The sequence below is a fragment of the Durio zibethinus genome, chromosome 5 (genome assembly GCF_047325235.1).
Source record: "Durio zibethinus cultivar Kanyao isolate XHJ-2024 chromosome 5, ASM4732523v1, whole genome shotgun sequence".
NCBI lineage: Eukaryota > Viridiplantae > Streptophyta > Magnoliopsida > Malvales > Malvaceae > Durio > Durio zibethinus.
In genome coordinates, this window is record NC_143166.1 from 3,525,681 (window position 1) to 3,586,628 (window position 60,948).

At 29.9% G+C, this 60,948-nt stretch overlaps 4 protein-coding genes across 6 annotated transcripts; 2 read left to right on the forward strand and 2 right to left on the reverse strand.

Annotated features, from left to right (window-relative positions):
- The first annotated feature begins 19,344 nt into the window (after window positions 1-19,344).
- LOC111282851 (DELLA protein GAIP-like) lies at window positions 19,345-21,852 on the forward strand. Its single transcript, XM_022871113.2, has one exon. It carries the CDS (start codon window positions 19,683-19,685, stop codon window positions 21,531-21,533), a length of 1,851 nt encoding a protein of 616 aa, XP_022726848.2. The 5' UTR covers window positions 19,345-19,682; the 3' UTR covers window positions 21,534-21,852.
- A 6,096-nt stretch (window positions 21,853-27,948) lies between these two features.
- On the reverse strand, window positions 27,949-29,598 carry LOC111282547 (uncharacterized protein At4g22758-like). The gene is made up of 2 exons (XM_022870663.2): window positions 28,563-29,598; window positions 27,949-28,357 (listed from the first exon to the last, which is right to left on the reverse strand). The coding sequence occupies exons 1-2, from the start codon at window positions 28,792-28,794 to the stop codon at window positions 28,176-28,178; spliced, it is 414 nt and encodes a 137-aa protein (XP_022726398.2). The 5' UTR covers window positions 28,795-29,598; the 3' UTR covers window positions 27,949-28,175.
- A 5,579-nt stretch (window positions 29,599-35,177) lies between these two features.
- On the forward strand, window positions 35,178-37,979 carry LOC111281499 (protein C2-DOMAIN ABA-RELATED 7-like). 3 transcript variants are annotated; one of them, XM_089760626.1, is made up of 5 exons: window positions 35,178-35,430; window positions 35,692-35,817; window positions 36,699-36,794; window positions 37,041-37,344; window positions 37,599-37,979. In XM_089760626.1, exons 1-5 carry the CDS (start codon window positions 35,428-35,430, stop codon window positions 37,652-37,654), a joined length of 585 nt encoding a protein of 194 aa, XP_089616752.1. In that variant the 5' UTR covers window positions 35,178-35,427; the 3' UTR covers window positions 37,655-37,979. The 3 variants fall into 3 exon arrangements, with proteins under 3 accessions (XP_089616752.1, XP_089616754.1, XP_089616753.1); XM_089760628.1 differs by having other exon boundaries at window positions 35,713-35,817; XM_089760627.1 differs by lacking the exon at window positions 35,178-35,430 and having other exon boundaries at window positions 35,453-35,817.
- An 8,074-nt stretch (window positions 37,980-46,053) lies between these two features.
- Window positions 46,054-47,155, reverse strand: LOC111282670 (MLP-like protein 31). Its single transcript, XM_022870866.2, has 2 exons — window positions 46,885-47,155; window positions 46,054-46,575 (listed from the first exon to the last, which is right to left on the reverse strand). Exons 1-2 carry the CDS (start codon window positions 47,069-47,071, stop codon window positions 46,298-46,300), a joined length of 465 nt encoding a protein of 154 aa, XP_022726601.2. The 5' UTR covers window positions 47,072-47,155; the 3' UTR covers window positions 46,054-46,297.
- Between the last annotated feature and the right edge of the window lie 13,793 nt (window positions 47,156-60,948).

The following is a 60,948-nucleotide window of genomic DNA, read 5'->3' on the forward strand; positions in this document are numbered from 1 at the left end:
CCATCTTGATAACCATGTCACCATAATTGAAATTTCATGAACATTACATACATTACATTCGCATCCTGGATAGGACATGCATTTGCATCGTTGCAATATCGTCATCACTTATTCTTAATTTTGGCACAGTCTATATCATTTTTTTTTACTTACAGCATCATTATGGTCATTCATTTCTGACATCGACTTAGTCCTGGTCACTTCAATTTTTGATCGTGATTTAATCCCAATTACTCATTTCAATCTTAGCCTGATTTAGATCATTTTTTGACATTTGTGAAACTTGAAATTTTGTGAATCTTTCTTTCTTGTGAATTTGAAAGTTCTTGCATCTTTGCAAATCTAGAATCTTCGTTAAATTTGGAATCTTACGAAATATTTTTTTCTTGTAAATTTGAAAATTCTTACGAGCCTAAAACTTTATGAATCTAGAATCTTTGCAAAACTTGAAATCTTGTGAATCTTTCTTTCTTGCGAATCTGAAAATCCTTATGAACCTGAAATCTTTACGAATCTAAAACTTTTACGAAACTTGAAATCCTGCGAATCTTTTATTCTTGCGAATTTAAAAACCTTTGCAAATCTTGAATCTTTGTGATTTTATTAAACTTGAAATATTGAGATCTTTCAACTTCTGTTATAGAATCTCATAAAATTTTGAATGTCCAAATTGTGAATCTTTGGATTTAGAGTGAAATTTTAAGCTTTATTTTTCCTGATTCATGGCATTATCTCGATCATTCATCTACAATCTTGACTTGATTTTGATCACTTTCAAACTCTCAGTATCGTCTCAGTCATTCATCTTTGACCTCGACTCAATCTTGGTTACTTTCAGACTTGTGGCATTATCCCAGTTATTTGATATCAGCCTGATCCAGATCATTTTTCTGACTCCTGACATCGTCTCGATTATTTATCTATGATCTCGATTCGATTTTGGTCATTTTTAGACTCATGGTATTGTTCTAGTCATTTGATCTTGGTTCAACCCAAATCATTTTTTCGACTCGCAGCATCGTCTCGGTCATTCATCTATGACCTCAACTCGATCTTGGTCATTTTCAGACTTGCGACATCATTCAAGTCATTCGATCTCAGCTTCATCTAGATCATTTTTTTTTACTTTTCGATCTTTGGTCAATCCAAATCATTTTCTTAACTTTTTTATTTTGATTATTTTTTTGACTTATGGTTTAGTTCTGATCATTTCAACTTACTGATTGGTTTTTTGGGTTGAAACAGAGTGGTATCTAGGTCTTTGCACCATCGCTATCTAATAGGAACATGCAAAGAGAAGTAGCTGTAGACACTCATTTGTATTCGAGGTCAATTGTAGATTTTTAGCATACTATATTATTATAGTTTATAGTATAATAATATATTATATTACACCACATTACATTATATTATATTATTGTCATTGTACTATTGTTATTATTATTATTATTATTATTTTATATTTTTTATTTTCTTTCTTTTTTTTCTTTTAATCTGCAATTGAACATGGGAACTAAAATCTGGATCAGAAGGAACTTAATCCGCATGGTCAAAGGCTTTAAATCAAGGAATTTTTTATTTTAAATCAAATAAATTGCTGAAACCTAGCCTAAGGGTTTCAAGCAGAATTCAATCATAGGATTCAAGCCTAGATTAGTTTTGTTCATTTCCTAGAATCTGTCTTAAAGTAACTTATAAATCAAACTAAAGGAATAGAGATGGTAGATTTTGATTACATGGTGAAAGTTGAGAAAATCTTGGTTGTTGTAACTCTGAAAATAGACATCTGGGCAATAAGGTTCTAGATTTTGATATGGGAAATTTTTAGGAATATTGGAGATTCTAGATTTAGATTTGGGTTTCTGGGGTTTAGTTTTAGGTTTATGGAGTTGGGATTAAAGTTTTGGAAAGGTTTGAAGGAAATATGAAAAATTTGGAAGTTTTTGGGATTTTCTAAAAAAAATTGGATTTTGGGAAAGAACACTTGAATTTGTCGATAAATTTTTTGGCTAAAGTTTGAATTTTTCGACTAGATTCTGGCCAATTTTTTAGAAATCGATGACAAACCTAATTTTCGATTGAATTTTTGAAGAATTTTTAGAGAGAGGAGAGAGAGTTTTTGGCTTAGAGAGAGAAGAGATGGAGAGCGCCTAAGGCTAAAACGAAGGGTATATCTTTTATACTGACCCAATACGACTTTGTTTTGATAGCTCAAGATCCACGCGTTGACCCATGTGCCGACCCGCGCTCTGACTCGACCCGATCGTAGATTTTTTTTTCTATTTCTATTTTTTAAGCTTATTTTATTTTATTTTTATATTTTTTATTTTACTAATTTTATTTTTATATGATAAATTTTATTATTTTGTAAAAATTCTTTCTATTGTTTTATTGCTAAAAATAAATAAGTTTCTAAAAAAAATAAAAAAATCTTTTCAAATAAGTTTGAAAAACAAAGAAATAAAAAGTAATAAATTTGTTTTTCAAATAAAAATCTTTACAAAATAAATTAATGAATTATACCAAACTATTGAGAAATTTTTATAGATTTATTTTTTAAAATAAAATTCACTGAACTATTGAAAAATTTCATGAATCATTTAAAAAAAAGAATTTATCCTCCAAACGATTGGATGATTGATTCCTAAATTAAGTTTTACCAAATTATTGGAAGACTTAATGAATTTTTTAAAATAAATTTTTATAAAATTTTACAATAAAATCTCACCCAAATATTGGATGATCTGCTTCAAAGTAATCTTATCAAACTATTGAGAGACTTTACTAATTTTTTAGAATAAAATACTTTAATAAATCCAACGACGAAGCTTCTTCAGAGTATGACACTAATCTTCGTGAATATTCCTGAGGTGAAAAAATTATCTTAAATTACTACTAAACTATTAGGATAATTTTAAGATTAATTTTTAATATTAAATAATTTGGTAAATTACAAATATATTCAAGACTTGGATAATTTGAGATCAAATTGGTACCATCTTTTGATGAGCGTTGTGAAAGTGATAATTTTTTTTATACATAATTATACTTATGAATCTAAATTCTGATTTTGTAAATCAAAATCTATTATTTAAAGGTTCTTAAGTCAATTTTGAGATTCATTTTTAAATACGATGGATTTAATTTATCAATTACACTTAAATAAAAAAAGATTAACGATGATTTTTTTAATTCATATTTAACAGTAGGATCAATACTTCATGACAGCAACAGTGAAAATTCTTTGGAATTTAACTAAGAGACACAAGATTTTAAATTTTTTTTTTCCAATGAGGGCTTAAGCTGACCGCACCTGTTCAAACGGGTCCATAACTTTTCTGTCCTTCTGTCCAGCATTATTCTCACCCGAAAATGTTTCATGTACATGTATCGCGCTTTTGAAATTGTAAAATTTTAATTAAGCTCTGTATGTTTTGCAAAAATTAATTTTTTATAAAATAATTTTTGTATTTTTATGTTTATTTGATAGAAAACTATTTGATCAGCAAAAAAATTTTGTTGATTAACTAAAAATGAGGTAAAATTTTGAAGGTTGTCTTTCAGTTTTCAAAATGAAAAAAATTTAGAAAAAAAAAATTGTTCCAAAATTTGTTTATGAATGAATAGGATTACTTTACAATACGCGCAAGCTTAGTTCAACTTGAAACACTTAAAAAGTTCCAACTAGCTGCATGAAAGAAATTTCAGTTAGCTTTTACAATTGGAATGTATTATTATCATGTTTATATATTATAATATTGGACATCTATCAAATATTTTAGGATAGGGCACGTAATGTGGTTAATATTCTTCTTTAGGAATTAGGGTAGGGAAAGTGATATAGATATTTATGGTGTTTCTTTTATTACTTTGAAGATTATAGAATTCTAGGAATGATGTTGAATTTGAATTTTCAGTCTCAAATTTCTTCTCCAAACTTGAAATATAATGACCCACCAACTTTGGGTGGCCTGATAGCAACCACACTGATCTCTTTGCTAAAACTTCTAGATATGTGGAAGCAACGGTGAACTCAGAACTAGGTTTTCCTTTTTCCTTTTTTTTTTGGCTTTTTTTAGGACATTTGATTTGACACCATTTTCATTTTCCAGTCACCCACCACGATAAACTTCAGCAGACCCTGATCAGTACTCAATTGGCGGAAGAGAAAGATCGCATGCACTCAAACGCGTGTGTTTCATTGCCACCGTGGCTTAATTTTGTTGTAGTTATTGTGGGGCTGATGCTGATGACTTATCGACAGCTTTTGGAGAAGCAGCTAGTAATTATCTCATTGACCTAGCTACCATGAGATCATGATGTCCTGTCCTTGATCGACCATCTTGGTTTGGTCTACCTCAAAACCAATATATATTTTTTTATTTTATGTATCCCTATACCATCATACAAATCTTGATTGTAGCTTAGATTTGCTTGAATCAACGATCATATGTACTCAATTACTCATCTTATTTTCAATTATTATTATATATATATTTATTTTAATCCTTTGTCAGTATGTATTTGTTCGTATCATGATAACTTGCTGGCGCAAGTCATTATAAAGTAAATAGCTTTAATTAAGATCAATTATACTATTAAATTGTAATACAATCATGTTCTAATAATTTATGACATTGACAACTGATTATTTAAGAATTAGTTGACCTGGTTACAGTGAAATACATATTATTGATGTTAACTTAGCTTTAAACAATAAGAGTTGAGAGATTAATTTATCTTAACTAAGCTTAATTAAGAAAATTTGACAAGATCGTGGATAGCCTACACCAAATTAAGTTAGCTGAGAAAACCCAGATTCATACATTTATTAATTCTGAATTATTGTTCAGGAGTTTGATTATGTATGCAGGTTTTGGCTTAGGGTTATTTGCAAGCAGCTTTAACCTGGTGCATGCCGGTACAAAATTTTAACCGTTTTCGTATGTTTGATTTGTACTTAAAATTAAAGAGAAGTACAAGCTAGTAGGCTGAGTTGGTGCATGATCATTCTAATTCTCTCTTTCTCAAATAATAAAATAAAATAAAATAAATCACTACCGGTAAAATTTAATTTAAAACAAAAGTTTTTTTAATTTAATAATTTAATAATTTATATTATAAAAATTATTAAAAATTTATATATTTATATTATATTTTATATAAAAATTATATATTATAATTTATATTGATATAAAAATATAAAATTTTTTATTTTATTAAATTTATCAATACATTTCACCAAAATTTTAAATTATATTATTTTATATATTTTATTTATATTATTTTTATATTATATTATCATTTAAAATTATCTTATTTATCTTTTTGTTTCTAGGCTAAAAATCGACCTTCCAGGCAAAGGAGTGAACAGTGTCCTTGGTTGGCATGGGCCCCACTCCAGGCTGGAATCTTAACACGTGTCAGGATCCCATGGTTGGTGGGTCCACCAAACAGGAATTGTACCAAGTAATAATTCTCCATCAAGATGTGGGTCCCATGCTACTGTCAGTTCAGTTTTCTCCGAGGCCCTTTTAGTTTTTTGCCTTTGAAAACAATTGCATGAAAAAACAACAGTATTCACTTTTCAGAACGGGACGGCAAAAAAGTAGGGATCCCAAATTTTTTTATATCTAAGGAAAAAATTTCTATATTTTTTTTATATGAGATTTTTCTGATAATTATTTAAAATTTAATTAATTTAAAATTAAATCGAGTTAAATTTTATAAAAAAATAAATTTTTTAAATTTATTTTTTTAGTTATAAAATTTAAAATCAAAATTTTATTTAAAAAATTAATATTTTATCAATTGAACCAACAGCATAGTAAAAGTTTTATATTTTGACTTTATATCAAAATTAAGTGAAATTTTTAAATTTCATGATCAGAATTTAAATATTGATATATTTTAATTATTTTTATTTTTAATATATATTTTAAAATATATGTGTAATTTTATTAATAAAATTTTAAAAAATTACCGATAATAAATGATATAATTTTTTATTTATTAACATTTTTTATTTTTTTAAAAAAATCAAATATATTAATAATAAATTTTTTTAATTTCAGAAACAGAATTAATATAATAACATATGTCCCTTATATATTTAAAGAAATTAATTAAAAAAATGAGATATATACCATTAACTTAATTTCACTTATAAAATTAAATATCAATATATCAAATAATTTTTCTTATTTTCATATTGAAAAAGTTAAGATATTCTGAATAAGGTTACCACCATAAAGAGATCCAAAGAATTGTCAGCGGCCAGGAAGTAACCGATTTTTCATATGAGTGTAGCACTTCTAAGGAAAATGCTCTTGTCAAAAATTGCCAAATGCAGCAAAAAAAAAAAAGAGTAAAAGAGGGAAAGGAAGAGTAACATGCGTTTGCACCAAAATAGAAAGAACTGAAGATATGCAGATTGTAAGAACGTTAAAGATAAAGCCAAGCTTTTGGGCAAACAATAAATTTAAGCAAGGATATGGAAAATCTTGGAAGATGGAACTTGTGGTGAAAGGGGAGGAAAATGACAAAGTGTTGCCAGGTTAACGTAAGAAAATTTAAAGGCAATAGGTAATAGATTAGGTCAAGTATTTTGTTGGGGGGGGGGGGGGGGGTTGAAATAGGATATAAAGAAAATTTTCGATAAATTCGATTAATTTGTTCATGAAATTATTTTTTAAAAAATAATATTTAATAAAATTATACTCTAAATTTTAGTGTTTATAATTTTTTTATTTTTAAGTTATGATTTATTTTATATATTTAAAAAGAAAATTAATATGTTATTTTTTTTTTGTTATTTAATCAACGTGATTATTATTATAAGTGGTAAGAGGTTCGATAATTACAATTATTGGATATAACGTAACGTTTGAATTATTCAAAAATCTTCATTTGTCGTATAATTCCTTTGATTTGAATTATTATCTTCTTATTTTTGTTTAGAAAAATTAAAGTGCTTATGTTTCACTATTTAATTATTTTAATAGTAGGTTTGAATTTGGTAAAAACTAATTTAACTGCAAATATCTTATTTCAATCATTATAATATACTTATTAATTTTAATGGCTTTTTACGTGTAAGGAAGAATATCTATGGTAGACAAGCCTTTTGTTTCTTGACATCAAAGCTTCTAATATAAACCAATTGTCATTTAAATTATTTATTCTATTGTCTTATTTTAAACATGTTCGACAATGAATATAGGATTAATTGATTATAACTTCTAAATTAATTTAGTCAACCATTCATATTCAAAATTTACATTTTACCTTATGTATTTATCCAACCTCACTCTTATAAACATGTCTTGATCCCCAAATTGTAAATTTTTTTCCCCGTTGTCAAAAAGGGTTGGTATAAGTGATAAAAATTTAGGGTTCAGATGCAAAATATCTAAGTTTGAATTCTCACAATCTCCTGTTGGTAGGTGATTTTTAAATTGGAAAAATCTCAAAAAATATCTGTAAATCTTTTTATAAGTTTACGGCTTATTCTAATTTTAAAGATGAAATAATCTCTCATGCTTTTAAACTTATTCTTATAATTTTTTTTTACTGATTTATATGCCATTGTAAAAACTACATGTGCTTGCCTCTTTTTTTTTTTTTTTTTATGTTAATCACAATCAGGGATCGATCGAATTTATTTAATTATATGTGTAAAAGTAAATGTAAAAATAAAAGTAATTATTGTTAGCATTTAATCAAAGTAAATAGTCTATCATATTAACATTAAGTTCGATAAAAAGGAAAAAAATTAATATAATGATTGAACTATATGAAAATAAATTTCAATTATTAGATTAAATAATTTTTTTTTCTTTTCCGTCCACTCTATTAAACATAATAAGCTCATAAAAAATTTTGACTACGGTCAAGAAACGGAACTTAATTGTGGGGAATTAGTGTTTAAACCAAGCTAAGGTACATACGCATTTCTCCAATGACGAATTGCAATCTTGAAAAAATTGTAGTCAATCGTCAATACTAGTAGTAGAAGTAATTGAAAAGATTGGCTATTTTGAGCTAAACAGCGGCCATATCTTGTTAAAAAGCTTGAGATACAAGCTTAAATTTGCCTGAGTTCAAGGTGGGGTGGCAGCCTAGAAATTTCTTGATTTGGTTTGTTTTCTCAATCATTTGAAACATGAATTCTTCGTGGAAATTGAGGTCTAGAGAAGCTATGCTTATTAGATTATTTGACTTCTGCCCTCTTCGATGAAGTAACACCTACTTAATTTTCTTTAGTTCACTATTTTTTTAAAGAAACGTCGCCAAAGGTAAGAAAAAATATTAAAAGTATTAAATTTTAAATTCGTTAAATTTTACCTATATTTGCATGAATTATATAATATAAACTCTGTATTTTTATTTTTTATGCCATGGATCTGTTGGTGCTGTTAAAACTTAAATACAATAATTATTGGATTTTTTTATTAATTTAAAAATAATTAATCACACAATTTAACATGATAAAAAAAGTTTCGAATTTGAATTTTTTAAAAAAAAGTTTCTCATCCAGCTTCCACTTTCTTTTCATACTCAGATTCACTTGAAAGTTTATTAATTATTCATTTAATTTATGACTGAAGAAGACTAGAAGGGTGTTAAAACTTAAATATGATAATAAACGAATTTTTATTAACTTATTATTTAAAATTATAAAGTAACGGTTCACTCAACTTAATATGAGCAAAGAAAGTTAGAGTTCTATTAACTCGTTACTTTAACTCATTTCAAGTTGGAATTTTGGGGGATAATTTATCTATTTATTCAACACAATTAAATTTTTTTAAAATATAGTATTATTATTTTTGGTTGAGCAAGTTGGCATCCCCACGTTGCCGCCATCACTGCATGGACGAAACGTTTTTTTTTAGTGTTTCTAATCTATGGAAGCCAATGATTAGGCACCAAATTTTACTCCATTGATCTGCTTGAAACTTGATTTTAGATAAACAAAAGCCGGTCGCAAAAACCAACCCTTACACCGCAAAATTTGGTTGACTTAGACTCTAGATTTGATAATTTTAAATATAATATAATAATATAATATAAAATATAAAATGTAAAATAAAATAATTTAAAATTTTAATAAAAATTATAAATAATTTAATAAATTTTTAAAAAATATATTTTATATTTTTATGTCAATCCTTATTGTAGCACATAATTTTTGTACAAATATATAAATTTTTAATATTTTTTATGATATAAATACATAAATTATTAAATAATTCTAACTCGTGAGCTTTGAGCTATCCAAAATTTGTTGACCTTCCATGAGTTACTTTGCTGCAATGTACCATAACACACACGAACAAAACATGTTCCTTGTGGTTAGTAATTTGTGCCTTAAATTGCAAGCTCAATGTCAACCCAAAATTGATGGAGAGATTGATAAATTTTACTAAAAACATGGCATTTTATTTAATATTAAAAACATGTATTTTTCAAATATTTTCTTCACCCAATTAAAAAAATAAATTCTTCTAATAATTTAATATATTGTATAGGTTTCAAACTATGGACTTACCCAGCTTTTTGTAGGGTTACTTTAAATTTAATTACAATTAGTATATGAGCTTATGCTACTAAATTAGTCCAAAGTTGCATGTTGTTATTATCTTTTATGATCAACATGAGCTACTATTGGTATTGAGCTCGACTTGAAAGTGTTTTTGTGAATGCAAAAGAGAAAGACGGTTAGAGAGAAAGGCATAAGGTGTTCTTGTATTTGCACTCCGACGCGTAAATCAGTAAAGATCAAGTCAGAAAAAAAATAAGAAGAAAAGAGAGAAGTGAATGGGATAAACTTGCCTTCATAGTACATGAGTCTTCATATTTATCGGTAAGTTGACGGGGACCATAAGGGGACAATTATGATAGGATCGAGCTGAGGTGGCACTGACTATGTTAGGCTGACTTGACATGTCTGATTGATACAAATGACAAAGATACCCTTGGTTATTTGCTGAAGGCTTTGAGAGAGAAAAAAATCACTATACTCTTTTGACCATCAAATACCCCTAATATTTTTTCCCACCATCAAGTGTTTTGAGTACCAGATCATCAAATTTATTACTGACATCCCCGATGTGGGATGCTTGGCTGTATGATTCATCAAAGTTTAATGTTGTAGGGGAGGTCAATTTTGGATGATGACTAACTTTAAGCCATAGTTCGACTTGATGGTTATCCAATCCACGCGTGTATTCTAGATTGAGTGCATAATCAGTTTAAAAGTTACTGAGATGATAATTGTCTGGAGTGATTCAAGATTAGTGCTGAAGTTCATCTGGTCACGGTGAAACTTGTATTTTTTTTTTTTTGAAAATTTGAATTTAAGCTTTTATTTTAGACTTTAGAGGTGAATTGGGCTCTCGGTTTACCCGTGACGATTGTTTGGTTTAGATGGTCTAATCTGTGGTTCGTCCAATTAGGTCAATCTAATATTATTAAATGAAGAGAAAAATGGCTTAAGCAAGAAAATTTAAAGCAAAAAGACGAAAAAAAATATCTTTTTGCCCATTCTCTGACACATAGTATGGAACATATCGTCCATCTATTCTGTAATGCATCTATATAAAGGGCTGGTAGGGCTTTAATTTTTCACCTTTTACTTTCTTTGCTTTTCATCAAACTTAAAATTTTCAATCTCAACAGCTTTCTAGCCTTCAAAGTTTTTTTTACATCCATTTCAGTATGTATTTCTAACCATATCTTTTAGTATGAGTTTTGGAGAGGTTGAGAGTAGAGCTAAGGGGAGGTCAACAAGGGCAGTAGAATGACAACCTAATCCCCCTATTATTGAGGGCTACAACTATACAAAAAAAGCTTATTGGCTCAACATGATGTTCACGGAAGGGCAACGGTGCAATGAAAAGAATGATAGGATAAGAAACGAGTGAGTTTTGAGCACGAAAGAGTTGTGTGCTTAGATCAACTTTGAACTTCAACGTCCACCTACTTTTCATGTTTCTCAAGTCGGTTTATCTTTTATGGTGGACCTTTCTTCCTCTTCGGTGGCTCTCCCTTTTAGGGTTCGATCTCTTCCATCTCCTGTCACTTTATGTCCCACTTCAATCAATTTTTTTGGACATCTCATCCTCTCCTGAAAGGTTTCCACCTTGTTTTTTTTTTTTTTTTTGATTAAACTACCTTCACTACTACTCTTCTTTGGGATTCATTTCCTACCTAAAAATCAAATTCTTCTGACGATAGGGGTTTTAAGGAGGAACAAGAAGAAGGGAACACCTCGGATAGAGAAAGTGATAGTGAGAAAAAGAGTCCAGTGGTGCAAGATAAACTTGTCGAGGTCCTTGTATATACTCTGTGTGACCTTGACATGATCTCTAAAAATATGATGAATGAGCTAAAAGGTAGGACAAATCTAGAAGACAATTCTAACATATGTTAGGCATATCATATTTGTGACTTGGGTACCACTTTTTTTTTTTTTCAGATAGAGGTACAATATAATAATGCCAAACTCTTTAAATTGGGCCATTGATAGATTGGAACCATATCAGCTCTATGTATATTGGGATTCATTTGTGATCGATTTGAGGTTTCCATTTCATTTTTTATTCATTTCAATTTTTAATTCTTATAATTTGACAATCTCTCAATTTATTCCAAATTCTATTCGATACATAGTTGCTTTTATTATTCTTTCTTCTCTCTTAAGAAAATCCTAATGACAACATGTGGTTTTTATATAATAGTTCAACCAAATAAAAAACTTTTTGTAGATTGCTCGAGCTCAATAAAGAATTAAAAGCTATTCTTTCTATATTATAAAAAATAAAGGCAAATAAAGACGATAAGCCTAAAGATGAGGCCTAAGAAATGAAGAGTACACCCAGCTCTTTTGTGGACATACTGATTACCCTCTTTATTTTTTATCTATCAAATCAAGATAAGATTTTAGATTTTACACATATGAGATAGCTCATCATCGATGCTCACAGGCTGACTTTTTCGAAAGTAATAAATAGGATGAAGTATTGGGGTAATTCTGAAGTAACCTAGTAGGGTTTATTTTAAGTTAATTTTTATTTAACTGTTAACTTGATTTTGCAAAGATGACAGTAGCAATGAGTTCGATGTCTCATTGTACCAACATGGCCTAAGGCCCAAAAGAGGCTAAAAAAAGATCCAGCTCAAGGCCTTATATTGTGAAATAGACAAGGTGATTAGCACCTTTATGTCATGCTCTCTCTCATATCAAAAGTCAAAAATGAAGGTAGGTCAGGACCTATCCTCTACATCAACACTAACACTACCTCTTTCAACCAAAAGATCATTACTGAAGACCTCTTTCTTTACTCTCGAGAACCCCGAAGCTAAAGTGTTAAGGCTTAACTCAGAGAGAATATCCACGAGGTTGGAGTGTGCTCCAACAGATGACTCCATTTTTAACCTCGACGTAGTTAGAGAGTTCTGTAAGGTCACGATTCCTCTTCTTAGTAAGTATCTCCTAACCTCAGCTTGGTTTCTTATTATTGTTATTATTTTTTATTTTTTTATGTTTAAGGTCTTTTCGTGTAATCCAAAAGAAGTTTCTACCTCAGCTTGTGAAGAATGGTAATTAGGCCTTCTACCATACTTATCTTGTCATAAAGTATATACTGAAGGTTGAGATGAATATGGCTACCTTTACCAAAAAGCACAAGAAAAGCTCAAAGGCATTGGATAACTTTAAGTTAAGCCTCAATGTGTCCCATAAAAAGAAGGTTGAGCTGAAGAAAAAAGGTGAATAAGCTAACAGCGAAGCTGAAGACCTTTTCTATCGACAAGGCCTTAGCCTAATATATGAAGGAATAGGCCAAGCTAAAGCTTAATGATGCTCAAGTCAAAATTGCAAGGCTAAAGTATAAGCTAAAGGCTCAAGATAAAAGGGAAAATGAGTTAAAAGTGAAGGCCGTGAAGGAATATAAGGCTTTTGATGACTGTTTTAAGGTGAAGGTAGAGTTTTCAAAAAAGAACATACTTGGTGCCTTTCAGTTGGCCAATGATAAGGTACAATTTAAATTCTCTTCTCTCAACCTCAACCTTTTTGATATTGACATCAATAATATCAGATTAAAGGTTTATCCAAATCAACTCGAAAAGGATGAGAAAGAGGAAGAAGATGATGATGATAAGGCCTTGGAGGGTGAGTTGAAGGCTACCTTGAGGATCAAAGAGAAATTTATAGAGGTCATCAAATGTGAAGTCATTCCTATTGCTTTTGTTGATAAGAGTGCTCTTTTTCTATTACTGTTGCTGATGAATAAATTCTATAATTTTTTATTTTTGACTTTGTAAATTTTTTTATATGAGGTCAGTTTTTTGTAATGACTTCACATACTTTAACCGATGTATTTTGTTATGATGAAATAAATTTTTTTTTTCAAGTTTCAATTTTGATTTATCGTAATTTCTTTCTTATTTGTACAAGTTTTAAAATGGTTAACTGATCTAAAGGTCGATAATTGGACTGCAGACTTACATAATTGCTTATATTAGATGAACATAATTACAAGTTTTGGGTCAGATTTCTTCAAATCACTTAAATGCAAGCTTACCAAAGATAATTTAGTTCATGTGTTTGCTTACAAAATAATGCAAGTGTGAGCTCGATTTGAATCGATCTACTGGTAATAGACTTGATTTGTATTTCACATCTTTAAGATGGTAATGCCATTTGTAAAATAATACAAGTATGACCTCGGTTTATACCAAGCTACTGATAATAAATCTTTAAGTTGTTTGAGTTTCACATCTTTGGAAAGATATCGCCATTTAGATCTTGTAATTTATAAGTCATATTGTGAATGAGCTTTTTAACAATATATGGTCTTTTTCACATTAGGGTAAATTTGCTACCTCGATCATCTGCCCTTGAAACTTCAACTTTTCTAAATACCAAATCGCCATTCATAATGTGTTTACACCATACTCTTTTATTATAATAGTTGACTACCTTTTGCTGGTAGGCTGTAATCCATGTTAGGGCTATGTTTTTTTTATTATTCGACGAGGTTGAAGTTAGTCCTAAGCGTATTTTCATTTTTTTTCTTTCAACGTCAATTCAACTCTTAAACTTAACAGGTTCTCAGGGCCCATAAAACTCCTGGTAGCTTAGCGACCTACTTTTTTTTTATCGTGATAAGCCTTTTTAACAATGCTTCTAATATTATCTTATTTGCAAGTTTGACCTACCCGTTAGACTGAGAGTGGGCAACTGACATAAACTTGAGGTCGATGTAAAGATTTAAGTAACATTTCCTGAATTTTAAATTTTTGAATTGTTTATCATAGTTTGTTATTATAGACTGAGGTAATCTGAATTTACAAACTATGTTTTTTCACATGAATTTCTTAACTTGTGTTTCCATAGTGGTGGCTAAAGCTTTAGCTTTCAACCATTTTGTGAAGTAATCTACTACTACTAAAATGAATCTCTTCTAATCTATAGTCAGAGTGAATGGTTCGAGGACATCCATTTTTCATTATATGAATGATCACGGGCTGATGATAGTAGTGAGCTCGATTATTGGAGATATTGCACATGGGTAAATCTTAGACACTTGTCTCATTTCTTCACCAGTTCGATCATATCTCTCATGATGGGGGCTAATAATAGCCCTGTTTTAGCACTTTATAAGCCAAAAGCTGAGGTTTGAGGTGACTTTCATATATTTCTTCATGAATTTCTCACAAGATGTATTCTACCTCTTTTTCATCAACACATCTTAAGTAAAGTAGGTTGAAAAATTTTTTATATAATTTTTCTTCAATCATTGTGTACTAGGGGACCTTTCTCATTAATACCCTAGGCCAAACTCTTTCATTGGGTAACACTTCCGTGGTCAGATATGCTTTGGTGTCATCCAGATTTTTTTCTTTGTAACTTGTCCCATGAACCTATCATCGGTGCTTTTATATACTAGTTCTTCTACTAGAACTCGATCTAGACTTTTCATCGTTGCTACTGAAGCCAACTTAGACAGGAAGTCTACTATTAAATTTTTTGACATTGATATCTTTTTTACCTTAATTTTCTTGAAGCTAGCTACCAAGACTAGCGCTTTGTCAAGATATTTTTAAATTTCATCTCTTGAGCTCCAAACTCTCCATTTATTTGTCTAACTACTAGTTGAGAATCATTATAAGTGATTATGTGTTGAGCATTTAGCTTAGTTGTTAACTTTAGGCTTGCTATTAATGCCATATTTTACTTCATTATTAGATGTCCTGAACTTAAATCTCAAAGTGTATAGGTATTGTAGCCCTTCTAGGTTGATCAAAATGAGGTCGGTTCCTTTGTTCTAGCTCGTAACTGATCCATTGACATAAATCTTCTAATTATCCTTATCATAATTTTTTTTTAGACTATTTTTTTGGTTGTATCAAAGTGTACTTTATAATGAAGTCTACCAGCACTTGTGATTTTAATGTCGATCTAGGTGAAATGTATAGATCAAATTCATTGAGCTCTACTGCCTACTTGATTAGCCTTATCAACATTACAGGTTTTTATAAAACTTACCTTAGTGGTTGATCAGTTAGGACATGGATCGTGTAAACTTGAAAGTACGATCTAAGTTTTCTAGTTTAGGTGACAATAGTGTAACCTAATTTTCTGTCACTGTAGTTAACTTTAGGCCCTATCAATACTTTGCTTACAAAATAGATCAGTCATTATTTTTCTTTTTCTTTTCGAATTAGGACTAAGCTAACAGCTTGATTTATGTTGGCTAAGTATAAGTATAATGTTTCGACAATCTTCAGTTTAGACAAGATAGATAGAGAGGATAAGAACTCTTTGATTTCATTAAAAGCTGTTTGGCATTGAAAAGTCCACCTGAAGTCAAAGACATTTTTAAGAATTTTGAAGAACGATAGACATCGTTCTATTGATTTGGACATAAATCGACTGAACGCGACTATTCGTTAGTTAACCTCTATTTTTTTTTTCTAAGGTTGGCTCCTTCATTTCTAAGATCACCTGAACCTTTTCGGGGTTCACTTCTATTCTTTTTTGGTTAATCATATAATCGAAGAACTTGTCTGATGTAATACAAAAAGCTTATTTGCTTGGGTTAAGTCTCATATTATAGTTTTTCAAAATGTTGAAAGTTTTTTTGAGGTCCTCCAAATGCTCGATCAAACTCTTACTTTTGATTAGCATGTCATCTACATATACCTTCATATTGCGATTAATTTGGTCTTTTAAGATCTTGTTCACCAATCTTTGATAGGTTGCCCTTACATTCTTCAATCCATAGGGTATGACTTTATAACAGTAAAGGTTTTTCTAAGTAATAAAAGTCATTTTATCCTCATCCTCTTTTAATATTTTGATCTAATTATAATCAAAATAGGCATCTATGAAGCTAAGGAGACCATGCTTGGCATTATCATCTACTAGCTGATCTAACTAAGGAGAAATAAATTATCTTTTAGGTAAACTTTATTCAAGTCAGTAAAGTCCACATATATTTTTTATTTTTTATTGTGTTTTTTTATTATGACTATATTAGCTATCCACTCAGGGTAGTAGACCTCTCTGATAAAGTCAACTCGTAATAATTTATCAACTTTTTTCTCAATAGCATTTTATCTTTTTGGGGTTAATTTTTTTTTTATCAAACTGATTTTACCTCGAGATTAGTATATAGTTTGTGGACCATCACTTCAATATCAATTCTGTGCATGTCAGATAATGTCTAAGCAAATAGGTCGACGTTATCTTTTATGAGTTAAATCAGTTGGTCTTTATATTGAAGCTTGGCTTCGATTTGTATATATTTTTTAGGAATATTGTTCTAGAATGAGATTATCATGAGGTCTTGAGTCGGCTTGGGTTGGTTTACATTCGAGTCTAGTTTTTCATCAATTATCTCTTTTTGTTCAAATAAGTCAGGATCATTTCCTATGAAAATAGATCTTGACGTGATAATTAGTACATTGAAGAACTTATTGAACGTATTAGTAAAAGTGAAGTATATTCTTCATTTCATGTTGTGTTTTGGTCGGCGTATTAGTTAGATACAAGTAACATCAAATTGTTCGCACTGACTTAGGAGCTTGGTTGTTTCTAATATTGTTTTAAAAAATTTAAGAAATGAAACAAAATTAAAATTTTTTAAAGCTCAAGAACTCAGAGCAGCTTAAGAACGCATTTCTTACAGGTCAATCTTACGTTTGGTGCTTTTATTGGTGATTTTTTTTACTTTTTATTAGTTCTTTGCGTTAGTTTTTCTTTGTTTTTGACCTCGATATTGATCGAGTTACCTGTCTGCTTTTCATTCATACCTTTCATTGTTATGACAGAACATTATCGTGCTGTAGATTGGTCTCTCTGAACTTTTTCAATCTTTTCAGGTGTTAGAAATTTCACTTTAAATTGAGAGGCTAAACCTATAGGCCACATAACAAATTGGTTAGTCAGCCTAATATCATATTATAGGCAGATGAGACATCCACTATCATGAATTCTACGATCGAGGTAATTATCTTCGGTTCAGTCTTTAAGGAGATCAAAAGCTTTATAGTTTCTCTTACAGGCACATACTCATTCCCAAATCCTACTAATGTGGTAATGATCGACTTCAACTAATCTTCACCAATCCTTATTTTCTTCAAACAACCATAGTATACGACGTCGGTCGAACTCTTATTATCAAATAGGATTATTTTGACCATATAGTTATACACAAAGGTTGTGATCATTATGGCATCATCATGTGGGTATTAGATTTCTTTCAAATCTTTCAAGCTAAATGAGATCGACTTATTTTTTCAGTCTTTTTTTTTATTGAGGTGCCTACTACCATTACTATGCTCGAGTTAAACTTTTTTTTTGCCAAGGTGGAGCTAACTCCTGTGATGATGTTAATCACCCTAGCAATTGGCCTACTATTATCAGCTCAACCCTTTTTTTGATTCGGCTCTTTTTCTCAAGCAACTCTTTTTTTTTATTCTGCTCTTCCTTTTTTGCCTCAGATGGGCACTTTATGGTCTTGTTTGTAGTCAATTCTAAGTTGGTTTTGTCTTCTTTATCTAATAAATCTTTTCAACTTACCTCTTTTTATCATAGCTTTAATCTTATTTTTTAGGTCAACACTATTTTCGATATTATCTTCGATGTCCTCATGAAAGACATATTTTTTGTCGGATCCCTTTTTGTGTTCTATCTTAGTGGCTTAGGCCATCTGATGTCAGTATTTCTTTTAATTTTTATCATAATCATCTCACAAAAGGTATTCAGTGTAGTGTAGTTTCTTTCTCTGCTGGGACTTCTAGCTCTATATTGTTTCCCTTTTGAAGGAATGATGTATAAATCCTTATCTTTTTTATGATCGAGAAAGGGGAATGAGCCTCTCTCACTTCGACTGCTGAAGAAAAAGAATGATGAGTCTCTCTTACCTCAATTAGTTTTCATTATAGTTTCAATATTAATGTATTTTTCTACTGTTAGTAGGACGTCGACAAAAGTTTTGGGCAGTTCTAGCAACAATGTCAGCTTTAAATGATATTTTTTATTATTGAGTCCACTCGTTAGTGCGACAATAACAACCAACTATTCTAAGTTTTTAACCTGTAGAGCTTTCACGTTAAAACGTGTGACATAACTTTTCAAAGTTTCATTCCGCCTTTGGTGAATTGACATCAAGCCTAGGCTCATTTTCTTTGCTCTTCAGTTACTCACAAATCTGGACAAAAATGAGTGGCTGAGCTCATTGAATGTAGTGATTGACCTTGGTTATAGACTGTTGTACCAAGATTGGGTGGTGTCTTTTAACGTAATTCCTAGACCTTTACACATTAGAGTTTTGTCTGCCCCCTATACTAGCTAAGGTGAGTTTTTGTTCCAGCCAAGGCGGTTGTCTATCATTCCTCTTAAGTTCTTTTTCTTTTTTTGTGGCATTATTTTATGTTCGGTTAATATGAGATGACCCCCTATCTCACATGCCAAAATATTGTATCGAGTTTCAACTTGAAGGTATTTTTATAAATATAAAAAAATAATTAAAGATAAAAATAAAAAGTATTTTTTATATTTTTACTCTAATAAATAAGTCAATAAAAATCAGATTGGGACAAAAATAAGAAGAAATGAGAGAAGTTAATGAGATGAACTTAGTAGCCAAAAAGAAATTCGGCTGTTAAATAAATTAAACCCTGAAAAAGTTTAGCTATAAAAGGTAGTAAAAAATTAATTGGAGTGGAGATGACAATTTAATTTAACAGGCGAAGTTGTAAAAATCAAATTTATTTTTTAAAAATAATCTCATTATCAATATTACTTAAATAAGGGGTGAGAATGTATATTTTTATCCGTTTGGGCTGTGGTTGTTGTAGTTATCCCTCTGTGGGTCATTGGAGGTCGCGCCCATCACGAGCGTTATTTTCTCCCTTTGATTCCTTTAATTTTGATTTTGAGTTTGTTTTTATGTTTTTGGTCTGAACTCTGATGATGAAGTGGGAGTAGTAATGAAAAACCAAGCAAAACCCTCCACTATCCAATGCTCAGATTCGTCACCCATTCATCTCTTTTCTTTGGTTTTTGAGCATCTTCACACAAATCCATAATACCCACACCCAAAGGAAAGAAAAAATTATCCCAAAATTAGGAAACTAAGAAGAAGAAGATCAAGAAATTAACAATCATGAAAAGAGACCTTCATCATCTCCAATCCAACCCAGACCCACCGACTGTAGGTAGCTCTTCGGTTTGCGGTGGTTCTACAACCGGAAAGACCAAGATGTGGGAGGAAGAAGCCGCCCAACAAGACTGTGGAATGGATGAGCTTTTGGCGGTTCTTGGGTACAAGGTTAAAACTTCAGACATGGCAGAAGTGGCTCAAAAGCTTGAGCAGTTAGAGGAAGTTATGTGTAATGTTCAAGATGATGGGATTTCACATCTTGCTTCTGAAACCGTTCATTATAATCCTTCCGATCTATCCACTTGGCTTGAAAGCATGCTCTGCGAGCTTAACCCTCCCTCCACTCCTGTTGTAGCTGCTGGAACGGCGGCGGCGGCGGCGGCGGCTACGTTAGATGATTCATTTCTTGCCCCGGCTGAGTCGTCAACTTTAACGACGTTGGATTTCGGCAACAACAATAAAAAACATCAGAAAAGAGGGCAACAAATCTTGGAGGAAGCTTCGTGTTCGGACTATGATCTCAAAGCAATTCCGGGTAAGGCTATTTATTCTCAAAAAGCCCAAAGTCAAACCCACGATTCGTCGTCTCCTTCTACTCAAAACAACGTTAAATCTGAAAAACGCTTGAAATCCTCATCTGGGTCGCACTTGGATATCTTCCCTCCTGATGCTTCATATGGAATTTCGGCTGAGTCAACTCGTCCTGTAGTCCTGGTTGACTCACAAGAAAACGGAATCCGGCTCGTCCATACTTTGATGGCATGTGCAGAAGCTGTCCAGCAAAAGAATTTTAGTCTGGCCGAAGCGTTGGTGAAACAAATTGGGATTTTAGCGATTTCTCAAGCTGGGGCTATGCGAAAAGTTGCTACGTGTTTTGCTGAAGCATTAGCTCGAAGGATTTATAGATTATATCCTCAAAACCCACTCGACCATTCTTTATCAGATGTTCTTCACATGCACTTTTATGAGACTTGCCCTTATCTGAAGTTCGCTCATTTCACAGCTAACCAAGCTATTCTAGAAGCTTTTGAAGGCAAAAAAAGGGTTCATGTTATCGATTTTTCGATGAATCAGGGTATGCAATGGCCTGCTTTGATGCAAGCTTTAGCATTAAGAGTTGGTGGTCCACCGACTTTTAGATTAACTGGGATTGGACCTCCCAGCCATGATAACTCGGATCACTTGCAAGAAGTTGGTTGGAAGTTGGCTCAGTTAGCTGAAATGATTCACGTTAAGTTTGAATACCGTGGGTTCGTGGCTAATTCTTTGGCTGATTTGGAAGCTTCAATGCTTGATATTAGACCGACTGAAGTTGAAGTCGTGGCTGTTAACTCAGTTTTTGAGTTACACAAATTGTTGGCTCGGCCTGGTGCTATTGACAAAGTTTTATCTCTGGTGAAACGAATGAAGCCTGAGATTGTTACTATTGTTGAGCAAGAAGCGAACCATAACGGTCCGATCTTCTTAGACCGGTTCACTGAGTCTTTACATTATTATTCGACGCTATTTGACTCGTTGGAGGGGTCGGTTAGTAGTCAGGATAAGGTTATGTCGGAGGCGTATTTGGGAAAACAGATTTGTAATGTGGTGGCTTGTGAAGGGGTGGACCGAGTTGAGAGGCACGAGACGTTGACTCAGTGGAGAACTCGGTTGGTTTCGGCGGGGTTTGCACCAGTTCACTTGGGCTCTAATGCGTTCAAGCAAGCTAGCATGTTGTTGGCCTTGTTTGCCGGCGGAGATGGGCATGCAGTGGAGGAGAATAACGGGTGTTTGATGCTGGGATGGCATAACCGCCCACTAATTACGACTTCTGCGTGGAAACTCGCTAACAAAATAACAGCTTTTGCCCGCTGAGTTAGTTACTTGACTCAATGAGTTAAGAGTAAATTCAGTTTGGTACCTACCAAACCCTATCTCGGTTGTTCACAATGTTCTATTCTGAGCTGGTGCCGTCCTGCCGGATGAGACTGAGACCCTCCACTCCCAATCTTGTCGACCCCTTTTTTAATTTTTCTAATTATTCAGTCCATTTTTTTTTTTTTTTTAATTTTCAGGTTTTTTTTTGTTGGAAATCTTTCGTATTTTCAGGGTGAATAAAAAAAAGTGTCAATGTATTCATGTTTATATGTATAATAGCTTTGGTTTGAAAAAAAAATGAGAACCCTTTTTATTTTCTCTTTTTTGGAGAATTGATATTGACATGCTATGATTCTAGAGAAAAAAAAATCAGAGTGAAAAAAATGCAGAAGCCTGGTAGAAAACCCAACAGTTTCTTCACTAATCCAATATTTCACTGTCGACATCCCAGCTTGCTGGCTGCTGCGCAAACCCGAAAATTTACTAAGTCTGTGATACTGCTTTTGCACTTCGAATAAAAACATTGGCAACAACGATGAAAACATTAGCAGAGCTATTGAAGTCTGCGCTGTTATTATTATTACTGATTAATTAATAAATATTTTTCAATGTTGAAACTATTCACAGTACCAGATACACACTATTACAGAATCCCTTCCCCTTTGTGTCTAGAAAGCATAATCATAAGAAAGTTAAAAAAGGGCTCACTTATGTCTTGTTCTTAATTACAGGTGGTTTTTTTTTTATTTTAAATATTCGAGGTAGATAAATTTTTTAATTTTTTAAATTATGTCAAGATTTATCATATTTGATAATTTAAAATAAATAATTATAAATTATATATTTAAGATAATTTTAACAAATAATTATTGATAAAATTTAAATCTAAAATTTTTTTCGTTAAAAAAAATAATTTTAACTGATTAAATCAATCATTTGTTGATTAATTATGGATGTTAACTTTTTTGAAAAGGTTCTCACTTTCTCGTGTTCATCTCTTCACTGATTATCTCTTTATTTTACGTCTCTTTTTCCTTTCTCCATTGAAAAAAAAAAAACACCTGCATATGTTTTGTACTATTTTTTTCGTTCCTAACTACCTTGGCTTTTGAATGTGGTGTTTTTCATTCAAAAATACAATTTTATTATTGATTTCAATTTTAATATCATAATATTTAATTTTGCCGTTACAAATATTTTTAATCTCATTACCTATTTTAAATGGACACTTAATGTTTTCATGACCCATTGGAGGATGGCTAGCTAATGCATTCATATATTTAACAAACTCTACATAATAGTTTATCAACTTGTTAGTTACCATTATTCTGATTTTTTTTATTAATCTAATAATTGAATGATTGAGTTGCCAACATGAGAAGATTAGGGTTTTGTCTTGGACTCCAGATCTTATGGTTCAACTTATACAAGTTGCTTGTAAGAGAAGAGAAAATTTTGTTGTCTTGAACTTGAAACTCATGAAAATGGTAGAAAGAAAGAATTTGATGTGTTATATTTAAATTATATCTAGAAATCTTATTCCCTCCACCATGTAACGGTCAGGGATAATTGAACTAATATTAACCAAGCCTGATTCTCCATAATGGGAATGGCCAAGTAAATTCCAATGCTCCTTTGTTTTGCCAAGTCAATATGTAATTGTGTCAACATCTAAATGGGGGATCTGTTCCCACTACTTTGTTGGATCCTGAAAGAATAAGTCACCATCTTTCATGGGTTTTAGCCACTTGTTCTCAAGGAATTACTTTGGTGGATGCAAAGCAAGTTCATGACAATGAAATGGATTGAATTTATTCTCATAGTCCTCACTCTTGTGCAAGATTTTTAATATCACAGTTGTAAACAGATTGCCTTTTCCAAACCTGTAGAATACCAGTAATCTACTTTTTTCGGATAAAATCTTTGATATTTTTAATCAATTTCCATTCTTATTTAATATTTAAACAATAATATTAAATTCAAATACTTATGTGTGAGTGTTTGTCTGTCTCTGTTTCCTTTTCTTCCTCCACTTTATTTGGTGAATAAATGATTAGAAAAATGAATCTACCCTATTATTATATGTTTGACATTATGAAATATGGGCATATGGTGCTCCAAAACTTATTGAAGGCAAGGCAAAGAGATGCCATATCCTCCAAGGCCCATGCCCCATTTTATAGGGCAGATACATATATATCAAAATGTTTGCAAAAACTAACAAGAGAGCTTGATTGCTCAGGATTTGTTAACCCTAGACTTGGCATTAAATTAGTATTATGAAAAAAGAAAAGCCACCATCTCTTATGTCTTTAGGGAATTATGAGGAATAATAATAATATTTTGGTGTATTATTATAATATTAATGTACAGCAAAGGCATGAAATTCTTTATTTGATCCAAGCTGCCAACTTGCATGAGGAAATTGGGGTTTCTGAGCTGACCCCCACTTCTTCTTGACTCATGTTTTGGGGATCACATCATATCCCATTCCAACCCTTGCTTTACACTCACTTTTTTCCCTCTCTTCATGTCATCCATTAGAAGAAAATTCGAAAAGAAGAAAAGGGTGGGCATGCAACTTTCTTTTTCCTTTTGCTCCAAGACAGAAAATGGTTCATTGATATTATTCTATACAAAATTTTTTTTCTATGGAGTGATGTGGTCCAAGGTTCTTGTATGTTTACTAGAACATTACGAAAAGCCAAGTCAACTTACAATTCTTATGCAACTTGTATGTTTACTCGATTCAATAAAAGGATAATATTAATAGTTAAAAGTATAATTTTATTATTAATTTAATAAATAATATATATGATAAATAAATAATAAAATAATATGCATTTGATCAGATGTTTCATTTGGTCATTAGTTATTTAAGAGTTAGAAGAATAAAGGTTAAAATGTTATGTACCCATAGATTAAAATCTCTAGGAAACACCCAAAATAAAATAAAAATAAATTTATTCTATTCTTAATTAAAATTTCTTATTAAATTAATGATGCGAGTTAACCGAATACTAGTTCAATTTAAAAGTAACTTAAAACCCAAATTAAAGTTATAATAACAAATTAAAGTTCAAGGTATTAATTTGTGTCTTATTAATTCTAAAAAAATAAAATTTTTATTCAAAGCATTTAAAAAAATTACCCTAACTTGCTTCTCTTTTTCAAAGCACAAAATTTTTTTTGGATGTGCCAAAATTTAGTAAGAATTAAAATCCACAAAAAAAATTGTGATTTCGTGATGAGACACTTGTATCTTAACAAAATTTATGCAAGAGTATTCAAGATAAAAAGAAAATCTATTCTGTCCTCTGCATTAGAGTGGCCTGTGCATTGTACATATAATCTAAATCTGTGTTTGGTGGGCTTTAAGCCCAAGTAGTGGCCTAACTTTTTCAGGCTCGAGAGATTCTTTCACAAACAAAAGGGTGGCTTTTAGATATGTTATCGGTAAGCCTCTATCTATTTAGGTTTTCTGGGAGAGGGCTAAGTCAGATATTACCAAAAACAAAAAAAAACCTGCTTAGGATTAGTGATGGCAATGGATTGAGTGAGAGCAGATTTTTGTTTGGCTCAAATTGGACCCGATTCAAGGATTTTTTTTTTCACATGTCAATTCAATTTGATTCAATATTATATAAATTATATTTAATTTAAAATTAATAAAATATTATTTTTAATATAAATATAAAATTAAATAAATATATATAATTAAATAATTAATTAAAAAATAATTTTTTATATATATCAAATCAGATTTATCTAAGACTTGACCTTAATTTTTTTTACTATTATCCAATTTGATCCGATTTAAAATTTAATTTAAAAAAATGATATTAAAATGTTGGATCAAGTTGAAACTTATTGAAGGTAGGTTGAGCTGTCAACCCTACTTATAAATAAATATGTAAATGGAGTTTTTTAAATGAAATTTTATGAAGTTTTTTATTAAAAATATTTGTATAAAAATTAAAATTAAACTTAAAATTTTAAATTTATAGATTAAAAATTTTAGTTACTATAAAATTTTGAAAAATTTTAATAATTTTGAATACATATTTTATTAACAATTTTGACTAAAATTTCAAAATTAAATAAATTAAATAAGGACTAATCAGATTTTAATTATAAACTTTATTTTTAATAATTATTTTTATTTATTATTAATTTTTTCATTAAATTATATTAATTTATAAATTTTGATTTTTAAAATAAAATTTTATGTAATCGTTTTTAATGGCAAAGTTCGTAATTTCACCTCAAGAATTTAATAATTTAAGGTAAAAGGACTTTGAGGACAGGGACCAACTGCGGATTGCAGTCTGTCTCGATGATTTGGCCTCACATGGGAGCTCCCACACCTTAATTCGGTTCGTCAGCGACTAGTCTTAACAGACCTCATGGTCTGAACCTCAAAGCGCGATGCATTGTCATACTGGAATTGGATTAAATGGAATAATTTGATTTCATAGAAACGAATAATGGCTTTGGTCTAATTGTAAAATCAACATCCAATTTGTCATTGAAGTATGGAGGTGCAATGGAATCAAATTTTCATGAAGTTTTATAAGTGTAATTTATAAAATTTGTTATTAAAAATAAATAAATACAAATTTTAATAAAAAAATTTAAATCGATAAATTAATAAATTTTAATATAAAAAACAATGATATGTAAAAAAATTATTTATAATTTAAATTTGATTGATATTTATTTAATAGTAAAAATTATTAATATTTTTATTAAAAATATTTATTAAATAAATATATCAAAATTTTTAATTTTTTTAAAAAATTATATATATATTTGATTTATTAAAATTTTTATTTTTCTAAACAAAAAGTACAATGACTTTGCTTAACCAAAAGAAAAATGTTTTCAAAGAACTTAGATAAAATAAAGAAAATTCAATTTGAATACGGCATGCAGTTTTAGATGCGTCAGCATCATGCTGAAAATGGAAAAGCTCATTTTTTGCTTTTAAAAAATGCAAGAAAGACACCCCATATCTTCCACATTAACTAAGAAAATCTAGGACAAGATATTTTTGTATAGCACCTTCAAATCGCTCACCGCCCATGGTCCCTTCGCTGCTGCAAATTTTGCTGAAAACGACAAGAATGAAAAGGAAAGAATAGAGAAGAAAGGCCGTGCTAGCCGCACGTACTGTGTACCATGTGATAAAACCGTTAAAAGAGGGAAAAAGAGAAGAAAATTTGGAGCTGTAAAAAAACTTCAGCACAGAAGATATCGATCTCTAGTAAGGACCAGAAGATGGGAACAAAACAATTGCAGGCTGGGTCAAGCTTTCAAGCGGATATGCCAAAAATCAAAATCTCATCTAGGATCCATATAATAAGCAAGCTGGATATGCCAAAAATCAAAATCTCATCTAGGATCCATATAATAAGCAAGCTGTCTACTACCTTCCATTGAATAATCGTCTGTTGATAATGGAACGAGTTGTATATCACGATAAGTTAAGCAGCAAGTCGTCATCTGATTTAGAGCCATGCATTTTAGGCAGAAGCCGGCCCAAACTTTTCAAGCTGTATAATCAGGAAAGCAACATTGCATTCCCATTTCAATTATGAAAAATATGTTTACCTGTTGCAAGTATTTTCAATTAAAATGATGGGCAGCTTTCCACAATAACGTCAATATTGGTAAACTCATATATCAAATGTTGAACTGAAAGTCTACCAAATAACATGAAGGTCAACTCACACAATCACAAAGATGAATCTGTTTACAAATCAACTTGAATCTTTCAACTAATGACATGAGACAAAATTTGAATTAAACAGAGAAAGTGGACACTAAACCTGCTGATTAGACTATATCTAACTTTATTTAACTATTTGTTTCAAGATTGATAAGAATTTGGCCCCCGTTGTGCACAACAACAGTAGTCTTTGAAGTTTGAAACAATAGTCAAAATTTTATTAATCTCAAGACAAACAATTCCAACGTTGGTTTGATTTTGGTCAGAGTTCAGAAATGAGCATGGCCTAACTAGATTCTATTCCTAAGTGCGATGTTGATCAGATTGAAATAAAATTCTTAAATTATAATAATTTGAATGATTCAGGCCATCCATCCTCTATGTCCTATATTTCTAGCCAAGTAGCTATATCCAACTGGCAAATCAAAATCCAGCAAAAGAGCGTGCAAGATACTAGCTAATGACAACACCGATGTTATTGACAATTCAAACCAAACTTTTCCATTTACAACACCAAGGTTATGGGCAATTCATAAGAACTTTTCAAACAATGGACGCAAGCTAAACGGCTAAACCCAATAGAGTTCCACAACAAGATTCCGGGCCTATCGACATAAATATGATCATCCATCACAACCAATCAACAACAGAACGAGCACCTTTCAAACAAAAATTTGGAAATTAAGGCACCAACAATGTTCATTTTTATTGCAAAGCGAAAAGACGGAATAACAGCTTCAATTCATTCCTGGAAAACATTCCAGGTCTTTCTCACTTGAATGAGAAATAGGGTGAAAACATAACCAACATTCTACCATGGCCATCCATGATGGCCTAATTTAAGTCCTTATTTCAAAAGTAAATTTAACACAAGAAATAAATATCATCAAGGATTGAGAATTATTTAATTAATGGGAAGAAATTTTGAGATTGAGGGATTTATTAATCCATGCCTTCCAATTCCCAGTTCCCTTCCTAGTAGTTGCTTCATTCGACCTTCCGTCATCTTCCATTTTCTCAGACCTTGGCTTCTTGCACAACATGAAATTCCGAGCCCCTTGTGATCCAATTGTCTCCCATAGACTCAGTGCTGCAATAAAAATACCAAACACCAAAATCATAAATAACCAAACACATTTTCCCAAACAAAAAAAAATTTGTTCCGTATTTTGAAGGACAAAGCTTCGAATTTTATGACAAAAATCCTAATAAATAAATCCTTGGAAAATTTTATTCTTAAGATTGAAGTGGAAACTGACATGGGCAATGATTCCAGAGGATTTCAATAAACTTACCATCTGATCCAGCACTGGGGCAATAAAGGAGGAAATCATTAAGATCAGATCCGAGAACAGGGAGCCGACCTTCACGAGCATAGGATTTCAAAGCAGTATCAATGACATCAGCAACATGCTGTTCCTCGTTAACAACAAAACGGATCGGCCCTGCACTTCCCAAAACGTTGATGCTAATCAAGAGCCTGTTGCCCTTGGGACCCTGGTGTTTCTTCTGCTTGTAAAGAAGCATTCTTTCAACTTTATCAAAATCCCAAAAAATCAAACCAACAAAAAGAAATGAATATTTCACCAAAAACCGAGATAACAACGGGTTTATTTTGTTTTTTGGATTTTAACAAAAGAACGAAATCTGGGTTATTGGCGGAGGCTATAAAGATTTCTGGGCTTGTTCACGGGTCAAGGCCGAGGCAGCGGTAGTACCAGCCTTCTTTGCAAGAGCCAAAGGCGAAAGAAGAGGGTGCAGAAACAGGGAGGATAGTGCTCGCCCTTGATTTGTAAAGGGAGAGCATCAAATTACTACAACTCCGAATTGTTTCCACCATTCACAATAACACTAAAAGATCAAAGTTTTGAATCCAAAAAGAACAAAAAAGTTCTGGGTATCGCAGTTTTCGACAAAAAGAGAGGAATTTTTGCTGTTAGAAGAAGGGCGAGGGGCGCTTGAGCGTTTATGAAGGTATTTAAATGAGAAAAAGGAGAGAGGTAAGGAAAGGGATGGGGTTTCTGGTTAAGAGAGATATTAGGGGGTCGGCTGTGATTTTAAAACAACAAAAACAAAAAGGTTTACTGTGTGCAACTAAAGTCGATTATTATTGTTTTTTGCTTCGTTTGTTAGTTTTCCAGTTTATATAAAAGTTGTTGTTTCCGTGTTGATAAAGGATTAGGGGGCTGGGAATTCACGCCGACCTTCCCTCAGAATCGAATACCCCCAATGACGTTTCACCCAGACAACCACCAATGGCCCAAAATCTCCCCATCTCTCTCCCTCTGGGAAAAAGACCCCCGTTTTGCCTTTCAGGTCTTTTTCACTTTTACAATTTTTTTAAACCGGGCCGGTTTATTTTAATTTTTCTTCTCAAATTTTCTGTTATTAAGACCAAGTGACCATCTACAACAACAATAACAACAATATTATAAATTATATTTTACTTTGAAATTATATTTATAATCAAATATTATATTAATAATTTTATATAATTAATTATTTTATCATTAAATAAATAATTAATAAAATATAATTTAATTAAACAATTAAATTTACACACAATAAAACTTGAATCTAAAACATTAAAATTTTAAATCTTTCTCTTTATTATTAAATCAAAACTTCATTGGTTTACACATTTTATTGATCTCAGTCCATTTTCATTTTCTTTTAGAAAATAGAATCCTTCATTTTCAAGTTTGTAAATTAAAATCTCAATTTTTAAACCACTTTTATAGCAAATTTTTTTTCAATTTACCTTTAACTTTTAGTTTTTTATTTTTTTTCAATTAATTTTTTATTTATTTAATTCATCTTAGAAAAGTATTACGCATTTAAATTTTTTTTAATTTATAATTTTTAAAAATTTAATCAATATACATACCATTTAAACACAAAAGAAAATTGAGTGAGATCTTCGTTTCCTTAAAATTAAAAACAATATCATTGACCTTAAAATGTACTTCATGAATCCTTAAAACGTTAAGTATTCCAATTATCTCACCCAATACCCTTTTCCAGGGAATTAGGGAATGTGACCAAATGCAAAAGATCAAAAGGTACATAAACAAAGGAAGATATGTGCTTTGCAGTTGCATTTATTTCCAACATATCAAAGCCATTCATTTATGGAAATTGGATTAGCAGAAGGAAAGCTAATTAATCAACATTAGAATCAAATTTATAAAATCTTGTAATTTTCTCAATTACTTGCCTATTTTTTCTTATTAATCTATCAATTTTAAATACTTTATTTCTATTATTCTACCAGGATCCGAAAGGATAATTTTTTTTCCTATTTTCTTTTTTATTTTTTTGGATCTACCAAAATTATGCTTTTTTGTTTAAATATTTAATACTCTTACTTTTTTATATTTCACAATAGTTATAACTTTTTTTTTTATTTTTTGGTTTTAAAACTTTATTTTATAAAAGAAATTAAAATTTTACAAAAGACACCAAAATCATATTTTTAATTAAATTCTGTGAAAGTCAAATTAGTTAGAACAATAAAAATGTACAAAGGGTATAAACAATCTTATTTATTCCGTAGCCTTCACTTATCCATTATTAAAAAAAGGAAAGAAATAAATGAATTCTTTTGAGTATTTGAATTAATCACATATTTTTTATTCAAAGAATTGATTGAAATCTTCTTTTCCTCGAAATTTAAAAAAAAAAAAAAAAACGCTGACCTTAATTATTTAATTAGCCCTTTCAAATTGATGTTTATTTTTGTTGAGATTTATCTTGAATCTTATAATTTCACATCGAAAGTTATAAGAGTTTTGAGTTTATCTTATATCATATATTAGAAGTTTAATAAAAGTATAAAGAATTTCACCATTATAAATAAGATGTTTTGGCTTTAGATTAGTAGTTTTAGATAGTTAGACACCAAGAGAATAGCTAGATGAGTAGGCTACTAAAAATGTGTAATTAAGTTTTGGGTTAAGTTTTGAGTAAAAAATTTTTTGAGACTTTTCTCATTCTAAAGGTCTCACAATTATAAAGATTTATTTGTTAGTGGATTAGGTTTGAGTAGATCATTTTGAGTTAGGCTGAAACAAATATATTTATGTGTTTTTATTCTTGATTTGAGCTTGCTATTTTGTGTGTGAGTGTTATGTGTGTATTTTAATTTCCTAACAAATGGTATCAGAGTTGAAAGTTCGATATGTGAAAAAAGCTAATGGTTTGAGACATGGGAAGGAGCAAACCTAAAGGAGTTCAATTAAGAGAAGATTTTAAGTTCAAATTTTAAGGATTGAGGATCGATTTACGTGAAGCATGAAAATACACAAGAGAAAATGATTGTGAGACTTTCATTGTAAGTGAAGCTTAGCATGTCTAACATGAAGATAAATGATTTGATAGAATTTAAGTCAAGGTGAAGATTGTTAGGAATAATGACTCAAATCCCATAATAGATTTATTTGGGATTGACCGGATATTGCTTGATGAATAAGAAAACTTACAAAAGAATAATTATAAGAGAAATAAGATTTTTAATAGGTAAGTTTGACTTGCAAGAGAAAAATTCTAAGAGAAAATAAATTTTTAATAGGTAAATTTGACTTGTAGGAGAAAAATTTTAAGAGAAAAAAGATTTTTAATAGGTAAGCTTTTATAGTTATAAATAAGTAAAATCTCTATAGAGTTAGGCATAAGAAAAATATATAAGAGAGTTTTAAGATTTTATAGGATAAATACTCCATATGAGTACTGAAGCTTTATGTTTTATAGGTGTGTATGTTTATTTGTGAGTGGACTAAAGGAAACTAAGAGGGTCCATATAGATGTGATGTGTGAGTGCATATGAGTATGTGTTTAGTTGTGTTGAAAATGTGCATATGGATATGCGTTTAGTTGTGTTGAAAATGTGCATATGAATATGTGTTTGTTTAAGTTGAAAAAACTTCATAGGACTAGAGGATATTGAGAGGGTCTATGGGTATTGATTATTAAGTGGTTGATACATCTTGATGTATGTTTGTAATTTTTTACAACTAGTGAATCTTATTTCTCATTCGTAAATGTAAGTCAGCTAGACCGAATCACGTTAAATTGTTATCTCTTATATGTTTGATTGATTATTTGATTTCACTTCCACTGAAGTGATTGGATTTAATGCTTTTTGCCTAACAAGTGGTATCATAGCGAGGTTTAAGATTTAAGATTCGTGGGCCTAAGAGATCATGAAGTAGTATTTCAATATATCTGAAGAAGGTATGTCTAGTATATCTACGCTTAAGTTTAAGATTTCGTTATTTGATGAAAAGTATAATTTTGTGTTATGACAAAGTAAAATTTAAGATCTGTTAGTATAACAAGAGTTAGATCAGCCATTAAAAAGTAGTAAGCCTGAAAAAATATCTGACGATAATTGAAATAGAATTCAGAAGAAAGTTGTTAGTACTATTAGATTGGCACTAGCCTCTGAGGTAAAATATAGTGTGTTGACTAAGAGTATTCTGAAGAGTTTGTGGGATAAGCTTGAGGGTATTTATGTGTCGAAGTCATTAACTAATAGATTATATTTGAAGATGAATCTATATTCTCTGAAGATAAAAGAATATACGAGTTTTATAATCACCTGAATGAGTTTAATAGATTGATTTATCAATTGTTGGTTATTTTTGTTGATGAATTAAAAGATAAAGAGAAGGCTTTAATTTTACTGTCATCTTTGCCCAAGTTTTATAAGTATTTAGTTCAAACTTTATTGGTGGGTAGATCTACTTTAAAGTTGAATGATGTGACTGCCTTGTTGCATGAGAATGAAAGGTTTATGGGAGTACAAAACTCATCACCTAAGGGGAATGCACTAGCTGTAGAAGGTTTTGATCGAGGGAGAACTCAAAAGAGGATTGATGGATCAAGAGGAGATTCTAGTCAAGAGATACAGATTACAATGACATAGAATGTTATTATTATGATGAAAAAAGATATATCTAAGTACCCTGCAAGAAGTTGATAAGAGATATGGCTGCTTTCAAAATGGTGAATGATGAGAAAAAATTGGATGAAAAAAAGAGTGATACTGTTGATGTTGTGCCTGATGATGATGATGTCGTTTTGACGACTTGTGTGGATGAGACTCAGATTTTGAAATGTGATAAAAGTTAGAGTTTTAGATTCAACTGCCATAGTTTATGTTTGCAATGATAAGAGTTACCTTGTGGAGTTAGATGAGAATGAAAAGTATGGGGATACTGTGGTTGCTAACAATGAAAATGTGCAGATTCAAGGCATTAAAAGTGTTCATCTTATATCTCATAATGGTATTGTTAGGACACTTTGACATATAAGATATGTGCTGAGTTATAGTTACAATTTAATTGCTTTGGGTGAGTTAGCTTCTTACGGGTACGCATATTATAGTAGTAATGATTCATTGAAAGTGTATAAGAATGGTAATGTGATTCTATAAGGGAATGGGGTCAAAAATCACTTGTACATGTTTGATGGAGGCTCAGTTGCTGAGATCCCCATGATTAAAGAAAAGAAAAAAGATAAGTGTGTTAACTTTGCAGATACTGTTAAAGTGTTTAAAGATTTAAGTCAATGAAGGATTTGTTGAGATTTGTCTTGAATTTCATAATCCCACATCAAAAGTTATAAGAGTTTTAAGTTTGTCTTGTATCTCACATCGGGAGTTTAATAAAGACATAAGGGATTTCACCCTTATAAATAAGATGTTTTGGCTTTAGTTTGGTAATCTTAGATAGTTAGATACCAAGAGAATAGCTAGGTGAATAGGCTATTAAAAGAGTATAATTAAGTTTTTGGTTAAGTTTTGAGTAAGAAATTTTTAGAGACTTTTTCATTCTAAAAGTTTTACAGTTATAAAAATTTATTTGTTAGTAGATTAGGTTTGAAGTATGTCATTTTGAGTTAAGTTAAAACAAAAATATTTATGTATTCTTATTTTTTATTTGAACTTACTGTATTTGCATCTTAGTACTATATTTGCGTGTTAATTTCCTAACAATTTTTTATACAAATAAAATATAATGTTTGTTTGTTTGTATGGTTGGTCTACTAGCTATATGTAAACGTGTCGACATCATAAACTAATATTTATATTAAGTTTAATATTATGAATGATTTTTAAATTATAATAAAATATTAAATATATGTTTAATTTTTAAAAACGTTAATAGAATATTTGAATTATAATTTATTAATTAATATAGTATTCAATTCAATGTAATTAATTTTAAATAATAATATATGATGGATAAATTTTTTTAAGTATTATATTAATTAATAAATTTATAATTTAGATATTATATTAAAATTTTTTAAAATTAAAATATCATATTAAATATTTAATTATAATTTAAAAGCAGTTTGTGATATTATCTTACGTATTATAGTCTAAAACGCAGCGATAATTGGGCAATGGGCATTGCCTGGAAAACGAAAATGTGTTGCCATCCCGTGAAAGATCTTCAAATATTGCACTGATGGCTGATCAGAATACCAAAAAGAATTATTCCTTATTCTTGTTTGTGGTAATTCCACTACAGAAACTTACAAAAACCAGAAGTGCGAAGGTGACTGGCTTATCAATTTCACCCTTCCATTACATTAAAACGTACTTCCACGTCATGTTGTCACAAGTAAGATGTGGTTTCAATTATATCTTCAACCTAGGGAGTCTCATCTCTTTCCTTTGCTGAAGATTTTAAGTAACCTATTGTCTTCACAATGGAGACAGCTTGCAAACAATGCATAGGGGAGTCAAGCTTTCATCTGTCATTTTTTGGTATTCAATTCTTCACGCCGAAGCAGAGGCAACATGTGTGATCACTCGAAACAGATGCTAAACATCTTGAGCATATATATATATATATATATATATATATATATATATATATATTCAAACATCAGACCATAATTTTTTTATTTCAGAACTAAGTTAAGAGAACTGAAAAAACAAATTATGCTGTTATAAGTAAAATGAAACTGCTCCATTGGTTTGTTTGTAATTTACTCCCATTTCCCCCCTAGTATCTATCACATTGTTGAGAGGAAGTGGGGATAACTTCTGATGATGATCACACAATCTTTAAAACAAAACAAGGGGAGACCGAAGGCAGCGGTGAACCACCTATCCTTTTGAAATTTTGATGCTCTTGACTTTGCTTTATGGTATTTCTGTCTTGTCCCTCTTCATGTATTTAAATTGTCTGAGCCAAGACACGTTGCATTTAGATTTGAGGTCCAGTCTAAAGATTGTGGAAAACATTCCTCATTCCTCAGCTGGGGTTACGGACAAAGCATTTGCATGTCAAATTTATATTATTACATGATTCTTTCTAAATTCTAGTTTCTGGCATTATTTTAATCTCATTAAGTGACGAAGTTAAAGAAAGCTTTTATTTTTCAATTTGTTTTGTTTGGTTCAAATAGCTTTGTTTTTTTGCAATGGAGGATACCTTGGGACTTCTCAGAATCATTGTCCGAAGAGGCATCAATCTTGCTGTTCGTGATACCGTTAGCAGTGATCCTTATGTTGTCATCACCATGGGTCAACAGGTCACTTATTACCTACATTTTTTTAATCTCTCTGCCTCTCTTTTTTAACCTAACTTTGTTTCATGATGATTGATGCTGAATTCTTTTCTTTCCACTGGTCTGCCTGGGAAATTATGTTTAGTTATTTGGTTTAATTTGAAATGAAATTCTTGCTAAGTATCATCCTGTTGAAGAAAGTTAATATAGAGATAGCCGAGGATGTCTCTCACAGGGTTTAATGATTTTCAGCTATATTTTTGCTCCATGAAAATAACTTAGGTTCAGGGATTAAAGAAAGGAACTGAAATTTTGTGCTTTTTTTGGAAACAAAATTCTGCAAAGATAAGGACTTTGCCATGAACAGAATCTACAATTCCTTTAATTGCAGATTTAATTGTAGATTCAAGTTTAAAACCTGTTAACTTTTCCTTTCTTTTTAGTTTTGCCAGTTGATTGGAAATTACTCAAATAGTTTGCCTCTTGTATGGGTTCACTTTAGCACAATGGGTTGATTTCCTTCAGTACTTTTTTTTAATATGTTTCTTTGTTCCCAATTATGGTTTGATTCAGTACAGCATGATAAGATTCAAGAATATATCCATGAGGAACTTGTAGGAGTCCAATCTCCGATCGAGTGGATCCTCTGGAATGGACTTAAAGAACCTAGTATATACGTTTATGACATTTGTCTTCAGGACCATGGAGTGGTTTGAAACATGTCTCTAGGTTTACAAACTTCGTTTAGGTGTAAATATAACTTGATTGGCATGAGAATTTTCATGTGCATTTCTAGACAGCTGAATTTTGACCATTGATGTCAACTATACCAAATTCATAAATTGAAGTTCTGTGGTTGTTAATGTGTCGATTTCTCTAACATTATGTAGCATAAATTTCTGCAGAAATTGAAGACGCATGTGGTGAAAAAAAACTGCAATCCCGAGTGGAATGATGGACTGATTCTTTCAATCAAAGATCCTAATGTTCCAATCAATTTAGTAAGTAATATCCAATATTTATTGCATATATTTTCAGTTTGTTATGAATGGTAAAGGCCGAATGCTGAATTTTATTTAGTACTAGAGTCTGCCTAGAGGAACATAAATCATAATCATGGATAATTTCTGGTGGTGCCTTTTGGAATGCCAAAGATTCAGTCGGGAGGATAGTTTGAAGCAGAAATAATATATAGTGGACTTTCTCCTAATTCCATTCAATTTGCTTTGTTTCTTTTTTTTTTGCAGGCAGTGTATGACAAAGACATGTTTACTTTAGATGATCAAATGGGCGATGCAGAGATCGACATTAAACCATATATAGCAGCGTTGAAGTTGGGGAAGAGCTTGCGTAATCTCCCTAATGGCTGTGCACTCAAAAGAATACAGCCAGGCAGGACAAATTGCCTTGCAGATGAGAGCAGCATTGTTTGGAATAATGGCAAGATCACCCAAGACATGCATCTCAAACTGAGAAATGTTGAGTGTGGGGAAGTGTTAATCCAAATGGAGTGGATCGAAGCTCCTGGATGTAAGGGTTTGGAATGTGAAGGTATGGCTCAATTATATTCTCTTTACTTTGTAATTTTACGTATAGGTCTCACGTGTTCTGTGCTGGAAATGTGTATAAACAGAAACCGAACTGTAATCTTGTTTCAACTCCTATTTAATGATGAACTATAAGTCAGTTAACCAGCTGGAGTTACTTTGTAATTTCTATTACCAAGATAGATGCGGCATGTTGATCTGCAAGCATTTGCAGTATGACCTGAACTGACTTCCCTGTTTGTAATTTGTTCTACCTAGTCAAGGAAGCACCATGGACGAGTAAACCTTGGAACCTGGCTGAGAGACACCATTGATTTCTAGATGAGTTGAAGAGATTGGATTTGCAGCAATTGATTTTGCTTGACGTCACTGCTAACCCGATGGTCACTTGGAAAGTATGATACCGGCCTGCATCCTCCATTCTACATTCTCTTTCATTCAAATTCTAATAGATAGACAGTTGAAAATTTTAAACTATCACCAAAGAGTTGTAGATGCTTTATATATTTTACACAGTAATTGAACTTGAATGTAATCTTAAAGAGCAACCCTTCACATGATGGGTTGCAATATATTTGTGAAAATTTCTTATATGTAAATAAAGGAATATATTTTGCCAGATATTTAGTCTTTGCACATCTTTGATTCTTTTCTACAATATTAATTCATTTGCGTAGCACCCTGCTATTGTACTGTTGCTTTCTTGCGGGTAATAGTCAACATGTGCAGATGGAGGTCGAGAAATATGGTTGCACTAATGATCAGCATGTGTTGATGGTAGTTGTAGCATTTGCCCGTACCAAGAGCGAGCTTATATCGATGGTGGTCGAAATTGTGCCAAATGCCAGCATGTGCGATGATCAAGAGAAATATCAATTGCACATCATGCAAAACAAGATCATAAAGTAGTAACGCTTTCAACAAAATAAAACAAGGAAAAAAAAAGTCGAGCCATTTGGAAGTTTTTGTTTACAGATTTTTTTTTGTCCCTGGATAGCTACTGCATTCTATTGTAGGGTTATAGTTTATTGGGTTAATCTTATCTTTCCCAGCTTCCTCGGTCCAAAATTCATCTTTCCAGGATTTTCCAAACAAACCAAGAGCGCCAACCTGAACAGGAATTCATTGCTTCGACTTCAACATCCTCAGTACCCTTGCGAGGAAATGCTCGAAAAGCAGGTTTCTCATCATCACCAGCAAAAATTGCATTCCAAAAGGCTCTTAGATTTTCATTTTCATCACGACCAAGTTTTATGCATTAAATCTTCTAGCACTACTGTGAAGTATAATGAAGTGGTCGTTGACGAAGAGATAGACAATATCAGGAGACTCCAAAACGGGTCCGACGTTCGAGAGGTTGCAATGGAAGGTGAAAAGCGTCGAACCGTGGACCTTAACCTTACCCTCCGGCCGTGGACAATTGCCGAGAGTTTAGAGAGTGGTTCATCAAGGCATTGGAACAAGAACGAGGACATCCAGTGGAAGATGTTACAGTATCACTTGGCAAAGACCCTCGATTATTAGGAGCATCTTTGAATGTAGCCGTATTTGCAGGTAAGTGCTGCTTGCTTCGTATTTGACATGGGCCTTGTTTGGTAGTATAAATTTAGGGACATTCTATACATTGTTAATGAATAGTAAGTTAACACCTTATAAACAAATTTAAACGTTTTAAAATCCGTCTTAATAAATATTTATTAATTTTAATTAAAAAATATTGAGTCAAATTTATAATATTTAGTTAATAATGTTTTTTTCATATTTCTCTATTTTTTTTATAGTCTTTGTTGGAGAGAACTCGACAGAGGTGTAAGGGTTTGGGCTGTTATTGTGGTTAATGAAAGCCGAACTGTGGTGGTTAGAGACCTCGATTGGCGATTACGAATGACATGGTTCACAGTGGTGAAATTTTGAGGGTTTACATTTTCAAATCAAAGTCAAACTATCATTCTCCTTATTTCTAATTGCAATTGTGACTTACCTTAATTGTCAAAGTTAATTTTTTTTCAGATATAAGCATATAGAAAATTAGGTTTCCATGAAAAATACAGGAAAAATATAAACATTGGCTTGATTTTCGGGCAACCGAATTGTGGGTCACTAAGGAAATAATGCAGCCAATTGATTATGCATACATTCACCCACAAGACTACAGTGACTACAATAAACAACTATAATTCATGTGCTAGGGAATTTGAGAATTAATAGAATATCATTTCCATCCAGTTTACCTGGACACATTTAGGGTTTTATAGCTGTGATTCCTTAAGTTGCATAAGAAAATAGAATTTTTTTGGAGCCAAACAATTAAAATTAATATCTGTTTATTAAGGAGAGCTTTAAAACTTTTAAATTTGCTTAACAGTGAAATGTAAATTTATTATATATTAATAGTATATAGAATTTATATATTATTAATACATTAAATATAAATATTTAAAATTTTTATTATGAATTTTAGTTAGTTTGATATTCATTAATTTATTTAGTATTTTTATTATTGACTTCTGTATTTTAAATTTTGTTTAGTTATAATTAGCACATTTTTATTGTACATGTAATTTTATTGAAAAAAACCCAACTAGCATATGTTACAAGAATATTTTGAGGGTGTAATTCTCAACAATGGAATTAGAAAATAAAAGGATAATAATAACATTAATAGGTCACAATCACCTTAATAAATTAGAATTGATTCATTTTCAAAATTGTCAATGATATTTTAGTAATATTTTGGTAATATTTTGATTGATTTGATATTAATTTAGAGAATATTATATATTGATTTAGTTGATTATAAGAATTGATTTAGTCATTATTTCCATTGATTGTATTTTTTTATTTTATAACATTATTAATTTAGAGAATATTAGATATTGATTTAGTTGATTATAATAATTGATTTAGTTATTATTTCTATTGACTGTATGTTTTATTTTGTAACATTTTACCTCTGTATAAATAAGCTCCAAGCTTCATTATAATATATGTCATTATAATAAAGTTTTCATCATTTTTTCCTTTTTTATGGTATCAGAGTGATTTCATAATTCATTCCGAAGGTGAATCACCTTGGAATAATCAATATTTACTTATTTTCATCCTTTGTTTATTCTTCTTTCTAAACTTCATTTTTTACTTTCACATTTCAATTTTTTGGGTTTCTCTTCCCTTTTTCAAAATTTATCTTTAATATCAATACTCATAACTTTCCAAATCTTCATTTTTTTTCAAGAGCTTAATGGCAAGTATTCAACAAGAAAATATACAACCAATTTCCATTATCCTTGATAAAAATAACTACAATAAGTGGGTTACGGCTATGCCTAGTTATATAAAGGGAATGAAATTATGGCTTATTGTTATCGGAGAATGCAAAGTACCAAAAAGAAAAGAAGAAGAATCTGGTGATAAATTTGTAAATTGGTTAGAGTAATGGGAAAGTAAGAATCATTGAATTTTGACATGGTTCACCAATGCTACTATTTCTTTTATCAATGTACATTTTGGATGATTTGAACTTGCTAAATATGCTTGAGATTTTCTTGTCACATAGTACAACTTTACTACCCTTGCTCATCAATATCATATTTTGATAATTTTATCTCATCTTCGTCAAGAACTAGGTCAATCGTTTGATTATTTTCATTCTAAAATGCAACATTTATGGGACATGCTTGAAAATTTTAAGCCAAAATTCAAAGATGAAAGCAATGTTGGTAATTTTATTAGTTATCGAAATCAAATTCGTGTTATTCAATTTCTAATGGCATTTTAAAATGAATTTGAAAATACTAGGTCTTTACTTGTGCACCAACATTCTTTACCAATTATGTATAATGCTTTTATAGAATTGATATCTGAAGAAACTTGATTGGATATGAGTTGAACTCATAGTATTGATACTATTGTTGTTATTGCTCCTAAAAAAAATACTAGTTTTACTTTTCACAAGTCTTGTTCACAATATGGGAGGACTAATAATCCCGTTAAAAAATGTAAAGCTAAATATCATTATAACGATAGTCTAATTTATGATCCTCGCACTAACAAGATTGCTGCAGTAACAACCACTGAACTAAATAATTGAGTCTTCTTCTGAGGCCATTACAATCTCCACCACTGATCTTCAAACTTTTATTCAATCAAGTATTATCTCGATTTCATGTTCTTGCCATGTCTGCTGCCATATTAGGTAATATTTCATTGTTTGATATTGCCCGTGAAAATCATATGACTGCTGACCTTTATTTGTTCAAAAGCAAGATACCTATACCTAATGGTCTAATTATTAAAATAACAAATAGATCTGTTTTAAAAGCTAGCCACATTGGTAAATTGAAACCTTAAAACTATGTATATTTAACACTTACCTTATTCCTAATCTTACCTTACATTTGCTTTCTATTTCCAACTTTGTAACCTTGGTTTTGATTTGGATTTTTCACAAGATATGGTTTTATTATGTAGGATCCTCAAACAGGTCAAAAAGTTAGGATAGAGTGTAAGGTTGGAATACTCTTTACGCTTGAAACTTTGAAAATCCACAATATTTGCTTACTGTTACTATAATCAACTCTTCAATTTCTTTAAATTTATGGCATTATAGGCTAAGACATGCATCTATTTCTCAAATAAAGTCACTTGCTTCCATTGGTGTCTTAGGTAATGTTTCTCATAATATTTTTGATTGTTTATCTTGTCAACTTGAAAAGCAAAGTGTTTTACCTTTTAATAAAAGTGATTCTATCTCATCTGCTCCTTTTGATTTAATCTATTCTGATATTTAGGGTCTAGCTTCCATATCAACCTTAGGAGGTTCACATTACTTTGTTATATTTATTGATGATTTCTATCATTATACTTAGATATATTTATTCAAACAAAGAACTGAACTTTTATCCATTTTTGTGAATTCAATAACATGATACAAACTTAATTTTTTAGAAAAATAAAAATTTTTAGGTCTAAAAATGCTGTTGAATATATAAAAATTGAGTTTCGTAACTTGTTAAAGAATGATGGGACTTTTTCACATGGGTCTTGCCCATATACTTTATAAAAAAATGGTTGAACAAAAAGAAAATATCATCATATTCTTGACACAATTCGTGCCCTTCTCATTTTCTCTTCCCTTCCTAAACATTTTTGGGGTAAAACTATTCTCATTGTTGTTTACACTATTAATTGTATTTTCACACCAATATTAGGCACATGATCTTCTTATGAGTATTTATACAATAAGGTACCTAATTATTATTCTCTCAAAATTTTTGGATGTACTTGCTTTGTTTTACTTTTTACTCACAAAAAGGATTAAACTTGAACTTAGAGCTAGATTGTGTTATTCTTTAGGTTATGGTATAAAACACAAAAGGTATGGTGTTATGATCCAGTGTTTAAACATCTTTGCATCTCAAATGTATCCTCATTACATTCACCATATTCTTCTCCGTGTATTTTTACAGATTCATTTTTTGATTTTTCTTCCAATGAAGAGATTATTCTAGATACTTTTGACTCATACAGTGATCCATCTTCTTTTATTACTACTATGTCTGATTTGATTAAGACTCTTATTAATATAGTTGTCCCTTCCTCATACATACCGTCTTCAATTCATCGTTCCACCCAAGTAAGGGAATCTAACACTTAACTTCATGATTTTTACTATTATTATATAGCCACGTTACAAGAACCCCACAACTTTCAAAAATTATCTCTAATCCTATGTGGCACAAGTAATGGCAAAAGAACTTTAGGCTCTTGAGAAAACTCATACTTGAGATATTGTTGAACGACCTTTTGATAAGTCAATGATTGATTGTAAGTAGGTCTACAAGATCAAAACTAGATTTGATAGGTCAATGAAATATTACAAAGCTCATCTTATTACTTAAGAATTTATACAAAAATATGACATTGATTTTGAAGAGACTTTTGCCCTAGTTGCATGTCTCATATCTATTTGTTCACTATTAGCTATTGGTGCAACTAGAAAATGACCAACCTTTCAAATGGATATTAAAAATATTTTTTTAAATGGTGATCTTACCAATAAAGTCTATATGAACCCACCTCCTGGTTCATCTATAACTTTTAACATGGTCTATTTTCTTCGATGTGTTCTATATGGTCTTAAGCAAGCTTTAGAGCTTGGTTTTCAAAGTTGAGTACCACTATTGCACAACTTAATTTTATATCTAGTAATCATGATTCTACCTTTTTTACTTGAACTACTGAAAATGGTACTATTTTTCTCTTACTTTATGTAGATGACATGATCATTACGGGTAATGATGCCAATGGTATTCAAGATTTGAAGACTTATCTTCATATTAAGTTTGAGATGAAAGATCCTTTGAGTTATTTTTTAGGCCTTGGAGTCACCAGTGATTCTACTGATTTATATTTGTCTCAAACAAAGTATGCTTTCGATCTTATTGCTCGAACAGGTTTAACTGATAGAAAAATTACATCATCACTACTTGAATAGAATTTTAAACTTTTTCCTTTTGATGGTACACCACTTTTAGACCCTTTTTTTGTATCAAACTCTGATGGGTAGTCTCATTTACTTGATAGTTATTCATCCAGACATTGCCTATGCTATTCATTTGGTTAGTCAATTTTTGTTTGCTCCTCGATTTACTCATTTTGCTATAATTTTTCGAATCCTATGATATGTCAAGGGTACTATGTTTTATGGTTTCCATTTTTTCTCTAGTTCCTCTTTGGACTTGCATTGTTATTATGATGTTGATTGTGTAAAAGATCCTACTGATTGTCGTTCTATCATAGGCTATTGTTTTTTTCTTGATAAAGTAAAAAATAAACAGTGGTATCTCACTCTAGTACTGAAGTAGAGTATAAAACTCTTGTAGATGTCACATCAGAACTTTTATGGTTACGATGGCTACTTCAGGGTATGGATGTTTTTCATCCCTTCAATACTCCTATATTTTGTGATAATCAAAGTATCACATGAGCATACTAAATATATTGAAATTGACTGTCACTTCATTTGTTACCATTTGCTTACTCAAACTCTTCAACTTGTTCCTATTACCAATGCTAGTCAAAAAATAAATATCTTTACCGAATCACATTTACCTGGTCAATTTCTTGTCTAAGTTTTCAAACTCAAGTTAGCTTCTATACTACCATCTTTAGTTTGCGATGGGTGTCAATAATATTCTTATAATATTCTAGGAACATTTTAAATTGATTTGATATTAATTTAAAAAATATTAGATATTGATTTAGTTGATTATAGGAATCGATTTAATCATTATTTTTATTAATTGTTTTTTTTATTTTATAATGTTTTACCTTTGTATAAATAGATTTTAAGTCTCATTGTAATATACAAGTCATTAAAATAAAATTTTCATCATTTTTTCCTTTTTCAAGAATTATAAAAACAATTATTTTTCAAGAAAAATAACGACTATTTTAAAAGAAAAAATAAGTAAACTTTTACAATTTGATGAAAGTACAAATTGTATTTAAAAAAATTTTGCAACTATAAGAAGATCGACCGAGAATTCCAATGCCTTGCATATAGTCAATATTTTGTACTGCATTTACCTTTTTTTTATTCAAAATTTCTTATATTCATCTGTAGTAATTTTTTTGGTGTTGTTTAGTGAAAAAGATGAAAATAAAAATTTATTAATATAATAATTAAATTATAAAACAAGAAAGTGATTGTAAATTTTAATTAACAAAATTTTCATTTTTATTACCAAATAAGTCTAATATATATATATATATATAACCAAATAAGTCAAGTAAAGAAATTGATGGCTCTTGATTAGTCGTAATCGGTCGGGGAAATTATTTCAACATTTGGAGAAAATTATGCAAAACTTTGATTGAATTGTTGATTAGATTGGAAAATTATTAGAGGGGTGGTTGGGGTATAATAGTTAGTTTAGATAACAATGATCTTAGCATATTAATTAAGACGTCATGTCCCCCATTAGGAAATTAGTTGAGATGTCATGTTATATTAATTTACTCATTTTTAGATCTGGTTGATGTTTTAGTTAATTGGACATAAGACATTAAAAAAAAAGATGTGTCACTATTAATATAAACTATATTAATATTATATATAATAGAACTTTGCGTTTAAATGTGCATGAGCATATCCATGATTCGGATTAGGATATTCATGAAAATTTTTAAAAATGGGAAAATAAAAAATTTTGAGAAAACTCTTTTCAACACTTTTAAAATTTTCTTTTAAATACTTTTTTTATCAATAAAATCAATAAATTTATTAAATTTTTTTATATATATTATAAGTAAATACTTTTAAAAAAAAACTTAAATCATTCACTATAAACGTGTCCTTATATTATGAATTAATATTAAATTATGTTAGTGTGCTTTAATTTCATTAAATTTTACCAATGTAAAAGCAGGTTTGTTGATCTTAGGGACATAGGGCAGTTTTTATGAATTCAGTCCACTGTGGATGCTATTTTGCACAATTTGTTTTATTTTGTTGGTTTTGGGTTCCCACAAGGATCTCTATTCCAATCTAAGTTGCTGCTATTTTTCGTTGTCCAAAAAAGAAGGTGAAAATTTATCGAAACCGACTTAAATGGTTACCGGCTCTCTTTCACACGGACGAGCGCTGAATCTCACATCTAAATATACTATCTCCCTGAAAAACAACAACAGCACAAAAAGTACAAAGAAATTAGGAAACCATACACATTTATTTTATTTATATTTATATCAAGCAGATAGAACCACAAGATACATTCAATTAAAACATAAAACCAACAAACACAGAAAGCTCCACTCTTGACAGCATATCGATCCAAACAAACAAATATTCTTCAAGTTATAACACAAAGGCAAGCTGCAATTTTATTCTTTAGATTAATACTGCTTGTTGTAGTAGTAGCACACGACTAGAGATGGGATTTCATAATCGATTATTAATTCCCTTGGGTGAGGTGACTGTCGATGTCTTTGGAGATTTCGACTGCGAATTGGAGCGCATCCTCAGGATGAGCAATGCCTTCGTGCTGCTTTTCATATTCCATCGTCCAGTGCACTATACTTCCCTCACCCCCGCTCTTGGGTGAAGCTTGAATTGTTATTACATAGCTCTTGAAATCCTTCATCACATCTCCTTCAAGCACTCTGAAGGTGATGGAATTTTTCTCAGAGTCTATTGCTTCCACTACTTCTTTTAAGGTCTTAGCCTTTCCATCTATATATTATCCAAACAAACAAAAATTTTCATTAATTCAAAAAAAAAATCGATTTCGAATATCCTGAACACATAAACATAACGTAACAAAAGTTACTGGCTCGATCCTTCAGAAAACAAAACGTCCAAGCGTCTGAAAAGACCAATAAGTAAAAGAACTGGCTTTGTTTCAATTGAAATTTTATTATGATTGGTATACTCTAATATTGTTCACAAAAAGAAAAAGAAATGCAGATAATTAGATATAATGATAAAAGAAAAAGATATCAAGCAAAAAGCGTGAAAGATTTTCTTGGTTTGTAATGTTACCACGAACATAACTCCAGAAGATAACGGAACCGACAGTCCCCCAATCACCGTCATGTAAATCACATCCTTTTATCTTGTCATTGCAAGCATGTTGAGAATGGTGCGGTCTGTTGCAGAACATATCATGAAACTTATCGGGAGGAGCCTTGATCTCTACATCAATCTCAAGCCTACCAGTCAGAGCCATTGTTTCGCACCAAGATATCTCTTGATTATATCATGAATTAGCTTTCAAAGAGCAAGTGGTTTAGGTTTTAACACAATGCGTTTTACATTTGCATTGGCTGGTGCCCTTTTATAGGCTGGTGTCTATGTCAGGGAAGCAATCATACGTAAGGGGCATTCGAAATTGAGAGTAAAAAGAAGTTTATTAATAAAATGAAAATAGACTACACATCACATCAGCCACCCATCAGAAAAAAATATCGTAATAATGCGCACCCACATTCGTATAGTATAAGGTCTCTTTGAACTAACTGTACGATTAAAATAATAGAAGTAAAATTAATTATTATAATGATAACATTAAAATGAATGATAAGATATATATTTAAATATAAAATTAATGATGATGTTGAGGTAAATTATAATTAAAAAAATAATTAAAAATATTAAATTAAAAATTAGATGTAATATAAAATTTAAATTATTTAATATTAAAAAAATTAATAAATTATTTAAAAAGTTATTAAATTATTTTTATATTAAATAATAATTTTATTAATAAATAATTAAAATTTATTTATTAATTTATTATATAATAGTAAATTTTATTTTTATATTAAATTAGCAAAATTACTTTGTAATTTTTAAATAAAAATCAAAATAAAAAAGTTAACTGATTAACAAAATGTGAGTTAAATTATGTTTTTCCTGAAAAATAGAAATATTTGTTAGTGTTTGACTGATTGGTGCATATGTAAAAGTTTTTTTATAAAATAAAAATAAAAAGATAATAATTTTCATTTCTAATATTAAATATTTCATTATTAATGTCTCCAAAATAACACCAAGCATTGGAAGCTCTAAAATTAAATTTTTGATAGGCACAATGATATATATATATATATATATAATATTATATATGAAATAGGAGAAAGTTGCTTCACGTATTGTCACCTATCGTAGAGGCTTTAGAGATCATTTACTTGATCACTTTTATAAGGTTTTTGTTAGGATTTATCTTGAATCTTTTAATTTTATGTTAAAAGTTAAGTAAAGTTATAAGAGTTGAGAGTTTATCTTATATCACATATCAAAAATTTAATAAAGTTATAAAAGGTTTCACCCTTATAAATAAGATACTTTGATTTTATTTGGTATTCTCAGATAGTTAGACACTAAAAGAATAGCTAAGTGAGTAGATTATTAAAATGATATTATTGGGTTTTGGATTAAGTTTTGATTAAAGAGTTTTTTGTAACTTTTCTCATTCTAAAAATCTCACAGTTGTAATGATTTATTTGTTATAGATTAGGTTTAAAGTAGGTCATTTTGGGTTGAAACAAAACAAGAATAAAAACACAACAAATATATTTGTGTGTTCTTATTCTTATTTTGGGCTTGCTCTATTATTTATGTATGTCGGTGTTGCGTATGTATGTTGATTTCTCAATAAGTGGTATTAAAACGAGGTTCAAGGTTTAAGATGTTTGAAAAGAAAAGGCAGGACTGAGAGATCATGAAGTAAGTATTTCAAAATGTCTAAAAAAGATAGGTCTAGTATGCTTACACCCAAGTTTGAGATTACTTTATTTGATGGTAAGAGTAATTTTATGTTATGGTAAAATATGATTCAAAATTTGTTAGTACAACAAGGATTGAATGAGGTATTAGAGAGTAGTAAGCTTGATAAAATGTCTGACAGTAATAGAAATATAATTTAGAAGAAAGCTGCTAGTACTATTAAATTAGAACTAGTAGTATTTTAACTGAGAGTACTCCAAAAAATTTATAGGATAAGCTTGATGATATTTATGCTTTGAAGTTGTTGACTAACATATTATGTTTGAAGATGGATCTATATTTTTTGAAAATTAAAGAAGATACAAGTATTTACAATCACCTGAATGAGTTTAATAGGTTAGTTTCTCAATGATTGGTAATTTTTATTGATGAGTTAAAATATGAAGAGAAGGCTTTAATTTTATTATCATCTTTTCTCAAGTCTTATAGACCTTTAATTCAAACTTTGTTGATGGATAAGTCTATTTTGAAGTTAAATGATATGACTGTCTTATTATGTGAAAATGAAAGATTTATAGGAACATAAAACTCATCACCTGGAAAGAGTGCGCTAGTTGTAGAAGATTCTAATCGAATGAAGACTCAAAAGAGGGTTAATGGATTAAAAGAGAGATTCAAGTCAAGAGACAAAGATTATAGTGACATAGAATGTTATTATTGTAGTGAAAATTGACATATCCAAATGCATTTAAAAAAGCTAAGAAGGGATATAACTGCTTTCAAAAGGATAAATGATGAGAAAAATTAGATGAAGGAAATACGATATTACTGCCATTGTGTCCGATGATGATGAAGTCATTTTAACAACTTATGTGACTGAGTCTCAGACTTTGAAAAGTGATTAAGGTTGCATTTTAGATTCAATTACTGCAGTCCATGTCTGTAATGATAAGAGTTATTTTGTGGAGTTGGAAGAGAATGAGAAGTATAAGGATATTGTGGTTGCCAACAATGAAAATATGCAGATTCAAGGCATTGAAAATGTTTGCCTTAGATCTCACAATGGTATTATTAAGACACTTTGTCATGTAAATGTTTCTCTTAGATATCACAATGATATTATTAGGACACTTTGTCATATAAGGTAAGTATCGAATTATAGCTACAATTTGATTATTTTGGGTGAGTTTACTTTTCGATGGTACATATACTATGGTAGAATGATTGGTTGAAAGTGTACAAGAATGTTAGTGTGATTTCACAAGGGAATAAGGTTAAAAATTACTTGTACATACTTGATAGAGGCTCAGTTGTTAGGATTCCTGTGACAAAAGAAAAAAAAAAAAGGCAAGCATGTTAGCTTTGTAGATTTAAGTCAATAGAAGATTTGTTGAGATTTGTCTTGAATCTTTTAATCCAACATTGAAAGTTAAATAAAGTTATAAGAGTTAAGAGTTTATTTTGTATCCTACATCAGGAGTTTAGTAAAGTTGTAAGAAGTTTTGCCGTTATAATTAAAATGCTTTGGTTTTAGTTTGGTATTCCCAGATAATTAGACACCAAGAGAATAATTAAGTTGGTAGGCTATTAAAATGATGTTATTGACTTTTGGGTTAAATTTCGAGTAAGGAGTTTTTGGTAACTTTTCTTATTCTAAAAGTTTTACAGTTATAAAGATTTATTTATTGGTGGATTGGGTTTAAAGTAGACCATTTTGGGTTTGATTGAAACAAAATATTTGTGTGTTCTTATTCTTATTTTGGACTTACTCTATTATTTGTGTGCGTCGGTGCTGCGTGCGAGTATTGATTTTCCAACAATTTTCAACTTTAAATTCTTGATCCTATCTATTAAGTGGTAATGTCAATTTTTCTTGTTGCCATTATGGACTGCTTATTAGAGAATAAATTTTAATATCTTTAATTTTTAAGGCCAACATGATTTGAGATGTTGATTAAAATTTTTGTTGACCTTTCATAATTTACAGATGAATAACAATTTTTATAAAATAAAAGTGTAGGCGCGCAAAAGCTTGTAAAAATGTTCAAAGAGTATTATTAAATTATTAAATTTTTAATTTTAATTATTAAATTTAAAATGATTTAAAATATATAAAAAAATATATCTAGTTTTGGTATATATTATGATTGTAATTAAAAATTAAAATTAATAATACACATAGTATGGGTCAACGTCGAGAGTTGTCAACTAGGATATGTACTAATATATTATACTCTCTTTATCATATTTTCTTTGTCTAACTTTTTTTTTTTTGGGATATCCCAAAATTATGTTTTATTTCACTTTCGAATATCTAAAAATTTTTTTATATATTTTAAAATTATTTTTTAGGATTTTTTTTTTACTTTTTGATGTTAAAAATTATGGAACTTTAATTTTATAGAAAAATATTAAAATTTAATATTAAATATGTTAAAGTCAAAATTTTTTTCTTAAGTTAAAACTTTTTTCTTAAACTCCAAGAAAGTTAATACATGACAAATATTTTGGGATGGAAGGATTAGATTAACAAGTTTAGTAAACCATGATGATGAAATTTCAAAATTTTTATTTATAGATATTTAAAAGTTGAATTTGTAAAAATAGATGTGAGATACAAAATAAAAGCAAGTTATCTTGTTGTAAACACAATTTTTTATATAACTTTTGAACATGGCACTACAACTATTATCTGTTCATTCAGCTTTTATTGTAAATAATGTTAAATAGTTTGAAATTTTGAAACCCAATTTATAGTTCCTCCTATAAACGTGAACATATAAACTTATTTGTTTCCAGTGGCCTTCTTTTCTTATGGTAGTAGAACAAGATCCTATGTCATTTTTTTTATTGGGCTTTAATTTCCTTTTCCATTATTTTCATCCACAAGGACACATCTAGGCTTTTGGTAGCCTTTTGGAAAGTTGATGGCTCTTTATCCTTTATTAGAAGACAGTATGTAATATTACTCTCAATAATGTATTTTTATGCCAAGTTAAATGTCTTCTCTTACGAATTGATGATGAATATTGACTTGTTTTTGTGCTTCAGGGTTTGGTATAGCTTTATAAAAGTTTGAATCTTTTTAGTTTAGAGTATTTTTACCTGAATTGATGTAATCCCTGTTGAAGTGCTTTCATTTTTCATCACCTTATTTTCTACAAAAATTTTGTCTTTGCAGATAACAAATTTGGAGGTAATGGGTGTTGGGATTTGCCTTGAATCTCATAATCTAACATCAAAAGTTAGTGAGTTTTGAATTTGTTCAGTATCCCACATTAGGAGTTTAGTAAAAGTATAAGCGGTTTCACCCTTATAAATAAGGTATTTTATTTTTAGTTTGGTAATCCTAGAGAGTAGACACCAAGAAAATAGCTAAGTGAGTAGGTTATTAAATGGTGTAATTAGATTTTGGGTTAAGTTTTGAGTAAGGAGTTTTGTGAGATTTTTTTCATTCTAAAAGTCTCACAGTTGTAAAGATTTATTTGTTAGTGAATTAGGTTTGGAGTAGACCATTTTGAATTGGGCCGAACCAAATATATTTATGTTCTTATTCTTGATTTGAGTTTGCTATTTTGTGTGTGGGTTCTACGTATGAATGTTGTTTTTCCCAACAAGTGGTATCAAAGCGAGGTTCGAGGTTTAAGGTTCGTGGACCTAAGAGATCGTGAAGCAGTGTTTAAAGATGTCTGAAGAAGATATATCTGGTATACCTATGTCTAAGTTTGAGATTCTGTTATTTGATGAAAAGAGTAATTTTATGTTTTGACAAAGTACGATTCAAGATCTGTTAGTACAACAAATATTGGATCAGGCATTAAAGAGTAATAAGCTTGAGGGAATGTCTGATGTTAATTGAAATAGGATTTAGAAGAAGGCTGTTAGTACTATTAGATTGACGTTAGCATTAGAAATAAAGTATAGTGTGTTGATTGAGAGCACTCTGAAAAATTTATAGGATAAGCTTGAAGGTATTTATGCTTCAAAGTCGTTGACTAATAGATTATGTTTGAAGATGGATCTATATTCTCTAAAGATGAAAGAAGGTATGACTTTTCATAATCACCTAAATGAGTTTAATAGATTGGTTTCTCAATTGCTAGTGATTTCTGTTGATGAGTTAAAAGATAAAAAGAAGGCTTTAATTTTATTATCATCTTTGTCCAAGTCTTATAGGCTTTTAGTTCAGACTGTGTTGGTGGGCAGATCTACTTTAAAGTTAGATAATGTGACTGTCCTATTGCATGAGAATAAAAAGTTTATAGGAGCTCAGAACTCATCACCTAGGGGAAGTACACTAGTTGTAGAGGGTTTTGATAAGAGAGGACTCAAAAGAGGATTGATGGATCAAAAGAAAGATCTAAATCAAGAGAAAGAGATTACAATGATATAGAATGTTATTATTATGGTGAGAAGGGACATATCCAAGTACGTTACAGGAAGTTAAGAAAGGATATGGCTACTTTTAAAAGGGCGAATGATGAGAAAAAATCAGATGAAAAAAAGAGTGATATTACTGCTGTCATGTCTGATGATGATGATGTTGTTTTGACAACTTGTGTTGATGAGACTCAGACTTTGAAAAGTGATAAAGGTTGGGTTTTAGATTCAGCTGCTACAGTTCATGTTTGCAATGATAAGAGTTACTTTGTGAAGTTGGATGAGAATGAAAAATATGGAGATATTGTGGTTGCTAACAAAAAAAAAATAGATTCAAGGTATTGGAAGTGTCCGTCTTAGATCTCACAATGGTGTTATTAGGACATTTTATCATGTAAGGTATGTATCAAGTTATCACTACAATTTGATTGCTTTGGGTGAGTTAGCTTCTCGAAGATACACATATTATGGTAGTAATGATTTGTTGAAAGTGTACAAGAATGGTAGTGTGATTCTACAAGAGAATAAGGTCAAAAATCACTTATACATGCTTAATGAAGGCTCAATTGCTAGGATCCTTATGATGCAAGAAAATAAGAAAGGTAAGCTTGTTAGCTTTGTAGATATTGTTGAAGTGTTTGAAGATTCAAGTCAAGGGAAGATTTGTTAGGATTTGCCTTGAATCTCATAATCTCACATCGAAAGTTAGTGAGTTTTGAATTTGTCCAGTATCCCACATCGAGAGTTTAGCAAAAGTATAAGCGGTTTCACCCTTATAAATAAGATATTTTATTTTTAGTTTGGTAATCTCAGAGAGTTAGACACTAAGAGAATAGCTAAGTGAGTAGACTATTAAAGGGTGTAATTGGGTTTTGGGTTAAATTTTGAGTAAAAAGTTTTATGAGACTTTTCTCATTCTAAAAGTCTCATAGTTGTAAATATTTATTTGTTAGTGAATTGGGTTTGGAGTAGGCCATTTTGAGTTGGGCCAAACTAAATATATTTATGTTCTTATTCTTAATTTGAGCTTGCTATTTTGTGTGTGGGTTTTGCGTGTGGGTATTGTTTTTCCCAACAATGGGTTCCCACAAGCGATATCCCTTAATTCTATTAGCATATCCCAAGAATAAACACTTCATGGATTTTGGATCCAATTTAGTGATTTCTTGAGAATTGTACGTCGCAAACACAAGACTTCCAAATGTATGTAGGTGAGAATAATCAGGTGGTTTACATGTCCACATTTCTATTGATGTTTTCAAATCAATTGTGGTTGGTGGAGATCGATTGATCACATAGTAGGCAATTTTGACTACTTTTGCTTAAAAATGACTTGGCTAGTAGTATTACTCTAGCTTTTTCCAATAGTGTTCTGTTCATCTGCGCTACCATTCCATTTTGTTATGATGTGTATAGCATTGGGAACTGTCTTTTAATTTTTTCCTTTTGACATCATCAAATTCTTTACCTGTATATTTTTCTCCATTACCAGTCTTTAAACACTTATTCTTTATTTCAGATTTAGTCTCTATTATTACTTTAAAAGCTTTAAAGACTAGAAACACATCTACGTTCTTTTTTATTGGATATAACTAACATCTTTTAGAGAAGTCATCAATGAATGATACAAAGAATCTTGCTCCTCCCATTGACATAATCAGTGCTTGTCAAACATTAAAGTGAATCAAGTCTATGATACTTTTGCACTTAGCTATTGATATGTTGAAATTCAGTCGATGTTGTTTACATGTAACACAATGCTCATATAAGGGTAAAAAAACCTTTGTAAGCCTAGGGAGTAACTTTTAATCAGAGAGAATTTTCAAATCTTTCTTTGACATATGGCCTAGTTTTTTATGCCATTGCATTGTCATTTTTTTTTTGCAAAACTAGCTGATGCAATAAATGCCTTTGCCTCCTAGTTTGTTTCTTCTATTAACATAAACAAATTTGCAGCTATCTTTACCTTTAAAACCACAAGTGATCCTCAGACAATCTTCATGATCCAATTTTTAACATGAGTCTTGCAGCCAAGATTGTCTAATTATCCCAAAAATAATAGATTTTTTTTCAAGATTGTCACATGTCACACTTCTTGAATAGTATGAATTGACCCATCGTACATCTTTAATTTGACGATACTAGTGCTAGTGATTTTTAAGGCATGATCATTTCCCATGAACATCGATCCACCGAAAATAGGTTTGTATGTATAAAACCAATTTCAATGAGAAGACATATGTCATAATGCTCTAGAATCCATTAACCAAACATCAATGGGTTGATTTTTGTCTTTAAAAATTGTTGTTGCTTCGCTATAAAGGATTTCTCCTTCATTTTAGTGCTTGCTACACATCCTTAAGGTTTTGATGACCCAAAGGCATTATCTAACCCTTTTTGTACCAATAGTCCTTTTTGAAGTGCCATTTCTTGTCATAGTTCTGACATTTCATGTTTTCTTACTTTGAGATTGTGATTTACCTTGTCTTTGACTCCTACTGAAGCCACACTTCACTGATCTTTCCTTTGGCACTAAAAACGCCTTAACTTGATGTGAACTACTTGATATGTCTTTTTTATTCTTGAGCCTATTTTTCTCTTCCAAAATAGCGACTAAAACATCTTCGAAGACTAAATAGTCTGAAAGTATATTTTTTGTCAATTTGATAACAAGTTGATCATGCAAATTTGGTAAACGTTGAAGTAGAAGCTTTACACGTTTATCTTTGCCTATTTTCTAACCTAACATAGTGAGCTATGAAAATAAAGTATCTAACATGTTGAAGTGATTGGTTACCGATGTAGATTTTGATATTTGAAAAGTATAGAGTTTTCCCCTTAAAAAGATTTTATTGTGTAGTGACTTAGCCTCATACAATTTTGTCAGAGTATCCCATTTCTCCTTTGTAATCTTTTTTTCTTCTACATAGGATAACTCTACATTGCCTAATGCTTGATGAATATCAACAATAGCATTTTCGTCCATCTTGTTCCATTTGACATTATCAGGGATCTCCGTGGGCTTGTCTTCAATTGTTACTAAACAATTTTCTTTTCTTAAGATTGCCTTTGTCCTCATTTTTTATATTGAGAAATTGTTTCCATTGATCTTATACTTAGCCATCATTAGTTCATTTATGATTTTCTCACTTACTATTGTCTTACTAACGAACTGTAGTGTATACAAAAAGTAATATTGTATGGATAATACTTTCACTAAGTAAACTTTTAGGAAAGATTAAAGGGTCACAAGTGATCCCATTTAAAATCCAACCTCTTTAGATAGAATTTCCTAAAACTTATTTATTCACAGTACTAACTTTCAGTATACATAAACAGTACTGTATATATGAATACTATGTTTTGTGAAAAATATCATATACTTAAACAGTATTATATATAAAAAATTCAACCTGACTGCTCTGATATTACTTGTTGGGATTCGGGCACCTTTGTGAATAAGACAACATGTGACTAGACTAAGATTTAAAAGAGTAATAGTTATGAGGCATATAAAATTTTACGTGTTTCACTAATTTGACTACATTCATGGACAAGTATAAAAGGAATTTTACTAGGAAAAATAATGTGGGAATACATCTATTCATTACTCTAAGGAGAAAACAATTATACTTTCTAAAACTAAAAAAACAAACACCTCACAAAATTTTCATTTACTAAAATTTACTTCACAAGTGAAGAATGAAGAATGAGATGCATTCCTTTCACAAACCAAGTCTATTTAGAGACTCCAAATCTTCTCCAATTATATTACCCTATGCATCATTTTAAGCTTTTTTTTTTTTTCGATGCCTAATATGTTAGAAGCTTAAAATTTACTACCTTTAATTTCAACTAATATAATTTGAACATGAACTTTTACTTTAAGATTAGGTTCGATCAATATTATTTTGCAAGGTCTTCTTAAAAACGTTCATAAAGATTTCAAGTTTTGAAGTAAACTCCAAGAAAAATTCAAGTAAAGCAAAATAGTCAATCAGGATTGCAACGCCTATAATTTTAGAAACCAATAAAGCCATAGATATACATCGACAACACTAATATGGTTTGGGTTAGGATTTATTTGGATGAACGATGAGATTTATTAGAGTGAGATTGAAAATAATATTGAAGATGAGATTTATTATTATTGAGATAAAATTAAAATTAATGGTGGGATATATATTTGAATATAAAAACAGTGATGGCGATGAGATAAATTATAATTTTAAAAAAATAACTATTAAAGATATTTGATTAAAATTTATGTATAATAAAAATTTTAAATTATTTTATATTTATAAAATTCATAAATAATTAAAAATTATTAAATTATTTTTATGATAAATAATAAAAAATTAATAATAGTATATCAAATAATATTTTTATTATATTAAATTAAAAATCATTTAAAAAATTTTTAAAAAATAAAATAATAATTAAATGGTAAGATACTTTTATATTTATAATAAGAATTAGGAGGAAAAAAAAAATACGAATCTTCAATGAAGGACCAACCCAATGAAAAATCTGCATCAACCACACTGTTCGATTAAAACCATACACAAAATTATGTATTATGTAACGCAGTTTAGACAATCTCCCACGCCTCCAATTTAATCCACAAGCAGCCCGAATCTTCAAAAGCAGTCAAAATCAGGCCTTCAGGACAAAGGACAGCTAATTAACATCCAACCCCACCTCCTAGATATTAGATTTCTCTGTTCCCATCGGTGAAGAAAAGGTGTTCAATCTACATATAAAAGGAGATGGATTAGTAGAAATAAGATGCATGATAAAATGTTATATTTTTAATTTTTATGATTTGTATTTAAATTTGAATAATTTAAGAACAAAAAAACAAAGTAACCAAAATTTCCCACCAAATCAAACCCTTAATGAAATTATAACAAATTTTCTAAATTATATTTATAACGATACTTTACATTAAATATATTAAATGATAGTTAATATTATAAATTTAAATATATTCAAAAATTATTTAATACAACAATTTAAAGAGTATTTTTAATACAACCGTTATCATAAATCAAATTATAATAATCCGAATAATAGATGTTTATATTAAGATTAATTATATATATTAAGATTAATTAAATTGTTATTTTAAAAAGAACTTTTATTTCATATATTATTTATATCAAATTAAAAAAATTACATTAATTATAAAATTTATTTTATAAGCATTATTTTTTCTGTTTTAAATTATTTGAATGTTATTGATTTTCATGAATTTAAAAAAAAAAATTTGAGTTTAATGTATTTAGTATTAATTTTTAATTTTTTATGAAATTAAAATTCTATGATTTTTAATTTCAAAATTTTTTTAAATATAAAAATAATTTTAAAATATTAAAAATTTTAGAAGTTAAAAAACATAATTTTAAAATATCTTAAAAAATAAAAAAAGATAAAAAAATATATATAAATTTAAGAAAACTCAAAATAAAAATATTATATTTTTTGTAAATATAAATTATAATATATAATTTTTATATAAAATATAATACAAATATATAAATTACTAATATTTTATAACACACATTCACCAATTTTGCAGTTGATTCAAAATTTATTCATCATTGGAAAGACAAAGACACGATTTAAGAAAATAAAAAGCAGAAAAAAAAACATAACAACTGTTTAACTCAAAAAAGAGATATTATCAACGTTTAATATCTTGTCGCATTTATAGGCAAAAATGACAACTATACGACCGCTTCACCATTGCTCTTCTCAATCTTAAATGGGTCCACAGGAACCGACAATGGCAGCTGGACTGGACCCTTATCAATAATACCATCTGCAAAGCAAAATTTTAAGCTTCTGGATAATTAAGTTCCATCAATATATTTAGAGTCCAATTAACAAATGTTTATATACATTAGTTAAAAATAATTAAAATATAATTTTTGAATGGCCTTCATGAAGAGTTCAGAAAGATTTCGGGCTATGAAATAAACACTGAGAAAATTATAGGAAAGCAAAATATTCAGCCAGGACTACAACGCCTATAATTTCACAAACCAATAAAGCCATATATGTCCACCAAAACACCAACGAAACCGGTGGGGTCCGGCTTAATCTTCAAAAGCAGTCAAAATCTGGCCTTCAGGACAAACGACCCCAGCTAATTAATATCCGACCCCAGCTTAAACAGAATAGATTCCTCTGTTCCCATCAGTGAGGAAAAGGTGTTCAATCAGCGTATATAGAAAAAGACAAGGACTAGTAGCTGACAGATGCTTGATAAAATGTTTATTTTTTTAAAAATAAAACTCAGGTTAAATAAATTATTTAATTCTCCAAGATTAAGAGAGGTTAAGAATAATATCTATAAATTATACATTTAAAATAATTTTAATAAAATATCATTGAATTCAAATTTAAAATCATTTACGTTAAAAAAAATTCTACCAATTAAATTAATCTTTTATTAGTTTAAAATGTTATATTTTTAATTTTTATTAGTATTCAAATTTTAATAAAATAAGTACAACAAAAATAAAAACATAATGATCAAAATTTCCCATCATATCAAACCCTTAATTAAACTATAACAAATTTTCTAAATTAATGTTTTAAACTCACTTTTTAATATTAATTAAAATTATATTTATAATTATACTTTACATTGAATATATTAATTGATAGTTAATATTATAAATTTAAATATATCAAAAAATTATTTAATATAATAATTTAAAGAATATTTTTAAAACAATTGTTATAATAAATCAAGTTACAATGAATCGATTAACAGCTCTTAATATTAAGATTAATTAATATTAATTAGATGCATATATTGAGATTAATTAAATTGTTATTTTAAAAATAACTTTTTATTTCATATATTATTTATATCAAATTCAAAAAGAAATACTGCATTAATTATAAATTTTTTTTATAAGTATTAATTTTTCTATCTCAAATTATTTAAGCGTTATTATCTTTCAAGAAATTAAAAAAAAATTGATTCATTCTCGAAATTATAAAAACAATTGTTTTTTTAAGAATAGTAAATGACTATTTTAAAAGAAAAAATAAGTAAAAATTTTACAATTTCATAATTTGACAAGAGTACAAATTATATATAGAAAATTTTTGCAACTCTAAGAGGATCCATCGAGAATTCCATTTCCTTGCATATAGTCAATATTTTGTATTTCATTTACCTTTTTTTTTTTTTACTGAAATTTACTTATTCATCTATCGTAATTTTTTTGTCATTGTTTGGTGAAAAAAATAAAAAATAAAAAAGTTCATTAATCTAATAATTAAATTATAAAATAAGAAAATAATTATAAATTTAATTAACAAGTTTTTTTTTTTAATTTTTATAAATACTTAACTTTATCCGGAAATAATAAAAGAAAAAAAATTAATTTGGGTCACATCCGTTAAATGTTAGCCAAACATCCTTTTTATTGTTCCTCTTTTGTCTAATAGTGAACAAAAGCAACACAAGCATTAAATGCCCCATCGACCTCTCTATTTCCCTTCCCAGGAAGTCATAGTGACAGTTGAAGATTAGCTCACCGCTCCCGTTCGCATAATGGCAAAAAATTCAGGAATTTGAATCTTTAACTATCTTAGATTTGATCTCAGATTGGCTCTACAAATGGAACCATTCACAAACAAACGAATGGGGGGATTTTTTCTGGAAAACAATTTTTTGGAGACCAACTTTTGGAAAAATGAGACACTGTAAAAACAAAATCGACCCAACATCACCGAAACCACCACTATCAAAAGTCAAAACCTACCCCTACCTACCGTCGAGCCAAAAAATTATCTTCCAACACTTCACCCCTCACTATCTCGACATCATACTACCAACAACACGTAGACACTTGATTTTGGACGGGTTCTTTGAGACGAATTTTTTTTTGTATTCGTTCAAACATCCCACACAAATTGGTTATTTAAGCTCGAGTGGATCAATTGCCGAAATCCAAAGTCTGCATTAATTGTATT

Excerpts from the sequence above, each read along its gene's own strand:
- LOC111282851 (XM_022871113.2), top strand. The coding sequence starts at position 19,683 with ATGAAAAGAGACCTTCATCATCTCCAATCCAACCCAGACCCACCGACT.
- LOC111282547 (XM_022870663.2), bottom strand. The coding sequence starts at position 28,794 with ATGCTTCTTTACAAGCAGAAGAAACACCAGGGTCCCAAGGGCAACAGG. Across the intron at positions 28,358-28,562 it reads CCCCAGTGCTGGATCAGATG|CACTGAGTCTATGGGAGACA; the intron begins GTAAGTTTATTG and ends TTTTTATTGCAG.
- LOC111281499 (XM_089760626.1), top strand. Across the intron at positions 36,795-37,040 it reads CTAATGTTCCAATCAATTTA|GCAGTGTATGACAAAGACAT; the intron begins GTAAGTAATATC and ends TTTTTTTTGCAG. Across the intron at positions 37,345-37,598 it reads TAAGGGTTTGGAATGTGAAG|TCAAGGAAGCACCATGGACG; the intron begins GTATGGCTCAAT and ends TGTTCTACCTAG.
- LOC111282670 (XM_022870866.2), bottom strand. The coding sequence starts at position 47,071 with ATGGCTCTGACTGGTAGGCTTGAGATTGATGTAGAGATCAAGGCTCCT. Across the intron at positions 46,576-46,884 it reads CTTCTGGAGTTATGTTCGTG|ATGGAAAGGCTAAGACCTTA; the intron begins GTAACATTACAA and ends GATAATATATAG.